The following is a 72,089-nucleotide window of genomic DNA, read 5'->3' as shown; positions in this document are numbered from 1 at the left end:
TAAAAACTACAAGTCTCATGGGCTTTAGTGGTGAAATAATAATTTAAAAAATCGTTCGGGAAATGAGTTTACACCCTGGGTACTTTCTTTGTATACTTTTGACTTTACAGGCCGAGTCCGAGATTTACGGGAAATCGCGGGATTCCGTTTGCCGGCGATCAAACCTCTTTCATTAAGCGTCTCATCAAAAATGAAAACATTTTTGAAAACTGCAAGTCTCATGCGTTTTAGAGGTGAAAAGATAATTTAAAAAATCGTTTTGGAAATGAGTTTACTCCCTGGATACTTTCTTTGTATACTTTTGACTATACGGGCCGAGTCTGGGATTTACGGGAAGTCGCGGGTTTTCATTTGCCGGCGATTAAACGTCTTTTATTCAGCGTCTCATCAAAAATGAAAACATTTTTAAAAACTACAAGTCTCATGGGCTTTAGTGGTGAAATAATAATTTAAAAATTCGTTCGGGAAATGAGTTTACACCCTGGGTACTTTCTTTGTATACTTTTGACTATACGGGCCGAGTCCGGGGTTTACGGGAAGTGGCGGGTTTTCGTTTGCTGGCGATTAAACTCCTTTTATTCAGCGTCTCATCAAAAATGAAAATATTTTTAAAAATTACAAGTCTCATGGGCTTTAGTGGTGAAATAATAATTTAAAAAATCGTTCGGGAAATGAGTTTACTCCCTGGGTACTTTCTTCGTATACTTTTGACTATACGGGCCGAGTCTGGGATTTACGGGAAATCGCAGGTTTTCGTTTGCCGGCGATTAAACTTCTTTTATTCAGCGTCTGATCAAAAATGAAAACATTTTTGAAAAGAACAAGTCTCATGCGATTTAGTGGTGAAAAGATAATTTAAAAAATCGTTCTGGAAATGAGTTTACTCACAGGGTACTTTCTTTGTATACATTCGACTATACAGGACAAGCCTGGGATTTACGGGAAATCGCGGGTTTTCGTTTGCCGGCGATTAAACCTCTTTCATTAAGCGTCTCATTAAAAATGAAAACATTTTTGAAAACTACAAGTCTCATTCGTTCTAGTGGTGCAGAAATAATTTGAAAAAACGTCCGGGAAATCAGTTTACTCCCTGGGTACTTTCTTTATATACATTCAACTATACGGGCCAAGCCCGGGATTTACGGGAAATCGCGGGTTTTCGTTTGCCGGCGATTAAACTTCTTTTATTCAGCGTCTCATCAAAAATGAAAACAAGTTTGAAAACTACAAGTCTCATGCGTTTTAGTGGTGAAAAAATAATTTGAAAAATCGTTCGGGAAATGAGTTTACTCCCTGGGTACTTTCTTTGTATACTTTTGACTATACGGGCCAAGCCTGGGATTTACGGGAAATCGCGGGTTTTCGTTTGCCGGCGATTAAACTTCTTTTATTAAGCGTCTCATCAAAAATGAAAACATTTTTGAAAACTACAAGTCTCATGCGTTTAAGTGGTGAAAAAAAAATTTAAAAAATCTTTCGGGAAATGAGTTTACTCCCTGGGTACTTTCTTTGTATACATTCGACTACACGGGCCAAGCCCGGATTTAGGGGAAATCGCTGGTTTTCGTTTGCCGGCGATTAAACCTCTTTCATTAAGCGTCTAATCAAAAATGACAACATTTTTGAAAACTACAAGTCTCATGCGTTTTAGTGGTGAAAATTAATTTAAAAAATCGTTCGGGAAATGAGTTTACTCCCTGGGTACTTTCTTTGTATACTTTTGACTATACCGGCCGAGTCCGGGATTTACGGGAAATCGCGGGTTTTCGTTTGCCGGCGATTAAACTTCTTTTATTCAGCGTCCCATCAAAAATGAAAACATTTTTGAAAACTACAAGTCTTATGCGTTTTAGTGGTTAAAAAATAATATAAAAATCGTTCGGGAAATGAGTTTACTCCCTGGGTACTTTTTTTGTATACTTTTGACTATACGGGCCAAGCCCGGGCTTTACGGGAAATGGCGGGTTTTCGTTTGCCGGCGATTAAACTTCTTTTAATCAGCGTCTCATCAAAAATAAAAACATTTTTGAAAACTAAAATCTCATGGGCTTTATAGTGGTTAAATAATAATTTAAAAAATCGTTCGGGAAATGAGTTTACACCCTGGGTACTTTCTTTGTATACTTTTGACTATACGGGCCGAGTCCGGGATTTACGGGAAATCGCGGGTTTTCGTTTGCCGGCGATTAAACTTCTTTTATTAAGCGTCTCATCAAAAATGAAAACATTTTTGAAAACTACAAGTCTCATGCGTTTAAGTGGTGAAAAAAAAATTTAAAAAATCTTTCGGGAAATGAGTTTACTCCCTGGGTACTTTCTTTGTATACATTCGACTACACGGGCCAAGCCCGGATTTAGGGGAAATCGCTGGTTTTCGTTTGCCGGCGATTAAACCTCTTTCATTAAGCGTCTAATCAAAAATGACAACATTTTTGGAAACTACAAGTCTCATGCGTTTTAGTGGTGAAAATTAATTTAAAAAATCGTTCGGGAAATGAGTTTACTCCCTGGGTACTTTCTTTGTATACTTTTGACTATACCGGCCGAGTCCGGGATTTACGGGAAATCGCGGGTTTTCGTTTGCCGGCGATTAAACTTCTTTTATTCAGCGTCCCATCAAAAATGAAAACATTTTTGAAAACTACAAGTCTTATGCGTTTTAGTGGTTAAAAAATAATATAAAAATCGTTCGGGAAATGAGTTTACTCCCTGGGTACTTTTTTTGTATACTTTTGACTATACGGGCCAAGCCCGGGCTTTACGGGAAATGGCGGGCTTTCGTTTGCCGGCGATTAAACTTCTTTTAATCAGCGTCTCATCAAAAATAAAAACATTTTTGAAAACTAAAATCTCATGGGCTTTATAGTGGTTAAATAATAATTTAAAAAATCGTTCGGGAAATGAGTTTACACCCTGGGTACTTTCTTTGTATACTTTTGACTATACGGGCCGAGTCCGGGATTAACGGGAAATCGCAGGTTTTCGTTTGCCGGCGATTAAACTTCTTTTATTCAGCGTCCCATCAAAAATGAAAACATTTTTGAAAACTACAAGTCTCATGCGTTTTAGTGGTGAAAATTAATTTAAAAAATCGTTCGGGAAATGAGTTTACTCCCTGGGTACTTTCTTTGTATACTTTTGACTATACCGGCCGAGTCCGGGATTTACGGGAAATCGCGGGTTTTCGTTTGCCGGCGATTAAACTTCTTTTATTCAGCGTCCCATCAAAAATGAAAACATTTTTGAAAACTACAAGTCTTATGCGTTTTAGTTTTTAAAAAATAATATAAAAATCGTTCGGGAAATGAGTTTACTCCCTGGGTACTTTTTTTGTATACTTTTGACTATACGGGCCAAGCCCGGGCTTTACGGGAAATGGCGGGTTTTCGTTTGCCGGCGATTAAACATCTTTTAATCAGCGTCTCATCAAAAATAAAAACATTTTTGAAAACTAAAATCTCATGGGCTTTATAGTGGTTAAATAATAATTTAAAAAATCGTTCGGGAAATGAGTTTACACCCTGGGTACTTTCTTTGTATACTTTTGACTATACGGGCCGAGTCCGGGATTAACGGGAAATCGCGGGTTTTCGTTTGCCGGCGATTAAACTTCTTTTATTAAGCGTCTCATCAAAAATGAAAACATTTTTGAAAACTACAAGTCTCATGCGTTTAAGTGGTGAAAAAAAAATTTAAAAAATCTTTCGGGAAATGAGTTTACTCCCTGGGTACTTTCTTTGTATACATTCGACTACACGGGCCAAGCCCGGATTTAGGGGAAATCGCTGGTTTTCGTTTGCCGGCGATTAAACCTCTTTCATTAAGCGTCTAATCAAAAATGACAACATTTTTGAAAACTACAAGTCTCATGCGTTTTAGTGGTGAAAATTAATTTAAAAAATCGTTCGGGAAATGAGTTTACTCCCTGGGTACTTTCTTTGTATACTTTTGACTATACCGGCCGAGTCCGGGATTTACGGGAAATCGCGGGTTTTCGTTTGCCGGCGATTAAACTTCTTTTATTCAGCGTCCCATCAAAAATGAAAACATTTTTGAAAACTACAAGTCTTATGCGTTTTAGTGGTTAAAAAATAATATAAAAATCGTTCGGGAAATGAGTTTACTCCCTGGGTACTTTTTTTGTATACTTTTGACTATACGGGCCAAGCCCGGGCTTTACGGGAAATGGCGGGTTTTCGTTTGCCGGCGATTAAACTTCTTTTAATCAGCGTCTCATCAAAAATAAAAACATTTTTGAAAACTAAAATCTCATGGGCTTTATAGTGGTTAAATAATAATTTAAAAAATCGTTCGGGAAATGAGTTTACACCCTGGGTACTTTCTTTGTATACTTTTGACTATACGGGCCGAGTCCGGGATTAACGGGAAATCGCAGGTTTTCGTTTGCCGGCGATTAAACTTCTTTTATTCAGCGTCCCATCAAAAATGAAAACATTTTTGAAAACTACAAGTCTCATGCGTTTTAGTGGTTAAACAATAATATAAAAATCGTTCGGGAAATGAGTTTACTCCCTGGGTACTTTTTTTGTATACTTTTGACTATACGGGCCAAGCCCGGGCTTTACGGGAAATGGCGGGTTTTCGTTTGCCGGCGATTAAACTTCTTTTAATCAGCGTCTCATCAAAAATAAAAACATTTTTGAAAACTACAAGTCTTATGCGTTTTAGTGGTTAAAAAATAATATAAAAATCGTTCGGGAAATGAGTTTACTCCCTGGGTACTTTTTTTGTATACTTTTGACTATACGGGCCAAGCCCGGGATTTACGGGAAATGGCGGGTTTTCGTTTGCCGGCGATTAAACTTCTTTTAATCAGCGTCTCATCAAAAATAAAAACATTTTTGAAAACTAAAAGTCTCATGGGCTTTATAGTGGTTAAATAATAATTTAAAAAATCGTTCGGGAAATGAGTTTACACCCTGGGTACTTTCTTTGTATACTTTTGACTATACGGGCCGAGTCCGGGATTAACGGGAAATCGCAGGTTTTCGTTTGCCGGCGATTAAACTTCTTTTATTCAGCGTCCCATCAAAAATGAAAACATTTTTGAAAACTACAAGTCTCATGCGTTTTAGTGGTTAAACAATAATATAAAAATCGTTCGGGAAATGAGTTTACTCCCTGGGTAATTTTTTTGTATACTTTTGACTATACGGGCCAAGCCCGGGCTTTACGGGAAATGGCGGGTTTTCGTTTGCCGGCGATTAAACTTCTTTTAATCAGCGTCTCATCAAAAATAAAAACATTTTTGAAAACTACAAGTCTCATGGGCTTTATAGTGGTTAAATAATAATTAAAAAATCGTTCGGGAAATGAGTTTACACCCTGGGTACTTTCTTTGTATACTTTTGACTATACGGGCCGAGTCCGGGATTAACGGGAAATCGCAGGTTTTCGTTTGCCGGCGATTAAACTTCTTTTATTCAGCGTCTCATCAAAAATGAAAACAAGTTTGAAAACTACAAGTCTCCAGCGTTTTAGTGGTGAAAAAATAATTTAAAAAATCGTTCGGGAAATGAGTTTACTTCCTGGGTACTTTCTTTGTATACTTTTGACTATACGGGCCAAGCCCGGGATTTACGGTAAATCGCAGGTTTTCGTTTGCCGGCGATTAAACTTCTTTTATTCAGCGTCTCATCAAAAATGAAAACATTTTTGAAAACTACAAGTCTTATGCGTTTTAGTGGTGAAAAAATAATTTAAAAAATCGTTCTGGAAATGAGTTTACTCACAGGGTACTTTCTTTGTATACATTCGACTATACGGGCCAAGGCCGGGATTTACGGGAAATCGCAGGTTTTGTTTGCCGGCGATTAAACTTCTTTTATTCAGCGTCTCATCAAAAATGAAAACATTTTTGAAAACTACAAGTCTCATGCGTTTTAGTGGTGAAAAAAAATTTAAAAAATCGTTCGGGAAATGAGTTTACTCCCTGGGTACTTTCTTTGTTTACATTCGACTACACTGGCCAAGCCCGGGATTTAGGGGAAATCGCTGGTTTTCGTTTGCCGGCGATTAAACCTCTTTCATTAAGCGACTCATCAAAAATCAAAACATTTTTGAAAACTACAAGACTCATGCGTTTTAGTGGTGAAAAAATAATTTAAAAAATCGTTCGGGAAATGAGTTTACTCCCTGGGTACTTTCTTTGTATACTTTTGTGTATACGGGCCGAGTCCGGGGTTTACGGGAAATGGCGGATTTTCGTTTGCCGGCGATTAAACTTCTTTCATTAAGCGTCTCATCAAAAATGAAAACATTTTTAAAAACTACAAGTCTCATGGGCTTTAGTGGTGAAAAAATAATTTAAAAAATCGTTCGGGAAATGAGTTTACTCCCTGGGTACTTTCTTTGTATACTTTTGACTATACGGGCCGAGTCCGGGATTTACAGGAAATCGCAGGTTTTCCTTTGCCGGCGATTAGACTTCTTTTATTCAGCGTCTCATCAAAAATGAAAACATTTTTAAAAACTACAAATCTCATGGGCTTTAGTGGTAAAATAATAATTTAAAAAATCGTTTGGGAAATGAGTTTACTCCCTGGGTACTTTCTTTGTATACTTTTGACTATACGGGCCGAGTCCGGGATTTACGGGAAATCGCAGGTTTTCGTTTGCCGGCGATTAAACTTCTCTTATTCAGCGTCTCATCAAAAATGAAAAAATTTTTGAAAACTACAAGTCTCATGCGTTTTAGTGGTGAAAAAATAATTTAAAAAATCGTTCGGGAAATGAGTTTACTCCCTGGGTACTTTCTTTGTATACTTTTGATCATACGGGCCGAGTCCTGCGTTTACGGGAAATGGCGGGTTTTCGTTTGCCGGCGGTTAAACTTCTTTTATTCAGCGTCTCATCAAAAATGAAAACATTTTTGAAAACTACAAGTCTCATGCGTCTTAGTGGTGAAAAGATAATTTAAAAAATCGTTTTGGGAATGAGTTTACTCACAGGGAACTTTCTTTGTATACATTCGACTATACGGGCCAAGCCCGGGATTTACGGGAAATCGCGGGTTTTCCTTTGCCGGCGATTAAACTTCTTTTATTCAGCGTCTCATCAAAAATGAAAACATTTCTGAAAACTACAAGTCTCATGCGTTTTAGTGGTGAAAAAATAATTTAAAAATCGTTCGGGAAATGAGTTTACTCCCTGGGTACTTTCTTTGTATACTTTTGACTATACGGGCCGAGTCCGGGATTCACGGGAAATCGCAGGTTTTCGTTTGCCGGCGATTAAACTTCTTTTATTCAGCGTCTCATCAAAAATGAAAACATTTTTGAAAACAACAAGTCTTATGCGTTTTAGTGGTGAAAAAATAATTTAAAAAAATCGTTCTGGAAGTGAGTTTACTCACAGGGTACTTTCATTGCATACATTCGACTATACGGGCCAAGCCCGGGATTTAGGGGAAATCGCTTGTTTTCGTTTGCTGGCGATTAAACCTCTTTCATTAAGCGTCTCATCAAAAATGAAAACATTTTTGAAAACTACAAGTCTCATGCGTTTTAGTGGTGAAAAAATAATTTAAAAAATCGTTCGGAGAATGAGTTTACTCCCTGGGTACTTTCTTTGTATACTTTTGACTATACGGGCCGAGTCCGGGATTCACGGGAAGTCGCAGGTTTTCGTTTGCCGGCGATTAAACTTCTTTTATTCAGCGTCTCATCAAAAATGAAAACATTTTTAAAAACTACAAGTCTCATGGGCTTTAGTGGTGAAAAAATAATTTAAAAAATTGTTCGGGAAATGAGTTTACTCCCTGGGTACTTTCTTTGTATACTTTTGATCATACGGGCCGAGTCCCGGGTTTACGAGAAATGGCGGGTTTTCCTTTGCCGGCGATTAAACTTCTTTTATTCAGCGTCTCATCAAAAATGAAAACATTTTTGAAAACTACAAGTCTCATGCGTTTTAGTGGTGAAAAGATAATTTAAAAAATCGTTTTGGAAATGAGTTTACTCACAGGGAACTTTCTTTGTATACATTCGACCATACGGGCCAAGCCCGGGATTTACGGGAAATCGCGGGTTTTCCTTTGCCGGCGATTAAACTTCTTTTATTCAGCGTCTCATCAAAAATGAAAACATTTCTGAAAACTACAAGTCTCATGCGTTTTAGTGGTGAAAAAATAATTTAAAAAATCGTTCGGGAAATGAGTTTACTCCCTGGGTACTTTCTTTGTATACTTTTGACTATACGGGCCGAGTCCGGGATTCACGGGAAATCGCAGGATTTCGTTTGCCGGCGATTAAACTTCTTTTATTCAGCGTCTCATCAAAAATGAAAACATTTTTGAAAACAACAAGTCTTATGCGTTTTAGTGGTGAAAAAATAATTTAAAAAATCGTTCTGGAAGTGAGTTTACTCACAGTTTACTTTCATTGTATACATTCGACTATACGGGCCAAGCCCGGGATTTAGGGGAAATCGCTTGTTTTCGTTTGCCGGCGATTAAACCTCTTTCATTAAGCGTCTCATCAAAAATGAAAACATTTTTGAAAACTGCAAGTCTCATGCGTTTTAGAGGTGAAAAGATAATTTAAAAAGTCGTTTTGGAAATGAGTTTACTCCCTGGATACTTTCTTTGTATACTTTTGACTATACGGGCCGAGTCCGGGATTTACGGGAAGTCGTGGGTTTTCGTTTGCCGGCGATTAAACTTCTTTTATTCAGCGTCTCATCAAAAATGAAAACATTTTTAAAAACTACAAGTCTCATGGGTTATAGTGGTGAAATAATAATTAAAAAATCGTTTGGGAAATGAGTTTACACCCTGGGTACTTTCTTTGTATACTTTTGACTTTACAGGCCGAGTCCGGGATTTATGGGAAATCGCGGGATTTCGTTTGCCGGCGATTAAACCTCTTTCATTAAGCGTCTCATCAAAAATGAAAACATTTTTGAAAACTGCAAGTCTCATGCGTTTTAGAGGTGAAAAGATAATTTAAAAAATCGTTTTGGAAATGAGTTTACTCCCTGGATACTTTCTTTGTATACTTTTGACTATACGGGCCGAGTCCGGGATTTACGGGAAGTCGCGGGTTTTCGTTTGGCGGCGATTAAACTTCTTTTATTCAGCGTCTTATCAAAAATGAAAACATTTTTAAAAACTACAAGTCTCATGGCCTTTAGTGGTGAAATAATAATTTAAAAAATCGTTCGGGAAATGAGTTTACACCCTAGGTACTTTCTTTGTATACTTTTGACTTTACAGGCCGAGTCCGAGATTTACGGGAAATCGCGGGATTCCGTTTGCCGGCGATCAAACCTCTTTCATTAAGCGTCTCATCAAAAATGAAAACATTTTTGAAAACTGCAAGTCTCATGCATTTTAGAGGTGAAAAGATAATTTAAAAGATCGTTTTGGAAATGAGTTTACTCCCTGGATACTTTCTTTGTATACTTTTGACTATACGGGCCGAGTCCGGGATTTACGGGAAGTCGCGGGTTTTCGTTTGCCGGCGATTAAACGTCTTTTATTCAGCGTCTCATCAAAAATGAAAACATTTTTAAAAACTACAAGTCTCATGGGCTTTAGTGGTGAAATAATAATTTAAAAAATCGTTCGGGAAATGAGTTTACACCCTGGGTACTTTCTTTGTATACTTTTGACTTTACAGGCCGAGTCCGGGATTTACGGGAAATTGCAGATATTCGTTTGCCGGCGAATAAACTTCTTTTATTCAGCGTCTCATCAAAAATGAAAACATTTTTGAAATCTACAAGTCTCATGCGTTTTAGTGGTGAAAAAATAATTTAAAAAATCGTTCGGGAAATGAGTTTACTCCCTGGGTACTTTCTTTGTATACTTTTGACTATACGGGCCGAGTCCGGGGTTTACGGGAAATGGCGGGTTTTCGTTTGCAGGCGATTAAACTCCTTTTATTCAGCGTCTCATCAAAAATGAAAATATTTTTAAAAATTACAAGTCTCATGGGCTTTAGTGGTGAAATAATAATTTAAAAAATCGTTCGGGAAATGAGTTTACTCCCTGGGTACTTTCTTCGTATTCTTTTGACTATACAGGCCGAGTCTGGGATTTACGGGAAATCGCAGGTTTTCGTTTGCCGGCGATTAAACTTCTTTTATTCAGCGTCTGATCAAAAATGAAAACATTTTTGAAAAGTACAAGTCTCATGCGATTTAGTGGTGAAAAGATAATTTAAAAAATCGTTCTGGAAATGAGTTTACTCACAGGGTACTTTCTTTGTATACATTCGACTATACAGGACAAGCCTGGGATTTACGGGAAATCGCGGGTTTTCGTTTGCCGGCGATTAAACCTCTTTCATTAAGCGTCTCATTAAAAATGAAAACATTTTTGAAAACTACAAGTCTCATTCGTTCTAGTGGTGCAGAAATAATTTGAAAAAACGTCCGGGAAATCAGTTTACTCCCTGGGTACTTTCTTTATATACATTCAACTATACGGGCCAAGCCCGGGATTTACGGGAAATCGCGGGTTTTCGTTTGCCGGCGATTAAACTTCTTTTATTCAGCGTCTCATCAAAAATGAAAACAAGTTTGAAAACTACAAGTCTCATGCGTTTTAGTGGTGAAAAAATAATTTGAAAAATCGTTCGGGAAATGAGTTTACTCCCTGGGTACTTTCTTTATATACTTTTGACTATACGGGCCAAGCCTGGGATTTACGGGAAATCGCGGGTTTTCGTTTGCCGGCGATTAAACTTCTTTTATTAAGCGTCTCATCAAAAATGAAAACATTTTTGAAAACTACAAGTCTCATGCGTTTTAGTGGTGAAAAAAAAATTTAAAAAATCTTTCGGGAAATGAGTTTACTCCCTGGGTACTTTCTTTGTATACATTCGACTACACGGGCCAAGCCCGGATTTAGGGGAAATCGCTGGTTTTCGTTTGCCGGCGATTAAACCTCTTTCATTAAGCGTCTAATCAAAAATGACAACATTTTTGAAAACTACAAGTCTCATGCGTTTTAGTGGTGAAAAAATAATTTAAAAAATCGTTCGGGAAATGAGTTTACTCCCTGGGTACTTTCTTTGTATACTTTTGACTATACCGGCCGAGTCCGGGATTTACGGGAAATCGCGGGTTTTCGTTTGCCGGCGATTAAACTTCTTTTATTCAGCGTCCCATCAAAAATGAAAACATTTTTGAAAACTACAAGTCTTATGCGTTTTAGTGGTTAAAAAATAATATAAAAATCGTTCGGGAAATGAGTTTACTCCCTGGGTACTTTTTTGTATACTTTTGACTATACGGGCCAAGCCCGGGCTTTACGGGAAATGGCGGGTTTTCGTTTGCTGGCGATTAAACTTCTTTTAATCAGCTTTTCATCAAAAATAAAAACATTTTTGAAAACTACAAGTCTCATGGGCTTTATAGTGGTTAAATAATAATTTAAAAAATCGTTCGGGAAATGAGTTTACACCCTGGGTACTTTCTTTGTATACTTTTGACTATACGGGCCGAGTCCGGGATTAACGGGAAATCGCAGGTTTTCGTTTGCCGGCGATTAAACTTCTTTTATTCAGCGTCCCATCAAAAATGAAAACATTTTTAAAAACTACAAGTCTCATGCGTTTTAGTGGTTAAACAATAATATAAAAATCGTTCGGGAAATAAGTTTACTCCCTGGGTACTTTTTTTGTATACTTTTGACTATACGGGCCGAGTCCGGGATTAACGGGAAATCGCAGGTTTTCGTTTGCCGGCGATTAAACTTCTTTTATTCAGCGTCTCATCAAAAATGAAAACAAGTTTGAAAACTACAAGTCTCCAGCGTTTTAGTGGTGAAAAAATAATTTAAAAAATCGTTCGGGAAATGAGTTTACTTCCTGGGTACTTTCTTTGTATACTTTTGACTATACGGGCCAAGCCCGGGATTTACGGTAAATCGCAGGTTTTCGTTTGCCGGCGATTAAACTTTTTTTATTCAGCGTCTCATCAAAAATAAAAACATTTTTGAAAACTACAAGTCTTATGCGTTTTAGTGGTGAAAAAATAATTTAAAAAATCGTTCTGGAAATGAGTTTACTCACAGGGTACTTTCTTTGTATACATTCGACTATACGGGCCAAGGCCGGGATTTACGGGAAATCGCAGGTTTTCGTTTGCCGGCGATTAAACTTCTTTTATTCAGCGTCTCATCAAAAATGAAAACATTTTTGAAAACTACAAGTCTCATGCGTTTTAGTGGTGAAAAAAAATTTAAAAAATCGTTCGGGAAATGAGTTTACTCCCTGGGTACTTTCTTTGTATACATTCGACTACACTGGCCAAGCCCGGGATTTAGGGGAAATCGCTGGTTGTCGTTTGCCGGCGATTAAACCTCTTTCATTAAGCGACTCATCAAAAATCAAAACATTTTTGAAAACTACAAGTCTCATGCGTTTTAGTGGTGAAAAAATAATTTAAAAAATCGTTCGGGAAATGAGTTTACTCCCTGGGTACTTTCTTTGTATACTTTTGTGTATACGGGCCGAGTCCGGGGTTTACGGGAAATGGCGGGTTTTCGTTTGCCGGCGATTAAACTTCTTTCATTAAGCGTCTCATCAAAAATGAAAACATTTTTAAAAACTACAAGTCTCATGGGCTTTAGTGGTGAAAAAATAATTTAAAAAATCGTTCGGGAAATGAGTTTACTCCCTGGGTACTTTCTTTGTATACTTTTGACTATACGGGCCGAGTCCGGGATTTACAGGAAATCGCAGGTTTTCCTTTGCCGGCGATTAAACTTCTTTTATTCAGCGTCTCGTCAAAAATGAAAACATTTTTAAAAACTACAAATCTCATGGGCTTTAGTGGTAAAATAATAATTTAAAAAATCGTTTGGGAAATGAGTTTACTCCCTGGGTACTTTCTTTGTATACTTTTGACTATACGGGCCGAGTCCGGGATTTACGGGAAATCGCAGGTTTTCGTTTGCCGGCAATTAAACTTCTTTTATTCAGCGTCTCATCAAAAATGAAAAAATTTTGGAAAACTACAAGTCTCATGCGTTTTAGTGGTGAAAAAATAATTTAAAAAATCGTTCGGGAAATGAGTTTACTCCCTGGGTACTTTCTTTGTATACTTTTGATCATACGGGCCGAGTCCTGCGTTTACGGGAAATGGCGGGTTTTCGTTTGCCGGCGATTAAACTTCTTTTATTCAGCGTCTCATCAAAAATGAAAACATTTTTGAAAACTACAAGTCTCATGCGTTTTAGTGGTGAAAAAAAAATTTAAAAAATCTTTCGGGAAATGAGTTTACTCACAGGGTACTTTCATTGCATACATTCGACTACACGGGCCAAGCCCGGATTTAGGGGAAATCGCTGATTTTCGTTTGCCGGCGATTAAACCTCTTTCATTAAGCGTCTAATCAAAAATGACAACATTTTTGAAAACTACAAGTCTCATGCGTTTTAGTGGTGAAAAAATAATTTAAAAAATCGTTCGGGAAATGAGTTTACTCCCTGGGTACTTTCTTTGTATACTTTTGACTATACCGGCCGAGTCCGGGATTTACGGGAAATCGCGGGTTTTCGTTTGCCGGCGATTAAACTTCTTTTATTCAGCGTCCCATCAAAAATGAAAACATTTTTGAAAACTACAAGTCTTATGCGTTTTAGTGGTTAAAAAATAATATAAAAATCGTTCGGGAAATGAGTTTACTCCCTGGGTACTTTTTTTGTATACTTTTGACTATACGGGCCAAGCCCGGGCTTTACGGGAAATGGCGGGTTTTCGTTTGCCGGCGATTAAACTTCTTTTAATCAGCGTCTCATCAAAAATAAAAACATTTTTGAAAATTACAAGTCTCATGGGCTTTATAGTGGTTAAATAATAATTTAAAAAATCGTTCGGGAAATGAGTTTACACCCTGGGTACTTTCTTTGTATACTTTTGACTATACGGGCCAAGCCTGGGATTTACGGGAAAACGCGGGTTTTCGTTTGCCGGCGATTAAACCTCTTTCATTAAGCGTCTCATTAAAAATGAAAACATTTTTGAAAACTACAAGTCTCATTCGTTCTAGTGGTGCAGAAATAATTTGAAAAAACGTCCGGGAAATCAGTTTACTCCCTGGGTACTTTCTTTATATACATTCAACTATACGGGCCAAGCCCGGGATTTACGGGAAATCGCGGGTTTTCGTTTGCCGGCGATTAAACTTCTTTTATTCAGCGTCTCATCAAAAATAAAAACATTTTTGAAAACTACAAGTCTTATGCGTTTTAGTGGTGAAAAAATAATTTAAAAAATCGTTCTGGAAATGAGTTTACTCACAGGGTACTTTCTTTGTATACATTCGACTATACGGGCCAAGGCCGGGATTTACGGGAAATCGCAGGTTTTCGTTTGCCGGCGATTAAACTTCTTTTATTCAGCGTCTCATCAAAAATGAAAACATTTTTGAAAACTACAAGTCTCATGCGTTTTAGTGGTGAAAAAAAATTTAAAAAATCGTTCGGGAAATGAGTTTACTCCCTGGGTACTTTCTTTGTATACATTCGACTACACTGGCCAAGCCCGGGATTTAGGGGAAATCGCTGGTTGTCGTTTGCCGGCGATTAAACCTCTTTCATTAAGCGACTCATCAAAAATCAAAACATTTTTGAAAACTACAAGTCTCATGCGTTTTAGTGGTGAAAAAATAATTTAAAAAATCGTTCGGTAAATGAGTTTACTCCCTGGGTACTTTCTTTGTATACTTTTGTGTATACGGGCCGAGTCCGGGGTTTACGGGAAATGGCGGGTTTTCGTTTGCCGGCGATTAAACTTCTTTCATTAAGCGTCTCATCAAAAATGAAAACATTTTTAAAAACTACAAGTCTCATGGGCTTTAGTGGTGAAAAAATAATTTAAAAAATCGTTCGGGAAATGAGTTTACTCCCTGGGTACTTTCTTTGTATACTTTTGACTATACGGGCCGAGTCCGGGATTTACAGGAAATCGCAGGTTTTCCTTTGCCGGCGATTAAACTTCTTTTATTCAGCGTCTCGTCAAAAATGAAAACATTTTTAAAAACTACAAATCTCATGGGCTTTAGTGGTAAAATAATAATTTAAAAAATCGTTTGGGAAATGAGTTTACTCCCTGGGTACTTTCTTTGTATACTTTTGACTATACGGGCCGAGTCCGGGATTTACGGGAAATCGCAGGTTTTCGTTTGCCGGCAATTAAACTTCTTTTATTCAGCGTCTCATCAAAAATGAAAAAATTTTGGAAAACTACAAGTCTCATGCGTTTTAGTGGTGAAAAAATAATTTAAAAAATCGTTCGGGAAATGAGTTTACTCCCTGGGTACTTTCTTTGTATACTTTTGATCATACGGGCCGAGTCCTGCGTTTACGGGAAATGGCGGGTTTTCGTTTGCCGGCGATTAAACTTCTTTTATTCAGCGTCTCATCAAAAATGAAAACATTTTTGAAAACTACAAGTCTCATGCGTTTTAGTGGTGAAAAAAAAATTTAAAAAATCTTTCGGGAAATGAGTTTACTCACAGGGTACTTTCATTGCATACATTCGACTACACGGGCCAAGCCCGGATTTAGGGGAAATCGCTGATTTTCGTTTGCCGGCGATTAAACCTCTTTCATTAAGCGTCTAATCAAAAATGACAACATTTTTGAAAACTACAAGTCTCATGCGTTTTAGTGGTGAAAAAATAATTTAAAAAATCGTTCGGGAAATGAGTTTACTCCCTGGGTACTTTCTTTGTATACTTTTGACTATACCGGCCGAGTCCGGGATTTACGGGAAATCGCGGGTTTTCGTTTGCCGGCGATTAAACTTCTTTTATTCAGCGTCCCATCAAAAATGAAAACATTTTTGAAAACTACAAGTCTTATGCGTTTTAGTGGTTAAAAAATAATATAAAAATCGTTCGGGAAATGAGTTTACTCCCTGGGTACTTTTTTTGTATACTTTTGACTATACGGGCCAAGCCCGGGCTTTACGGGAAATGGCGGGTTTTCGTTTGCCGGCGATTAAACTTCTTTTAATCAGCGTCTCATCAAAAATAAAAACATTTTTGAAAATTACAAGTCTCATGGGCTTTATAGTGGTTAAATAATAATTTAAAAAATCGTTCGGGAAATGAGTTTACACCCTGGGTACTTTCTTTGTATACTTTTGACTATACGGGCCAAGCCTGGGATTTACGGGAAAACGCGGGTTTTCGTTTGCCGGCGATTAAACCTCTTTCATTAAGCGTCTCATTAAAAATGAAAACATTTTTGAAAACTACAAGTCTCATTCGTTCTAGTGGTGCAGAAATAATTTGAAAAAACGTCCGGGAAATCAGTTTACTCCCTGGGTACTTTCTTTATATACATTCAACTATACGGGCCAAGCCCGGGATTTACGGGAAATCGCGGGTTTTCGTTTGCCGGCGATTAAACTTCTTTTATTCAGCGTCTCATCAAAAATGAAAACAAGTTTGAAAACTACAAGTCTCATGCGTTTTAGTGGTGAAAAAATAATTTGAAAAATCGTTCGGGAAATGAGTTTACTCCCTGGGTACTTTCTTTGTATACTTTTGACTATACGGGCCAAGCCTGGGATTTACGGGAAATCGCGGGTTTTCGTTTGCCGGCGATTAAACTTCTTTTATTAAGCGTCTCATCAAAAATGAAAACATTTTTGAAAACTACAAGTCTCATGCGTTTTAGTGGTGAAAAAAAAATTTAAAAAATCTTTCGGGAAATGAGTTTACTCCCTGGTTACTTTCTTTGTATACATTCGACTACACGGGCCAAGCCCGGATTTAGGGGAAATCGCTGGTTTTCGTTTGCCGGCGATTAAACCTCTTTCATTAAGCGACTCATCAAAAATCAAAACATTTTTGAAAACTACAAGTCTCATGCGTTTTAGTGGTGAAAAAATAATTTAAAAAATCGTTCGGGAAATGAGTTTACTCCCTGGGTACTTTCTTTGTATACTTTTGTGTATACGGGCCGAGTCCGGGGTTTACGGGAAATGGCGGGTTTTCGTTTGCCGGCGATTAAACTTCTTTCATTAAGCGTCTCATCAAAAATGAAAACATTTTTAAAAACTACAAGTCTCATGGGCTTTAGTGGTGAAAAAATAATTTAAAAAATCGTTCGGGAAATGAGTTTACTCCCTGGGTACTTTCTTTGTATACTTTTGACTATACGGGCCGAGTCCGGGATTTACAGGAAATCGCAGGTTTTCCTTTGCTGGCGATTAAACTTCTTTTATTCAGCGTCTCATCAAAAATGAAAACATTTTTAAAAACTACAAATCTCATGGGCTTTAGTGGTAAAATAATAATTTAAAAAATCGTTTGGGAAATGAGTTTACTCCCTGGGTACTTTCTTTGTATACTTTTGACTATACGGGCCGAGTCCGGGATTTACGGGAAATTGCAGGTTTTCGTTTGCCGGCAATTAAACTTCTTTTATTCAGCGTCTCATCAAAAATGAAAAAATTTTGGAAAACTACAAGTCTCATGCGTTTTAGTGGTGAAAAAATAATTTAAAAAATCGTTCGGGAAATGAGTTTACTCCCTGGGTACTTTCTTTGTATACTTTTGATCATACGGGCCGAGTCCTGCGTTTACGGGAAATGGCGGGTTTTCGTTTGCCGGCGATTAAACTTCTTTTATTCAGCGTCTCATCAAAAATGAAAACATTTTTGAAAACTACAAGTCTCATGCGTTTTAGTGGTGAAAAAAAAATTTAAAAAATCTTTCGGGAAATGAGTTTACTCACAGGGTACTTTCATTGCATACATTCGACTACACGGGCCAAGCCCGGATTTAGGGGAAATCGCTGGTTTTCGTTTGCCGGCGATTAAACCTCTTTCATTAAGCGTCTAATCAAAAATGACAACATTTTTGAAAACTACAAGTCTCATGCGTTTTAGTGGTGAAAAAATAATTTAAAAAATCGTTCGGGAAATGAGTTTACTCCCTGGGTACTTTCTTTGTATACTTTTGACTATACCGGCCGAGTCCGGGATTTACGGGAAATCGCGGGTTTTCGTTTGCCGGCGATTAAACTTCTTTTATTCAGCGTCCCATCAAAAATGAAAACATTTTTGAAAACTACAAGTCTTATGCGTTTTAGTGGTTAAAAAATAATATAAAAATCGTTCGGGAAATGAGTTTACTCCCTGGGTACTTTTTTTGTATACTTTTGACTATACGGGCCAAGCCCGGGCTTTACGGGAAATGGCGGGTTTTCGTTTGCCGGCGATTAAACTTCTTTTAATCAGCGTCTCATCAAAAATAAAAACATTTTTGAAAATTACAAGTCTCATGGGCTTTATAGTGGTTAAATAATAATTTAAAAAATCGTTCGGGAAATGAGTTTACACCCTGGGTACTTTCTTTGTATACTTTTGACTATACGGGCCAAGCCTGGGATTTACGGGAAAACGCGGGTTTTCGTTTGCCGGCGATTAAACCTCTTTCATTAAGCGTCTCATTAAAAATGAAAACATTTTTGAAAACTACAAGTCTCATTCGTTCTAGTGGTGCAGAAATAATTTGAAAAAACGTCCGGGAAATCAGTTTACTCCCTGGGTACTTTCTTTATATACATTCAACTATACGGGCCAAGCCCGGGATTTACGGGAAATCGCGGGTTTTCGTTTGCCGGCGATTAAACTTCTTTTATTCAGCGTCTCATCAAAAATGAAAACAAGTTTGAAAACTACAAGTCTCATGCGTTTTAGTGGTGAAAAAATAATTTGAAAAATCGTTCGGGAAATGAGTTTACTCCCTGGGTACTTTCTTTGTATACTTTTGACTATACGGGCCAAGCCTGGGATTTACGGGAAATCGCGGGTTTTCGTTTGCCGGCGATTAAACTTCTTTTATTAAGCGTCTCATCAAAAATGAAAACATTTTTGAAAACTACAAGTCTCATGCGTTTTAGTGGTGAAAAAAAAATTTAAAAAATCTTTCGGGAAATGAGTTTACTCCCTGGGTACTTTCTTTGTATACATTCGACTACACGGGCCAAGCCCGGATTTAGGGGAAATCGCTGGTTTTCGTTTGCCGGCGATTAAACCTCTTTCATTAAGCGTCTAATCAAAAATGACAACATTTTTGAAAACTACAAGTCTCATGCGTTTTAGTGGTGAAAAAATAATTTAAAAAATCGTTCGGGAAATGAGTTTACTCCCTGGGTACTTTCTTTGTATACTTTTGACTATACCGGCCGAGTCCGGGATTTACGGGAAATCGCGGGTTTTCGTTTGCCGGCGATTAAACTTCTTTTATTCAGCGTCCCATCAAAAATGAAAACATTTTTGAAAACTACAAGTCTTATGCGTTTTAGTGGTTAAAAAATAATATAAAAATCGTTCGGGAAATGAGTTTACTCCCTGGGTACTTTTTTGTATACTTTTGACTATACGGGCCAAGCCCGGGCTTTACGGGAAATGGCGGGTTTTCGTTTGCTGGCGATTAAACTTCTTTTAATCAGCTTTTCATCAAAAATAAAAACATTTTTGAAAACTACAAGTCTCATGGGCTTTATAGTGGTTAAATAATAATTTAAAAAATCGTTCGGGAAATGAGTTTACACCCTGGGTACTTTCTTTGTATACTTTTGACTATACGGGCCGAGTCCGGGATTAACGGGAAATCGCAGGTTTTCGTTTGCCGGCGATTAAACTTCTTTTATTCAGCGTCCCATCAAAAATGAAAACATTTTTAAAAACTACAAGTCTCATGCGTTTTAGTGGTTAAACAATAATATAAAAATCGTTCGGGAAATGAGTTTACTCCCTGGGTACTTTTTTTGTATACTTTTGACTATACGGGCCGAGTCCGGGATTAACGGGAAATCGCAGGTTTTCGTTTGCCGGCGATTAAACTTCTTTTATTCAGCGTCTCATCAAAAATGAAAACAAGTTTGAAAACTACAAGTCTCCAGCGTTTTAGTGGTGAAAAAATAATTTAAAAAATCGTTCGGGAAATGAGTTTACTTCCTGGGTACTTTCTTTGTATACTTTTGACTATACGGGCCAAGCCCGGGATTTACGGTAAATCGCAGGTTTTCGTTTGCCGGCGATTAAACTTCTTTTATTCAGCGTCTCATCAAAAATAAAAACATTTTTGAAAACTACAAGTCTTATGCGTTTTAGTGGTGAAAAAATAATTTAAAAAATCGTTCTGGAAATGAGTTTACTCACAGGGTACTTTCTTTGTATACATTCGACTATACGGGCCAAGGCCGGGATTTACGGGAAATCGCAGGTTTTCGTTTGCGGGCGATTAAACTTCTTTTATTCAGCGTCTCATCAAAAATGAAAACATTTTTGAAAACTACAAGTCTCATGCGTTTTAGTGGTGAAAAAAAATTTAAAAAATCGTTCGGGAAATGAGTTTACTCCCTGGGTACTTTCTTTGTATACATTCGAGTACACTGGCCAAGCCCGGGATTTAGGGGAAATCGCTGGTTGTCGTTTGCCGGCGATTAAACCTCTTTCATTAAGCGACTCATCAAAAATCAAAACATTTTTGAAAACTACAAGTCTCATGCGTTTTAGTGGTGAAAAAATAATTTAAAAAATCGTTCGGGAAATGAGTTTACTCCCTGGGTACTTTCTTTGTATACTTTTGTGTATACGGGCCGAGTCCGGGATTAACGGGAAATCGCAGGTTTTCGTTTGCCGGCGATTAAACTTCTTTTATTCAGCGTCCCATCAAAAATGAAAACATTTTTGAAAACTACAAGTCTCATGCGTTTTAGTGGTTAAACAATAATATAAAAATCGTTCGGGAAATGAGTTTACTCCCTGGGTACTTTTTTTGTATACTTTTGACTATACGGGCCAAGCCCGGGCTTTACGGGAAATGGCGGGTTTTCGTTTGCCGGCGATTAAACTTCTTTTAATCAGCGTCTCATCAAAAATAAAAACATTTTTGAAAACTAAAAGTCTCATGGGCTTTATAGTGGTTAAATAATAATTTAAAAAATCGTTCGGGAAATGAGTTTACACCCTGGGTACTTTCTTTGTATACTTTTGACTATACGGGCCGAGTCCGGGATTAACGGGAAATCGCAGGTTTTCGTTTGCCGGCGATTAAACTTCTTTTATTCAGCGTCCCATCAAAAATGAAAACATTTTTGAAAACTACAAGTCTCATGCGTTTTAGTGGTTAAACAATAATATAAAAATCGTTCGGGAAATGAGTTTACTCCCTGGGTACTTTTTTTGTATACTTTTGACTATACGGGCCAAGCCCGGGCTTTACGGGAAATGGCGGGTTTTCGTTTGCCGGCGATTAAACTTCTTTTAATCAGCGTCTCATCAAAAATAAAAACATTTTTGAAAACTACAAGTCTCATGGGCTTTATAGTGGTTAAATAATAATTAAAAAATCGTTCGGGAAATGAGTTTACACCCTGGGTACTTTCTTTGTATACTTTTGATTATACGGGCCGAGTCCGGGATTAACGGGAAATCGCAGGTTTTCGTTTGCCGGCGATTAAACTTCTTTTATTCAGCGTCTCATCAAAAATGAAAACATTTTTGAAAACTACAAGTCTCATGCGTTTTAGTGGTGAAAAAAAATTTAAAAAATCGTTCGGGAAATGAGTTTACTCCCTGGGTACTTTCTTTGTATACATTCGACTACACTGGCCAAGCCCGGGATTTAGGGGAAATCGCTGGTTTTCGTTTGCCGGCGATTAAACCTCTTTCATTAAACGACTCATCAAAAATCAAAACATTTTTGAAAACTACAAGTCTCATGCGTTTTAGTGGTGAAAAAATAATTTAAAAAATCGTTCGGGAAATGAGTTTACTCCCTGGGTACTTTCTTAGTATACTTTTGTGTATACGGGCCGAGTCCGGGGTTTACGGGAAATGGCGGGTTTTCGTTTGCCGGCGATTAAACTTCTTTCATTAAGCGTCTCATCAAAAATGAAAACATTTTTAAAAACTACAAGTCTCATGGGCTTTAGTGGTGAAAAAATAATTTAAAAAATCGTTCGGGAAATGAGTTTACTCCCTGGGTACTTTCTTTGCATACTTTTGACTATACGGGCCGAGTCCGGGATTTACAGGAAATCGCAGGTTTTCCTTTGCCGGCGATTAAACTTCTTTTATTCAGCGTCTCATCAAAAATGAAAACATTTTTAAAAACTACAAATCTCATGGGCTTTAGTGGTAAAATAATAATTTAAAAAATCGTTTGGGAAATGAGTTTACTCCCTGGGTACTTTCTTTGTATACTTTTGACTATACGGGCCGAGTCCGGGATTTACGGGAAATCGCAGGTTTTCGTTTGCCGGCAATTAAACTTCTTTTATTCAGCGTCTCATCAAAAATGAAAAAATTTTGGAAAACTACAAGTCTCATGCGTTTTAGTGGTGAAAAAATAATTTAAAAAATCGTTCGGGAAATGAGTTTACTCCCTGGGTACTTTCTTTGTATACTTTTGATCATACGGGCCGAGTCCTGCGTTTACGGGAAATGGCGGGTTTTCGTTTGCCGGCGATTAAACTTCTTTTATTCAGCGTCTCATCAAAAATGAAAACATTTTTGAAAACTACAAGTCTCATGCGTTTTAGTGGTGAAAAAAAAATTTAAAAAATCTTTCGGGAAATGAGTTTACTCACAGGGTACTTTCATTGCATACATTCGACTACACGGGCCAAGCCCGGATTTAGGGGAAATCGCTGGTTTTCGTTTGCCGGCGATTAAACCTCTTTCATTAAGCGTCTAATCAAAAATGACAACATTTTTGAAAACTACAAGTCTCATGCGTTTTAGTGGTGAAAAAATAATTTAAAAAATCGTTCGGGAAATGAGTTTACTCCCTGGGTACTTTCTTTGTATACTTTTGACTATACCGGCCGAGTCCGGGATTTACGGGAAATCGCGGGTTTTCGTTTGCCGGCGATTAAACTTCTTTTATTCAGCGTCCCATCAAAAATGAAAACATTTTTGAAAACTACAAGTCTTATGCGTTTTAGTGGTTAAAAAATAATATAAAAATCGTTCGGGAAATGAGTTTACTCCCTGGGTACTTTTTTTGTATACTTTTGACTATACGGGCCAAGCCCGGGCTTTACGGGAAATGGCGGGTTTTCGTTTGCCGGCGATTAAACTTCTTTTAATCAGCGTCTCATCAAAAATAAAAACATTTTTGAAAATTACAAGTCTCATGGGCTTTATAGTGGTTAAATAATAATTTAAAAAATCGTTCGGGAAATGAGTTTACACCCTGGGTACTTTCTTTGTATACTTTTGACTATACGGGCCAAGCCTGGGATTTACGGGAAAACGCGGGTTTTCGTTTGCCGGCGATTAAACCTCTTTCATTAAGCGTCTCATTAAAAATGAAAACATTTTTGAAAACTACAAGTCTCATTCGTTCTAGTGGTGCAGAAATAATTTGAAAAAACGTCCGGGAAATCAGTTTACTCCCTGGGTACTTTCTTTATATACATTCAACTATACGGGCCAAGCCCGGGATTTACGGGAAATCGCGGGTTTTCGTTTGCCGGCGATTAAACTTCTTTTATTCAGCGTCTCATCAAAAATGAAAACAAGTTTGAAAACTACAAGTCTCATGCGTTTTAGTGGTGAAAAAATAATTTGAAAAATCGTTCGGGAAATGAGTTTACTCCCTGGGTACTTTCTTTGTATACTTTTGACTATACGGGCCAAGCCTGGGATTTACGGGAAATCGCGGGTTTTCGTTTGCCGGCGATTAAACTTCTTTTATTAAGCGTCTCATCAAAAATGAAAACATTTTTGAAAACTACAAGTCTCATGCGTTTTAGTGGTGAAAAAAAAATTTAAAAAATCTTTCGGGAAATGAGTTTACTCCCTGGGTACTTTCTTTGTATACATTCGACTACACGGGCCAAGCCCGGATTTAGGGGAAATCGCTGGTTTTCGTTTGCTGGCGATTAAACCTCTTTCATTAAGCGTCTAATCAAAAATGACAACATTTTTGAAAACTACAAGTCTCATGCGTTTTAGTGGTGAAAAAATAATTTAAAAAATCGTTCGGGAAATGAGTTTACTCCCTGGGTACTTTCTTTGTATACTTTTGACTATACCGGCCGAGTCCGGGATTTACGGGAAATCGCGGGTTTTCGTTTGCCGGCGATTAAACTTCTTTTATTCAGCGTCCCATCAAAAATGAAAACATTTTTGAAAACTACAAGTCTTATGCGTTTTAGTGGTTAAAAAATAATATAAAAATCGTTCGGGAAATGAGTTTACTCCCTGGGTACTTTTTTGTATACTTTTAACTATACGGGCCAAGCCCGGGCTTTACGGGAAATGGCGGGTTTTCGTTTGCTGGCGATTAAACTTCTTTTAATCAGCTTTTCATCAAAAATAAAAACATTTTTGAAAACTACAAGTCTCATGGGCTTTATAGTGGTTAAATAATAATTTAAAAAATCGTTCGGGAAATGAGTTTACACCCTGGGTACTTTCTTTGTATACTTTTGACTATACGGGCCGAGTCCGGGATTAACGGGAAATCGCAGGTTTTCGTTTGCCGGCGATTAAACTTCTTTTATTCAGCGTCCCATCAAAAATGAAAACATTTTTAAAAACTACAAGTCTCATGCGTTTTAGTGGTTAAACAATAATATAAAAATCGTTCGGGAAATGAGTTTACTCCCTGGGTACTTTTTTTGTATACTTTTGACTATACGGGCCGAGTCCGGGATTAACGGGAAATCGCAGGTTTTCGTTTGCCGGCGATTAAACTTCTTTTATTCAGCGTCTCATCAAAAATGAAAACAAGTTTGAAAACTACAAGTCTCCAGCGTTTTAGTGGTGAAAAAATAATTTAAAAAATCGTTCGGGAAATGAGTTTACTTCCTGGGTACTTTCTTTGTATACTTTTGACTATACGGGCCAAGCCCGGGATTTACGGTAAATCGCAGGTTTTCGTTTGCCGGCGATTAAACTTCTTTTATTCAGCGTCTCATCAAAAATAAAAACATTTTTGAAAACTACAAGTCTTATGCGTTTTAGTGGTGAAAAAATAATTTAAAAAATCGTTCTGGAAATGAGTTTACTCACAGGGTACTTTCTTTGTATACATTCGACTATACGGGCCAAGGCCGGGATTTACGGGAAATCGCAGGTTTTCGTTTGCGGGCGATTAAACTTCTTTTATTCAGCGTCTCATCAAAAATGAAAACATTTTTGAAAACTACAAGTCTCATGCGTTTTAGTGGTGAAAAAAAATTTAAAAAATCGTTCGGGAAATGAGTTTACTCCCTGGGTACTTTCTTTGTATACATTCGAGTACACTGGCCAAGCCCGGGATTTAGGGGAAATCGCTGGTTGTCGTTTGCCGGCGATTAAACCTCTTTCATTAAGCGACTCATCAAAAATCAAAACATTTTTGAAAACTACAAGTCTCATGCGTTTTAGTGGTGAAAAAATAATTTAAAAAATCGTTCGGGAAATGAGTTTACTCCCTGGGTACTTTCTTTGTATACTTTTGTGTATACGGGCCGAGTCCGGGGTTTACGGGAAATGGCGGGTTTTCGTTTGCCGGCGATTAAACTTCTTTCATTAAGCGTCTCATCAAAAATGAAAACATTTTTAAAAACTACAAGTCTCATGGGCTTTAGTGGTGAAAAAATAATTTAAAAAATCGTTCGGGAAATGAGTTTACTCCCTGGGTACTTTCTTTGTATACTTTTGACTATACGGGCCGAGTCCGGGATTTACAGGAAATCGCAGGTTTTCCTTTGCCGGCGATTAAACTTCTTTTATTCAGCGTCTCATCAAAAATGAAAACATTTTTAAAAACTACAAATCTCATGGGCTTTAGTGGTAAAATAATAATTTAAAAAATCGTTTGGGAAATGAGTTTACTCCCTGGGTACTTTCTTTGTATACTTTTGACTATACGGGCCGAGTCCGGGATTTACGGGAAATCGCAGGTTTTCGTTTGCCGGCAATTAAACTTCTTTTATTCAGCGTCTCATCAAAAATGAAAAAATTTTGGAAAACTACAAGTCTCATGCGTTTTAGTGGTGAAAAAATAATTTAAAAAATCGTTCGGGAAATGAGTTTACTCCCTGGGTACTTTCTTTGTATACTTTTGATCATACGGGCCGAGTCCTGCGTTTACGGGAAATGGCGGGTTTTCGTTTGCCGGCGATTAAACTTCTTTTATTCAGCGTCTCATCAAAAATGAAAACATTTTTGAAAACTACAAGTCTCATGCGTTTTAGTGGTGAAAAAAAAATTTAAAAAATCTTTCGGGAAATGAGTTTACTCACAGGGTACTTTCATTGCATACATTCGACTACACGGGCCAAGCCCGGATTTAGGGGAAATCGCTGGTTTTCGTTTGCCGGCGATTAAACCTCTTTCATTAAGCGTCTAATCAAAAATGACAACATTTTTGAAAACTACAAGTCTCATGCGTTTTAGTGGTGAAAAAATAATTTAAAAAATCGTTCGGGAAATGAGTTTACTCCCTGGGTACTTTCTTTGTATACTTTTGACTATACCGGCCGAGTCCGGGATTTACGGGAAATCGCGGGTTTTCGTTTGCCGGCGATTAAACTTCTTTTATTCAGCGTCCCATCAAAAATGAAAACATTTTTGAAAACTACAAGTCTTATGCGTTTTAGTGGTTAAAAAATAATATAAAAATCGTTCGGGAAATGAGTTTACTCCCTGGGTACTTTTTTTGTATACTTTTGACTATACGGGCCGAGTCCGGGATTAACGGGAAATCGCAGGTTTTCGTTTGCCGGCGATTAAACTTCTTTTATTCAGCGTCCCATCAAAAATGAAAACATTTTTGAAAACTACAAGTCTCATGCGTTTTAGTGGTTAAACAATAATATAAAAATCGTTCGGGAAATGAGTTTACTCCCTGGGTACTTTTTTTGTATACTTTTGACTATACGGGCCAAGCCCGGGCTTTACGGGAAATGGCGGGTTTTCGTTTGCCGGCGATTAAACTTCTTTTAATCAGCGTCTCATCAAAAATAAAAACATTTTTGAAAACTAAAAGTCTCATGGGCTTTATAGTGGTTAAATAATAATTTAAAAAATCGTTCGGGAAATGAGTTTACACCCTGGGTACTTTCTTTGTATACTTTTGACTATACGGGCCGAGTCCGGGATTAACGGGAAATCGCAGGTTTTCGTTTGCCGGCGATTAAACTTCTTTTATTCAGCGTCCCATCAAAAATGAAAACATTTTTGAAAACTACAAGTCTCATGCGTTTTAGTGGTTAAACAATAATATAAAAATCGTTCGGGAAATGAGTTTACTCCCTGGGTACTTTTTTTGTATACTTTTGACTATACGGGCCAAGCCCGGGCTTTACGGGAAATGGCGGGTTTTCGTTTGCCGGCGATTAAACTTCTTTTAATCAGCGTCTCATCAAAAATAAAAACATTTTTGAAAACTACAAGTCTCATGGGCTTTATAGTGGTTAAATAATAATTAAAAAATCGTTCGGGAAATGAGTTTACACCCTGGGTACTTTCTTTGTATACTTTTGACTATACGGGCCGAGTCCGGGATTAACGGGAAATCGCAGGTTTTCGTTTGCCGGCGATTAAACTTCTTTTATTCAGCGTCTCATCAAAAATGAAAACATTTTTGAAAACTACAAGTCTCATGCGTTTTAGTGGTGAAAAAAAATTTAAAAAATCGTTCGGGAAATGAGTTTACTCCCTGGGTACTTTCTTTGTATACATTCGACTACACTGGCCAAGCCCGGGATTTAGGGGAAATCGCTGGTTTTCGTTTGCCGGCGATTAAACCTCTTTCATTAAACGACTCATCAAAAATCAAAACATTTTTGAAAACTACAAGTCTCATGCGTTTTACTGGTGAAAAAATAATTTAAAAAATCGTTCGGGAAATGAGTTTACTCCCTGGGTACTTTCTTAGTATACTTTTGTGTATACGGGCCGAGTCCGGGGTTTACGGGAAATGGCGGGTTTTCGTTTGCCGGCGATTAAACTTCTTTCATTAAGCGTCTCATCAAAAATGAAAACATTTTTAAAAACTACAAGTCTCATGGGCTTTAGTGGTGAAAAAATAATTTAAAAAATCGTTCGGGAAATGAGTTTACTCCCTGGGTACTTTCTTTGCATACTTTTGACTATACGGGCCGAGTCCGGGATTTACAGGAAATGGCAGGTTTTCCTTTGCCGGCGATTAAACTTCTTTTATTCAGCGTCTCATCAAAAATGAAAACATTTTTAAAAACTACAAATCTCATGGGCTTTAGTGGTAAAATAATAATTTAAAAAATCGTTTGGGAAATGAGTTTACTCCCTGGGTACTTTCTTTGTATACTTTTGACTATACGGGCCGAGTCCGGGATTTACGGGAAATCGCAGGTTTTCGTTTGCCGGCAATTAAACTTCTTTTATTTAGCGTCTCATCAAAAATGAAAAAATTTTGGAAAACTACAAGTCTCATGCGTTTTAGTGGTGAAAAAATAATTTAAAAAATCGTTCGGGAAATGAGTTTACTCCCTGGGTACTTTCTTTGTATACTTTTGATCATACGAGCCGAGTCCTGCGTTTACGGGAAATGGCGGGTTTTCGTTTGCCGGCGATTAAACTTCTTTTATTCAGCGTCTCATCAAAAATGAAAACATTTTTGAAAACTACAAGTCTCATGCGTTTTAGTGGTGAAAAAAAAATTTAAAAAATCTTTCGGGAAATGAGTTTACTCACAGGGTACTTTCATTGCATACATTCGACTACACGGGCCAAGCCCGGATTTAGGGGAAATCGCTGGTTTTCGTTTGCCGGCGATTAAACCTCTTTCATTAAGCGTCTAATCAAAAATGACAACATTTTTGAAAACTACAAGTCTCATGCGTTTTAGTGGTGAAAAAATAATTTAAAAAATCGTTCGGGAAATGAGTTTACTCCCTGGGTACTTTCTTTGTATACTTTTGACTATACCGGCCGAGTCCGGGATTTACGGGAAATCGCGGGTTTTCGTTTGCCGGCGATTAAACTTCTTTTATTCAGCGTCCCATCAAAAATGAAAACATTTTTGAAAACTTCAAGTCTTATGCGTTTTAGTGGTTAAAAAATAATATAAAAATCGTTCGGGAAATGAGTTTACTCCCTGGGTACTTTTTTTGTATACTTTTGACTATACGGGCCAAGCCCGGGCTTTACGGGAAATGGCGGGTTTTCGTTTGCCGGCGATTAAACTTCTTTTAATCAGCGTCTCATCAAAAATAAAAACATTTTTGAAAACTACAAGTCTCATGGGCTTTATAGTGGTTAAATAATAATTTAAAAAATCGTTCGGGAAATGAGTTTACACCCTGGGTACTTTCTTTGTATACTTTTGACTATACGGGCCGAGTCCGGGATTAACGGGAAATCGCAGGTTTTCGTTTGCCGGCGATTAAACTTCTTTTATTCAGCGTCCCATCAAAAATGAAAACATTTTTGAAAACTACAAGTCTCATGCGTTTTAGTGGTTAAACAATAATATAAAAATCGTTCGGGAAATGAGTTTACTCCCTGGGTACTTTTTTTGTATACTTTTGACTATACGGGCCAAGCCCGGGCTTTACGGGAAATGGCGGGTTTTCGTTTGCCGGCGATTAAACTTCTTTTAATCAGCGTCTCATCAAAAATAAAAACATTTTTGAAAACTACAAGTCTCATGGGCTTTATAGTGGTTAAATAATAATTTAAAGAATCGTTCGGGAAATGAGTTTACACCCTGGGTACTTTCTTTGTATACTTTTGACTATACGGGCCGAGTCCGGGATTAACGGGAAATCGCAGGTTTTCGTTTGCCGGCGATTAAACTTCTTTTATTCAGCGTCTCATCAAAAATGAAAACAAGTTTGAAAACTACAAGTCTCCAGCGTTTTAGTGGTGAAAAAATAATTTAAAAAATCGTTCGGGAAATGAGTTTACTTCCTGGGTACTTTCTTTGTATACTTTTGACTATACGGGCCAAGCCCGGGATTTACGGTAAATCGCAGGTTTTCGTTTGCCGGCGATTAAACTTCTTTTATTCAGCGTCTCATCAAAAATGAAAACATTTTTGAAAACTACAAGTCTTATGCGTTTTATTGGTGAAAAAATAATTTAAAAAATCGTTCTGGAAATGAGTTTACTCACAGGGTACTTTCTTTGTATACATTCGACTATACGGGCCAAGGCCGGGATTTACGGGAAATCGCAGGTTTTCGTTTACCGGCGATTAAACTTCTTTTATTCAGCGTCTCATCAAAAATGAAAACATTTTTGAAAACTACAAGTCTCATGCGTTTTAGTGGTGAAAAAAAATTTAAAAAATCGTTCGGGAAATGAGTTTACTCCCCGGGTACTTTCTTTGTACACATTCGACTACACTGGCCAAGCCCGGGATTTAGGGGAAATCGCTGGTTTTCGTTTGCCGGCGATTAAACCTCTTTCATTAAGCGACTCATCAAAAATCAAAACATTTTTGAAAACTACAAGTCTCATGCGTTTTAGTGGTGAAAAAATAATTTAAAAAATCGTTCGGGAAATGAGTTTACTCCCTGGGTACTTTCTTTGTATACTTTTGTGTATACGGGCCGAGTCCGGGGTTTACGGGAAATGGCGGGTTTTCGTTTGCCGGCGATTAAACTTCTTTCATTAAGCGTCTCATCAAAAATGAAAACATTTTTAAAAACTACAAGTCTCATGGGCTTTAGTGGTGAAAAAATAATTTAAAAAATCGTTCGGGAAATGAGTTTACTCCCTGGGTACTTTCTTTGTATACTTTTGACTATACGGGCCGAGTCCGGGATTTACAGGAAATCGCAGGTTTTCCTTTGCCGGCGATTAAACTTCTTTTATTCAGCGTCTCATCAAAAAGGAAAACATTTTTAAAAACTACAAATCTCATGGGCTTTAGTGGTAAAATAATAATTTAAAAAATCGTTTGGGAAATGAGTTTACTCCCTGGGTACTTTCTTTGTATACTTTTGACTAACGGGCCGAGTCCGGGATTTACGGGAAATCGCAGGTTTTCGTTTGCCGGCAATTAAACTTCTTTTATTCAGCGTCTCATCAAAAATGAAAAATTTTTTGAAAACTACAAGTCTCATGCGTTTTAGTGGTGAAAAAATAATTTAAAAAATCGTTCGGGAAATGAGTTTACTCCCTGGGTACTTTCTTTGTATACTTTTGATCATACGGGCCGAGTCCTGCGTTTACGGGAAATGGCGGGTTTTCGTTTGCCGGCGATTAAACTTCTTTTATTCAGCGTCTCATCAAAAATGAAAACATTTTTGAAAACTACAAGTCTCATGCGTTTTAGTGGTGAAAAAATAATTTAAAAAATCGTTTTTTGGAAATGAGTTTACTCACAGGGAACTTTCTTTGTATACATTCGACTATACGGGCCAAGCCCGGGATTTACGGGAAATCGCGGGTTTTCCTTTGCCGGCGATTAAACTTCTTTTATTCAGCGTCTCATCAAAAATGAAAACATTTCTGAAAACTACAAGTCTCATGCGTTTTAGTGGTGAAAAAATAATTTTAAAAATCGTTCGGGAAATGAGTTTACTCCCTGGGTACTTTCTTTGTATACTTTTGACTATACGGGCCGAGTCCGGGATTCACGGGAAATCGCAGGTTTTCGTTTGCCGGCGATTAAACTTCTTTTATTCAGCGTCTCATCAAAAATGAAAACATTTTTGAAAACAACAAGTCTTATGCGTTTTAGTGGTGAAAAAATAATTTAAAAAAATCGTTCTGGAAGTGAGTTTACTCACAGGGTACTTTCATTGCATACATTCGACTATACGGGCTAAGCCCGGGATTTAGGGGAAATCGCTTGTTTTCGTTTGCCGGCGATTAAACCTCTTTCATTAAGCGTCTCATCAAAAATGAAAACATTTTTGAAAACTACAAGTCTCATGCGTTTTAGTGGTGAAAAAATAATTTAAAAAATCGTTCGGAGAATGAGTTTACTCCCTGGGTACTTTCTTTGTATACTTTTGACTATACGGGCCGAGTCCGGGATTCACGGGAAGTCGCAGGTTTTCGTTTGCCGGCGATTAAACTTCTTTTATTCAGCGTCTCATCAAAAATGAAAACATTTTTAAAAACTACAAGTCTCATGGGCTTTAGTGGTGAAAAAATAATTTAAAAAATCGTTCGGGAAATGAGTTTACTCCCTGGGTACTTTCTTTGTATACTTTTGATCATACGGGCCGAGTCCCGGGTTTACGAGAAATGGCGGGTTTTCCTTTGCCGGCGATTAAACTTCTTTTATTCAGCGTCTCATCAAAAATGAAAACATTTTTGAAAACTACAAGTCTCATGCGTTTTAGTGGTGAAAAGATAATTTAAAAAATCGTTTTGGAAATGAGTTTACTCACAGGGAACTTTCTTTGTATACATTCGACCATACGAGCCAAGCCCGGGATTTACGGGAAATCGCGGGTTTTCCTTTGCCGGCGATTAAACTTCTTTTATTCAGCGTCTAATCAAAAATGAAAACATTTCTGAAAACTACAAGTCTCATGCGTTTTAGTGGTGAAAAAATAATTTAAAAAATCGTTCGGGAAATGAGTTTACTCCCTGGGTACTTTCTTTGTATACTTTTGACTATACGGGCCGAGTCCGGGATTCACGGTAAATCGCAGGATTTCGTTTGCCGGCGATTAAACTTCTTTTATTCAGCGTCTCATCAAAAATGAAAACATTTTTGAAAACTACAAGTCTTATGCGTTTTAGTGGTGAAAAAATAATTTAAAAAATCGTTCTGGAAATGAGTTTACTCACAGGGTACTTTCTTTGTATACATTCGACTATACGGGCCAAGGCCGGGATTTACGGGAAATCGCAGGTTTTCGTTTACCGGCGATTAAACTTCTTTTATTCAGCGTCTCATCAAAAATGAAAACATTTTTGAAAACTACAAGTCTCATGCGTTTTAGTGGTGAAAAAAAATTTAAAAAATCGTTCGGGAAATGAGTTTACTCCCCGGGTACTTTCTTTGTATACATTCGACTACACTGGCCAAGCCCGGGATTTAGGGGAAATCGCTGGTTTTCGTTTGCCGGCGATTAAACCTCTTTCATTAAGCGACTCATCAAAAATCAAAACATTTTTGAAAACTACAAGTCTCATGCGTTTTAGTGGTGAAAAAATAATTTAAAAAATCGTTCGGGAAATGAGTTTACTCCCTGCGTACTTTCTTTGTATACTTTTGTGTATACGGGCCGAGTCCGGGGTTTACGGGAAATGGCGGGTTTTCGTTTGCCGGCGATTAAACTTCTTTCATTAAGCGTCTCATCAAAAATGAAAACATTTTTAAAAACTACAAGTCTCATGGGCTTTAGTGGTGAAAAAATAATTTAAAAAATCGTTCGGGAAATGAGTTTACTCCCTGGGTACTTTCTTTGTATACTTTTGACTATACGGGCCGAGTCCGGGATTTACAGGAAATCGCAGGTTTTCCTTTGCCGGCGATTAAACTTCTTTTATTCAGCGTCTCATCAAAAAGGAAAACATTTTTAAAAACTACAAATCTCATGGGCTTTAGTGGTAAAATAATAATTTAAAAAATCGTTTGGGAAATGAGTTTACTCCCTGGGTACTTTCTTTGTATACTTTTGACTAACGGGCCGAGTCCGGGATTTACGGGAAATCGCAGGTTTTCGTTTGCCGGCAATTAAACTTCTTTTATTCAGCGTCTCATCAAAAATGAAAAATTTTTTGAAAACTACAAGTCTCATGCGTTTTAGTGGTGAAAAAATAATTTAAAAAATCGTTCGGGAAATGAGTTTACTCCCTGGGTACTTTCTTTGTATACTTTTGATCATACGGGCCGAGTCCTGCGTTTACGGGAAATGGCGGGTTTTCGTTTGCCGGCGATTAAACTTCTTTTATTCAGCGTCTCATCAAAAATGAAAACATTTTTGAAAACTACAAGTCTCATGCGTTTTAGTGGTGAAAAAATAATTTAAAAAATCGTTTTTTGGAAATGAGTTTACTCACAGGGAACTTTCTTTGTATACATTCGACTATACGGGCCAAGCCCGGGATTTACGGGAAATCGCGGGTTTTCCTTTGCCGGCGATTAAACTTCTTTTATTCAGCGTCTCATCAAAAATGAAAACATTTCTGAAAACTACAAGTCTCATGCGTTTTAGTGGTGAAAAAATAATTTTAAAAATCGTTCGGGAAATGAGTTTACTCCCTGGGTACTTTCTTTGTATACTTTTGACTATACGGGCCGAGTCCGGGATTCACGGGAAATCGCAGGTTTTCGTTTGCCGGCGATTAAACTTCTTTTATTCAGCGTCTCATCAAAAATGAAAACATTTTTGAAAACAACAAGTCTTATGCGTTTTAGTGGTGAAAAAATAATTTAAAAAAATCGTTCTGGAAGTGAGTTTACTCACAGGGTACTTTCATTGCATACATTCGACTATACGGGCTAAGCCCGGGATTTAGGGGAAATCGCTTGTTTTCGTTTGCCGGCGATTAAACCTCTTTCATTAAGCGTCTCATCAAAAATGAAAACATTTTTGAAAACTACAAGTCTCATGCGTTTTAGTGGTGAAAAAATAATTTAAAAAATCGTTCGGAGAATGAGTTTACTCCCTGGGTACTTTCTTTGTATACTTTTGACTATACGGGCCGAGTCCGGGATTCACGGGAAGTCGCAGGTTTTCGTTTGCCGGCGATTAAACTTCTTTTATTCAGCGTCTCATCAAAAATGAAAACATTTTTAAAAACTACAAGTCTCATGGGCTTTAGTGGTGAAAAAATAATTTAAAAAATCGTTCGGGAAATGAGTTTACTCCCTGGGTACTTTCTTTGTATACTTTTGATCATACGGGCCGAGTCCTGCGTTTACGGGAAATGGCGGGTTTTCGTTTGCCGGCGATTAAACTTCTTTTATTCAGCGTCTCATCAAAAATGAAAACATTTTTGAAAACTACAAGTCTCATGCGTTTTAGTGGTGAAAAAATAATTTAAAAAATCGTTTTTTGGAAATGAGTTTACTCACAGGGAACTTTCTTTGTATACATTCGACTATACGGGCCAAGCCCGGGATTTACGGGAAATCGCGGGTTTTCCTTTGCCGGCGATTAAACTTCTTTTATTCAGCGTCTCATCAAAAATGAAAACATTTCTGAAAACTACAAGTCTCATGCGTTTTAGTGGTGAAAAAATAATTTTAAAAATCGTTCGGGAAATGAGTTTACTCCCTGGGTACTTTCTTTGTATACTTTTGACTATACGGGCCGAGTCCGGGATTCACGGGAAATCGCAGGTTTTCGTTTGCCGGCGATTAAACTTCTTTTATTCAGCGTCTCATCAAAAATGAAAACATTTTTGAAAACAACAAGTCTTATGCGTTTTAGTGGTGAAAAAATAATTTAAAAAAATCGTTCTGGAAGTGAGTTTACTCACAGGGTACTTTCATTGCATACATTCGACTATACGGGCTAAGCCCGGGATTTAGGGGAAATCGCTTGTTTTCGTTTGCCGGCGATTAAACCTCTTTCATTAAGCGTCTCATCAAAAATGAAAACATTTTTGAAAACTACAAGTCTCATGCGTTTTAGTGGTGAAAAAATAATTTAAAAAATCGTTCGGAGAATGAGTTTACTCCCTGGGTACTTTCTTTGTATACTTTTGACTATACGGGCCGAGTCCGGGATTCACGGGAAGTCGCAGGTTTTCGTTTGCCGGCGATTAAACTTCTTTTATTCAGCGTCTCATCAAAAATGAAAACATTTTTAAAAACTACAAGTCTCATGGGCTTTAGTGGTGAAAAAATAATTTAAAAAATCGTTCGGGAAATGAGTTTACTCCCTGGGTACTTTCTTTGTATACTTTTGATCATACGGGCCGAGTCCCGGGTTTACGAGAAATGGCGGGTTTTCCTTTGCCGGCGATTAAACTTCTTTTATTCAGCGTCTCATCAAAAATGAAAACATTTTTGAAAACTACAAGTCTCATGCGTTTTAGTGGTGAAAAGATAATTTAAAAAATCGTTTTGGAAATGAGTTTACTCACAGGGAACTTTCTTTGTATACATTCGACCATACGAGCCAAGCCCGGGATTTACGGGAAATCGCGGGTTTTCCTTTGCCGGCGATTAAACTTCTTTTATTCAGCGTCTAATCAAAAATGAAAACATTTCTGAAAACTACAAGTCTCATGCGTTTTAGTGGTGAAAAAATAATTTAAAAAATCGTTCGGGAAATGAGTTTACTCCCTGGGTACTTTCTTTGTATACTTTTGACTATACGGGCCGAGTCCGGGATTCACGGTAAATCGCAGGATTTCGTTTGCCGGCGATTAAACTTCTTTTATTCAGCGTCTCATCAAAAATGAAAACATTTTTGAAAACTACAAGTCTTATGCGTTTTAGTGGTGAAAAAATAATTTAAAAAATCGTTCTGGAAATGAGTTTACTCACAGGGTACTTTCTTTGTATACATTCGACTATACGGGCCAAGGCCGGGATTTACGGGAAATCGCAGGTTTTCGTTTACCGGCGATTAAACTTCTTTTATTCAGCGTCTCATCAAAAATGAAAACATTTTTGAAAACTACAAGTCTCATGCGTTTTAGTGGTGAAAAAAAATTTAAAAAATCGTTCGGGAAATGAGTTTACTCCCCGGGTACTTTCTTTGTATACATTCGACTACACTGGCCAAGCCCGGGATTTAGGGGAAATCGCTGGTTTTCGTTTGCCGGCGATTAAACCTCTTTCATTAAGCGACTCATCAAAAATCAAAACATTTTTGAAAACTACAAGTCTCATGCGTTTTAGTGGTGAAAAAATAATTTAAAAAATCGTTCGGGAAATGAGTTTACTCCCTGCGTACTTTCTTTGTATACTTTTGTGTATACGGGCCGAGTCCGGGGTTTACGGGAAATGGCGGGTTTTCGTTTGCCGGCGATTAAACTTCTTTCATTAAGCGTCTCATCAAAAATGAAAACATTTTTAAAAACTACAAGTCTCATGGGCTTTAGTGGTGAAAAAATAATTTAAAAAATCGTTCGGGAAATGAGTTTACTCCCTGGGTACTTTCTTTGTATACTTTTGACTATACGGGCCGAGTCCGGGATTTACAGGAAATCGCAGGTTTTCCTTTGCCGGCGATTAAACTTCTTTTATTCAGCGTCTCATCAAAAAGGAAAACATTTTTAAAAACTACAAATCTCATGGGCTTTAGTGGTAAAATAATAATTTAAAAAATCGTTTGGGAAATGAGTTTACTCCCTGGGTACTTTCTTTGTATACTTTTGACTAACGGGCCGAGTCCGGGATTTACGGGAAATCGCAGGTTTTCGTTTGCCGGCAATTAAACTTCTTTTATTCAGCGTCTCATCAAAAATGAAAAATTTTTTGAAAACTACAAGTCTCATGCGTTTTAGTGGTGAAAAAATAATTTAAAAAATCGTTCGGGAAATGAGTTTACTCCCTGGGTACTTTCTTTGTATACTTTTGATCATACGGGCCGAGTCCTGCGTTTACGGGAAATGGCGGGTTTTCGTTTGCCGGCGATTAAACTTCTTTTATTCAGCGTCTCATCAAAAATGAAAACATTTTTGAAAACTACAAGTCTCATGCGTTTTAGTGGTGAAAAAATAATTTAAAAAATCGTTTTTTGGAAATGAGTTTACTCACAGGGAACTTTCTTTGTATACATTCGACTATACGGGCCAAGCCCGGGATTTACGGGAAATCGCGGGTTTTCCTTTGCCGGCGATTAAACTTCTTTTATTCAGCGTCTCATCAAAAATGAAAACATTTCTGAAAACTACAAGTCTCATGCGTTTTAGTGGTGAAAAAATAATTTTAAAAATCGTTCGGGAAATGAGTTTACTCCCTGGGTACTTTCTTTGTATACTTTTGACTATACGGGCCGAGTCCGGGATTCACGGGAAATCGCAGGTTTTCGTTTGCCGGCGATTAAACTTCTTTTATTCAGCGTCTCATCAAAAATGAAAACATTTTTGAAAACAACAAGTCTTATGCGTTTTAGTGGTGAAAAAATAATTTAAAAAAATCGTTCTGGAAGTGAGTTTACTCACAGGGTACTTTCATTGCATACATTCGACTATACGGGCTAAGCCCGGGATTTAGGGGAAATCGCTTGTTTTCGTTTGCCGGCGATTAAACCTCTTTCATTAAGCGTCTCATCAAAAATGAAAACATTTTTGAAAACTACAAGTCTCATGCGTTTTAGTGGTGAAAAAATAATTTAAAAAATCGTTCGGAGAATGAGTTTACTCCCTGGGTACTTTCTTTGTATACTTTTGACTATACGGGCCGAGTCCGGGATTCACGGGAAGTCGCAGGTTTTCGTTTGCCGGCGATTAAACTTCTTTTATTCAGCGTCTCATCAAAAATGAAAACATTTTTAAAAACTACAAGTCTCATGGGCTTTAGTGGTGAAAAAATAATTTAAAAAATCGTTCGGGAAATGAGTTTACTCCCTGGGTACTTTCTTTGTATACTTTTGATCATACGGGCCGAGTCCCGGGTTTACGAGAAATGGCGGGTTTTCCTTTGCCGGCGATTAAACTTCTTTTATTCAGCGTCTCATCAAAAATGAAAACATTTTTGAAAACTACAAGTCTCATGCGTTTTAGTGGTGAAAAGATAATTTAAAAAATCGTTTTGGAAATGAGTTTACTCACAGGGAACTTTCTTTGTATACATTCGACCATACGAGCCAAGCCCGGGATTTACGGGAAATCGCGGGTTTTCCTTTGCCGGCGATTAAACTTCTTTTATTCAGCGTCTCATCAAAAATGAAAACATTTCTGAAAACTACAAGTCTCATGCGTTTTAGTGGTGAAAAAATAATTTAAAAAATCGTTCGGGAAATGAGTTTACTCCCTGGGTACTTTCTTTGTATACTTTTGACTATACGGGCCGAGTCCGGGATTCACGGGAAATCGCAGGATTTCGTTTGCCGGCGATTAAACTTCTTTTATTCAGCGTCTCATCAAAAATGAAAACATTTTTAAAAACTACAAGTCTCATAGGCTTTAGTGGTGAAAAAATAATTTAAAAAATCGTTCGGGAAATGAGTTTACTCTCTGGGTACCTTCTTTGTATACTTTTGACTATACGGGCCGAGTCCGGGGTTTACGGGAAATGGCGGGTTTTCGTTTGACGGCGATTAAACCTCTTTCATTAAGCGTCTCATCAAAAATGAAAACATTTTTAAAAACTACAAGTCTCATAGGCTTTAGTGGTGAAAAAATAATTTAAAAAATCGTTCGGGAAATGAGTTTACTCCCTGGGTACTTTCTTTGTATACTTTTGACTATACGGGCCGAGTCCGGGATTTACGGGAAATCGCGTGTTTTCGTTTGCCGGCGATTAAACTTCTTTTATTCAGCGTCTCATCAAAAATGAAAACATTTTTAAAAACTACAAGTCTCATGGGCTTTAGTGGTGAAAAAATAATTTAAAAAATCGTTCGGGAAATGAGTTTACTCCCTGGGTACTTTCTTTGTATACTTTTGATCATACGGGCCGAGTCCCGGGTTTACGAGAAATGGCGGGTTTTCCTTTGCCGGCGATTAAACTTCTTTTATTCAGCGTCTCATCAAAAATGAAAACATTTTTGAAAACTACAAGTCTCATGCGTTTTAGTGGTGAAAAGATAATTTAAAAAATCGTTTTGGAAATGAGTTTACTCACAGGGAACTTTCTTTGTATACATTCGACCATACGAGCCAAGCCCGGGATTTACGGGAAATCGCGGGTTTTCCTTTGCCGGCGATTAAACTTCTTTTATTCAGCGTCTCATCAAAAATGAAAACATTTCTAAAAACTACAAGTCTCATGCGTTTTAGTGGTGAAAAAATAATTTAAAAAATCGTTCGGGAAATGAGTTTACTCCCTGGGTACTTTCTTTGTATACTTTTGACTATACGGGCCGAGTCCGGGATTCACGGGAAATCGCAGGATTTCGTTTGCCGGCGATTAAACTTCTTTTATTCAGCGTCTCATCAAAAATGAAAACATTTTTAAAAACTACAAGTCTCATAGGCTTTAGTGGTGAAAAAATAATTTAAAAAATCGTTCGGGAAATGAGTTTACTCTCTGGGTACCTTCTTTGTATACTTTTGACTATACGGGCCGAGTCCGGGGTTTACGGGAAATGGCGGGTTTTCGTTTGACGGCGATTAAACCTCTTTCATTAAGCGTCTCATCAAAAATGAAAACATTTTTAAAAACTACAAGTCTCATAGGCTTTAGTGGTGAAAAAATAATTTAAAAAATCGTTCGGGAAATGAGTTTACTCCCTGGGTACTTTCTTTGTATACTTTTGACTATACGGGCCGAGTCCGGGATTTACGGGAAATCGCGGGTTTTCGTTTGCCGGCGATTAAACTTCTTTTATTCAGCGTCTCATCAAAAATGAAAACATTTTTAAGAACTACAAGTCTCATGGGCTTTAGTGGTAAAATAATAATTTAAAAAATCGTTTGGGAAATGAGTTTACTCCCTGGGTACTTTCTTTGTATACTTTTGACTATACGGGCCGAGTCCGGGATTTACGGGAAACCGCAGGTTTTCGTTTGCCGGCAATTAAACTTCTTTTATTCAGCGTCTCATCAAAAATGAAAAAATTTTTGAAAACTACAAGTCTCATGCGTTTTAGTGGTGAAAAAATAATTTAAAAAATCGTTCGGGAAATGAGTATACTCCCTGGGTACTTTCTTTGTATGCTTTTTATCATACGTGCCGAGTCCGGGGTTTACGGGAAATGGCGGGTTTTCGTTTGCCGGCGATTAAACTTCTTTCATTCAGCGTTCCATCAAATATGTAAACATTTTTGAAAACTACAAGTCTCATGCGTTTAGTGGTAAAAAAATAATATAAAAAATCGTTCGGGAAATGAGTTTACTCACAGGGTACTTTCTTTGTATACATTCGACTATACGGGTCAAGCCCGGGATTTACGGGAAATCGCGGGTTTTCGTTTGCCGGCGATTAAACTTCTTTCATTAAGCGTCTCATTCTTTGTATACTTTTGTCTATACGGGCCGAGTCCGGGGTTTACGGGAAATGGCGGGTTTTCGTTTGACGGCGATTAAACCTCTTTCATTAAGCGTCTCATCAAAAATGAAAACATTTTTAAAAACTACAAGTCTCATAGGCTTTAGTGGTGAAAAAATAATTTAAAAAATCGTTCGGGAAATGAGTTTACTCCCTGGGTACTTTCTTTGTATACTTTTGACTATACGGGCCGAGTCCGGGATTTACGGGAAATCGCGGGTTTTCGTTTGCCGGCGATTAAACTTCTTTTATTCAGCGTCTCATCAAAAATGAAAACATTTTTAAGAACTACAAGTCTCATGGGCTTTAGTGGTAAAATAATAATTTAAAAAATCGTTTGGGAAATGAGTTTACTCCCTGGGTACTTTCTTTGTATACTTTTGACTATACGGGCCGAGTCCGGGATTTACGGGAAACCGCAGGTTTTCGTTTGCCGGCAATTAAACTTCTTTTATTCAGCGTCTCATCAAAAATGAAAAAATTTTTGAAAACTACAAGTCTCATGCGTTTTAGTGGTGAAAAAATAATTTAAAAAATCGTTCGGGAAATGAATATACTCCCTGGGTACTTTCTTTGTATGCTTTTTATCATACGTGCCGAGTCCGGGGTTTACGGGAAATGGCGGGTTTTCGTTTGCCGACGATTAAACTTCTTTCATTCAGCGTTCCATCAAATATGAAAACATTTTTGAAAACTACAAGTCTCATGCGTTTAGTGGTAAAAAAATAATATAAAAAATCGTTCGGGAAATGAGTTTACTCACAGGGTACTTTCTTTGTATACATTCGACTATACGGGCCAAGCCCGGGATTTACGGGAAATCGCGGGTTTTCGTTTGCCGGCGATTAAACTTCTTTCATTAAGCGTCTCATCAAAAATGAAAACATTTTTGAAAACTACAAGTCTCACGCGTTTTAGTGGTGAAAAAATAATTTAAAAAATCGTTCGGGAAATGAGTTTACTCCCTGGGTACTTTCTTTGTATACTTTTGTCTATACGGGCCGAGTCCGGGGTTTACGGGAAATGGCGGGTTTTCGTTTGCCGGCGATTAAACCTCTTTCATAAAGCGTCTCATCAAAAATGAAAACATTTTTAAAAACTACAAGTCTCATGGGCTTTAGTGGTGAAAAAATAATTTAAAAAATCGTTCGGGAAATGAGTTTACTCCCTGGGTACTTTCTTTGTATACTTTTGACTATACGGGCCGAGTCCGGGATTTACAGGAAATGGCGGGTTTTCCTTTGCCGGCGATTAAACTTCTTTTATTCAGTGTCTCATCAAAAATGAAAACATTTTTAAAAACTACAAATCTCATGGGCTTTAGTGGTGAAATAATAATTTAAAAAATCGTTCGGGAAATGAGTTTACACCCTGGGTACTTTCTTTGTATACTTTTGACTATACGGGCCGAGTCCGGGATTAACGGGAAATCGCAGGTTTTCGTTTGCCGGCGATTAAACTTCTTTTATTCAGCGTCTCATCAAAAATGAAAACATTTTTGAAAACTACAAGTCTCATGCGTTTTAGTGGTGAAAAAATAATTTAAAAAATCGTTCGAGAAATGAGTTTACTCCCTGGGTACTTTCTTTGTATACTTTTGACTATACGCGCCGAGTCCGGGGTTTACGGCAAATGGCGGGTTTTCGTTTGCCGGCAATTAAACTTCATTTATTCAGCGTCTCATCAAAAATGAAAACATTTTTGAAAACTACAAGTCTCATGCGTTTTAGTGGTGAAAAAATAATTTAAAAAATCGTTCGGGAAATGAGTTTACTGCCTGGGTACTTTCTTTGTATACTTTTGACTATACGCGCCGAGTCCGGGGTTTACGGCAAATGGCGGGTTTTCGTTTGCCGGCAATTAAACTTCATTTATTCAGCGTCTCATCAAAAATGAAAACATTTTTGAAAACTACAAGTCTCATGCGTTTTAGTGGTGAAAAAATAATTTTAAAAATCGTTCGGGAAATGAGTTTACACCCTGGGTACTTTCTTTGTATGCTTTTGACTATACGGGCCGAGTCCGGGGTTTACGGGAAATCGCGGGTTTTCGTTTGCCGGCGATTAAATCACTTTCATTAAGCGTCTCATCAAAAATGAAAACATTTTTAAAAACTACAAGTCTCATGGGATTTAGTGGTGAAATAATAATTTAAAAAATCGTTCGGGAAATGAGTTTACACCCTGGGTACTTTCTTTGTATGCTTTTGACTATACGGGCCGAGTCCGGGATTTTCGGGAAATCGCAGGTTTTCGTTTTCCGGCGATTAAACTTCTTTTATACAGCGTTTCATCAAAAATGAAAAATTTTTTGAAATGTACAAGTCTCATGCGTTTTAGTGGTGAAAAAATAATTTAAAAAATCGTTCGGGAAATGAGTTTACTCACAGGGTACTTTCTTTGTATACTTTTTGACTATACGGGCCGAGTCCGGGATTTACGGGAAGTCGCGGTTTTTCGTTTGCCGGCGATTAAACTTCTTTTATACAGCGTCTCATCAAAAATGAAAACATTTTTAAAAACTACAAGTCTCATGGGCTTTAGTGGTGAAATAATAATTTAAAAAAACGTTCGGGAAATGAGTTTACACCCTGCGTACTTTCTTTGTATACTTTTGACAATACGGGCCGAGTCCGGGATTAACGGGAAATCGCAGGTTTTCGTTTGCCGGCGATTAAACTTCTTTTATTCAGCGTCTCATCAAAAATGAAAACATTTTTGAAAACTACAAGTCTCATGCGTTTTAGTGGTGAAAAAATAATTTAAAAAATCGTTCGGGAAATGAGTTTACACCCTGGGTACTTTCTTTGTATACTTTTGACTATACGGGCCGAGTCCGGGATTAACGGGAAATCGCAGGTTTTCGTTTGCCGGCGATTAAACTTCTTTTATTCAGCGTCTCATCAAAAATGAAAACATTTTTGAAAACTACAAGTCTCATGCGTTTTAGTGGTGAAAAAATAATTTAAAAAATCGTTCAAGAAATGAGTTTACTCCCTGGGTACTTTCTTTGTATACTTTTGACTATACGCGCCGAGTCCGGGGTTTACGGCAAATGGCGGGTTTTCGTTTGCCGGCAATTAAACTTCATTTATTCAGCGTCTCATCAAAAATGAAAACATTTTTGAAAACTACAAGTCTCATGCGTTTTAGTGGTGAAAAAATAATTTTAAAAATCGTTCGGGAAATGAGTTTACACCCTGGGTACTTTCTTTGTATGCTTTTGACTATACGGGCCGAGTCCGGGGTTTACGGGAAATCGCGGGTTTTCGTTTGCCGGCGATTAAATCACTTTCATTAAGCGTCTCATCAAAAATGAAAACATTTTTAAAAACTACAAGTCTCATGGGCTTTAGTGGTGAAATAATAATTTAAAAAATCGTTCGGGAAATGAGTTTACACCCTGGGTACTTTCTTTGTATGCTTTTGACTATACGGGCCGAGTCCGGGATTTTTGGGAAATCGCAGGTTTTCGTTTTCCGGCGATTAAACTTCTTTTATTCAGCGTCTCATCAAAAATGAAAAATTTTTTGAAATCTACAAGTCTCATGCGTTTTAGTGGTGAAAAAATAATTTAAAAAATCGTTCGGGAAATGAGTTTACTCACAGGGTACTTTCTTTGTATACTTTTTAACTATACGGGCCGAGTCCGGGATTTACGGGAAGTCGCGGTTTTTCGTTTGCCGGCGATTAAACTTCTTTTATACAGCGTCTCATCAAAAATGAAAACATTTTTAAAAACTACAAGTCTCATGGGCTTTAGTGGTGAAATAATAATTTAAAAAAACGTTCGGGAAATGAGTTTACACCCTGCGTACTTTCTTTGTATACTTTTGACTATACGGGCCGAGTCCGGGATTAACGGGAAATCGCAGGTTTTCGTTTGCCGGCGATTAAACTTCTTTTATTCAGCGTCTCATCAAAAATGAAAAATTTTTTGAAATCTACAAGTCTCATGCGTTTTAGTGGTGAAAAAATAATTTAAAAAATCGTTCGAGAAATGAGTTTACTCACAGGGTACTTTCTTTGTATACTTTTTGACTATACGGGCCGAGTCTGGGATTTACGGGAAGTCGCGGTTTTTCATTTCCCGGCGATTAAACTTCTTTTATACAGCGTCTCATCAAAAATGAAAACATTTTTAAAAACTACAAGTCTCATGGGCTTTAGTGGTGAAATAATAATTTAAAAAAACGTTAGGGAAATGAGTTTACACCCTGCGTACTTTCTTTGTATACTTTTGACTATACGGGCCGAGTCCGGGATTAACGGGAAATCGCAGGTTTTCGTTTGCCGGCGATTAAACTTCTTTTATTCAGCGTCTCATCAAAAATGAAAAGATTTTTGAAAACTAAAAGTCTCATGCGTTTTAGTGGTGAAAAAATATATTAAAAAATCGTTCGGGAAATGAGTTTAGTCCCTGGGTACTTTCTTTGTATACATTGGACTATACGGGCCAAGTCCGGGATTAACGGGAAATCGCGGGTTTTCGTTTGCCGGCAATTAAACCACTTTCATTAAGCGTCTCATCAAAAATGAAAACATTTTTAAAAACTACAAGTCTGATGCATTTTAGTGGTGAAAAAATAATTTAAAAAATCGTTCGGGAAATGAGTTTACTCCCTGGGTACTTTCTTTGTATACTTTTGACTATACGGGCCGAGTCCGGGATTTACGGGAAACCGCAGGTTTTCGTTTGCCGGCGATTAAACTTCTTTTATTCAGCGTCTCATCAAAAATGAAAACATTTTTGAAAACTACAAGTCTCATGCGTTTTAGTGGTGAAAGAATAATTTAAAAAATCGTTCGGGAAATGAGTATACTCCCTGGGTACTTTCTTTGTATACTTTTTATCATACGTGCCGAGTCCGGGGTTTACGGGAAATGGCGGGTTTTCGTTTGCCGGCGATTAAACTTCTTTCATTCTGCGTTCCATCAAATATGAAAACATTTTTGAAAACTACAAGTCTCATGCGTTTAGTGGTAAAAAAATAATATAAAAAATCGTTCGGGAAATGAGTTTACTCACAGGGTACTTTCTTTGTATACATTCGACTATACGGGCCAAGCCCGGGATTTATGGGAAATCGCGGGTTTTCGTTTGCCGGCGATTAAACTTCTTTCATTAAGCGTCTCATCAAAAATGAAAACATTTTTTAAAACTACAAGTCTCACGCGTTTTAGTGGTGAAAAAATAATTTAAAAAATCGTTCGGGAAATGAGTTTACTCCCTGGGTACTTTCTTTGTATACTTTTGTCTATACGGGCCGAGTCCGGGGTTTACGGGAAATGGCGGGTTTTCGTTTGCCGGCGATTAAACCTCTTTCATTAAGCGTCTTATCAAAAATGAAAACATTTTTAGAAACTACAAGTCTCATGGGCTTTAGTGGTGAAAAAATAATTAAAAAAATCGTTCGGGAAATGAGTTTACTCCCTGGGTACTTTCTTTGTATACTTTTGACTATACGGGCCGAGTCCGGGATTTACAGGAAATGGCGGGTTTTCCTTTGCCGGCGATTAAACTTCTTTTATTCAGCGTCTCATCAAAAATGAAAACATTTTTAAAAACTACAAATCTCATGGGCTTTAGTGGTAAAGTAATAATTTAAAAAATCGTTTTGGAAATGAGTTTACTCACACGGTACTTTCTTTGTATACTTTTTGATAATACGGGCCGAGTCCGGGATTTACGGGAAGTCGCGGTTTTTCGTTTGCCGGCGATTAAACTTCTTTTATACAGCGTCTCATCAAAAATAAAAACATTTTTAAAAACTACAAGTCTCATGGGCTTTAGTGGTGAAATAATAATTTAAAAAATCGTTCGGGAAATGAGTTTACACCCTGGGTACTTTCTTTGTATACTTTTGACTATACGGGCCGAGTCCGGGATTAACGGGAAATCGCAGGTTTTCGTTTGCCGGCGATTAAACTTCTTTTATTCAGCGTCTCATCAAAAATGAAAACATTTTTAAAAACTACAAGTCTCATGCGTTTTAGTGGTGAAAAAATAATTTAAAAAATCGTTCGAGAAATGAGTTTACTCCCTGGGTACTTTCTTTGTATACTTTTGACTATACGCGCCGAGTCCGGGGTTTACGGCAAATGGCGGGTTTTCGTTTGCCGGCAATTAAACTTCATTTATTCAGCGTCTCATCAAAAATGAAAACATTTTTGAAAACTACAAGTCTCATGCGTTTTAGTGGTGAAAAAATAATTTAAAAAATCGTTCGGGAAATGAGTTTACTCCCTGGGTACTTTCTTTGTATACTTTTGACTATACGCGCCGTGTCCGGGGTTTACGGCAAATGGCGGGTTTTCGTTTGCCGGCAATTAAACTTCATTTATTCAGCGTCTCATCAAAAATGAAAACATTTTTGAAATCTACAAGTCTCATGCGTTTTAGTGGTGAAAAAATAATTTAAAAAATCGTTCGGGAAATGAGTTTACTCACAGGGTACTTTCTTTGTATACTTTTTGACTATACGGGCCGAGTCCGGGATTTACGGGAAGTCGCGGTTTTTCGTTTGCCGGTGATTAAACTTCTTTTATACAGCGTCTCATCAAAAATGAAAACATTTTTAAAAACTACAAGTCTCATGGGCTTTAGTGGTGAAATAATAATTTAAAAAAACGTTCGGGAAATGAGTTTACACCCTGCGTACTTTCTTTGTATACTTTTGACTATACGGGCCAAGTCCGGGATTAACGGGAAATTGCAGGTTTTCGTTTGCCAGCGATTAAACTTCTTTTATTCAGCGTCTCATCAAAAATGAAAACATTTTTGAAAACTACAAGTCTCATGCGTTTTAGTGGTGAAAAAATAATTTAAAAAATCGTTCGGGAAATGAGTTTACTCTCTGGGTACTTTCTTTGTATACATTCGACTATACGGGCCAAGCCCGGGATTAACGGGAAATCGCGGGTTTTCGTTTGCCGGCGATTAAACCACTTTCATTAAGCGTCTCATCAAAAATGAAAACATTTTTAAAAACTACAAGTCTGATGCGTTTTAGTGGTGAAAAAATAATTTAAAAAATCGTTCGGGAAATGAGTTTACTCCCTGGGTACTTTCTTTGTATACTTTTGACTATACGGGCCGAGTCCGGGATTTACGGGAAACCGCAGGTTTTTGTTTGCCGGCGATTAAACTTCTTTTATTCAGCGTCTCATCAAAAATGAAAACATTTTTGAAAACTACAAGTCTCATGCGTTTTAGTGGTGAAAAAATAATTTAAAAAATCGTTCGAGAAATGAGTTTACTCCCTGGGTACTTTCTTTGTATACCTTTGACTATACGCGCCGAGTCCGGGGTTTACGGCAAATGGCGGGTTTTCGTTTGCCGGCAATTAAACTTCATTTATTCAGCGTCTCATCAAAAATGAAAACATTTTTGAAAACTACAAGTCTCATGCGTTTTAGTGGTGAAAAAATAATTTAAAAAATCGTTCGGGAAATGAGTTTACTCCCTGGGTACTTTCTTTGTATACTTTTGACTATACGCGCCGAGTCCGGGGTTTACGGCAAATGGCGGGTTTTCGTTTGCCGGCAATTAAACTTCATTTATTCAGCGTCTCATCAAAAATGAAAACATTTTTGAAATCTACAAGTCTCATGCGTTTTAGTGGTGAAAAAATAATTTAAAAAATCGTTCGGGAAATGAGTTTACACCCTGCGTACTTTCTTTGTATACTTTTGACTATACGGGCCGAGTCCGGGATTAACGGGAAATTGCAGGTTTTCGTTTGCCAGCGATTAAACTTCTTTTATTCAGCGTCTCATCAAAAATGAAAACATTTTTGAAAACTACAAGTCTCGTGCGTTTTAGTGGTGAAAAAATAATTTAAAAAATCGTTCGGGAAATGAGTTTACTCCCTGGGTACTTTCTTTGTATATTTTCGACTATACGGGCCAAGCCCGGGATTAACGGGAAATCGCGGGTTTTCGTTTGCCGGCGATTAAACCACTTTCATTAAGCGTCTCATCAAAAATGAAAACATTTTTAAAAACTACAAGTCTGATGCGTTTTAGTGGTGAAAAAATAATTTAAAAAATCGTTCGGGAAATGAGTTTACTCCCTGGGTACTTTCTTTGTATACTTTTGACTATACGGGCCGAGTCCGGGATTTACGGGAAACCGCAGGTTTTTGTTTGCCGGCGATTAAACTTCTTTTATTCAGCGTCTCATCAAAAATGAAAACATTTTTGAAAACTACAAGTCTGATGCGTTTTAGTGGTGAAAAAATAATTTAAAAAATCGTTCGGGAAATGAGTTTACTCCCTGGGTACTTTCTTTGTATACATTCGACTATACGGGCCAAGCCCGGGATTAACGGGAAATCGCGGGTTTTCGTTTGCCGGCGATTAAACCACTTTCATTAAGCGTCTCATCAAAAATGAAAACATTTTTAAAAACTACAAGTCTGATGCGTTTTAGTGGTGAAAAAATAATTTAAAAAATCGTTCGGGAAATGAGTTTACTCCCTGGGTACTTTCTTTGTATACTTTTGACTATACGGGCCGAGTCCGGGATTTACGGGAAACCGCAGGTTTTCGTTTGCCGGCGATTAAACTTCTTTTATTCAGCGTCTCATCAAAAATGAAAACATTTTTGAAAACTACAAGTCTCATGCGTTTTAGTGGTGAAAAAATGATTTAAAAAATCGTTTTGGAAATGAGTTTACTCACAGGGTACTTTCTTTGTATACTTTTTGACTATACGGGCCGAGTCCGGGATTAACGGGAAATCGCAGGTTTTCGTTTGCCGGCGATTAAATTTCTTTTATTCAGCGTCTCATCAAAAATGAAAACATTTTTAAAAACTAAATGTCTCATGCGTTTTAGTGGTGAAAAGATAATTTAAAAAATCGTTTTGGAAATGAGTTTACCCACAGGGTACTTTCTTTGTATACATTCGACTATACGGGCCAAGCCCGGGATTAACGGGAAATCGCAGGTTTTCGTTTGCCGGCGATTAAACCACTTTCATTTAGCGTCTCATCACAAATTAAAACATTTTTAAAAACTACAAGTCTCATGGGCTTTAGTGGTGAAATAATAATTTAAAAAATCGTTCGGGAAATGAGTTACCCCCTGTGTACTTTCTTTGTATACTTTTGACTTTACAGGCTGAGTCCGGGATTTACGGGAAATCGCGGGATTTCGTTTGCCGGCGATTAAACCTCTTTCATTAAGCGTCTCATCAAAAATGAAAACATTTTTGAAAACTGCAAGTCTCATGCGTTTTAGAGGTGAAAACATAATTTAAAAAATCCTTTTTGGAAATGAGTTTACTCCCTGGATACTTTCTTTGTATACTTTTGACTATACGGGCCGAGTCCGGGATTAACGGGAAATCGCAGGTTTTCGTTTGCCGGCGATTAAACTTCTTTTATTCAGCGTCTCATCAAAAATGAAAACATTTTTGAAAACTACAAGTCTCATGCGTTTTAGTGGTGAAAAAATAATTTAAAAAATCGTTCGGGAAATGAGTTTACTCCCTGGGTACTTTCTTTGTATAATTTTGACTATACGGGCCGAGTCCGGGATTTACGGGAAACCGCAGGTATTCGTTTGCCGGCGATTAAACTTCTTTTATTCAGCGTCTCATCAAAAATGAAAACATTTTTGAAAACTACAAGATGCGTTTTAGTGGTGAAAAGATGATTTAAAAAATCGTTTTGAAAATGAGTTTACTCACAGGGTACTTTCTTTGTATACTTTTTGACTATACGGGCCGAGTCCGGGATTTACGGGAAGTCGCGGTTTTTCCTTTGCCGGCGATTAAACTTCTTTTATACAGCGTCTCATCAAAAATAAAAACATTTTTAAAAACTACAAGTCTCATGGGCTTTAGTGGTGAAATAATAATTTAAAAAATCGTTCGGGAAATGAGTTTACACCCTGGGTACTTTTTTGTATACTTTTGACTATACGGGCCGAGTCCGGGATTAACGGGAAATCGCAGGTTTTCGTTTGCCGGCGATTAAACTTCTTTTATTCAGCGTCTCATCAAAAATGAAAACATTTTTGAAAACTACAAGTCTCATGCGTTTTAGTGGTGAAAAAATAATTTAAAAAATTGTTCGAGAAATGAGTTTACTCCCTGGGTACTTTCTTTGTATACTTTTGACTATACGCGCCGAGTCCGGGGTTTACGGCAAATGGCGGGTTTTCGTTTGCCGGCAATTAAACTTTATTTATTCAGCGTCTCATCAAAAATGAAAACATTTTTGAAAACTACAAGTCTCATGCGTTTTAGTGGTGAAAAGATAATTTAAAAAATCGTTTTGGAAATGAGTTTACTCACAGGGTACTTTCTTTGTATACATTCGCCTATACGGGCCAAGCCCGGGATTAACGGGAAATCGCGGGTTTTCGTTTGCCGGTGATTAAACCACTTTCATTAAGCGTCTCATCAAAAATGAAAACATTTTTAAAAACTACAAGTCTCATGGGCTTTAGTGGTGAAATAATTATTTAAAAAATCGTTCGGGAAATGAGTTTACACCCTGGGTACTTTCTTTGTATACTTTTGACTATACGGGCCGAGTCCGGGATTAACGGGAAATCGCAGGTTTTCGTTTGCCGGCGATTAAACTTCTTTTATTCAGCGTCTCATCAAAAATGAAAACATTTTTGAAAACTACAAGTCTCATGCGTTTTAGTGGTGAAAAAATAATTTAAAAAATCGTTCAAGAAATGAGTTTACTCCCTGGGTACTTTCTTTGTATACTTTTGACTATACGCGCCGAGTCCGGGGTTTACGGCAAATGGCGGGTTTTCGTTTGCCGGCAATTAAACTTCATTTATTCAGCGTCTCATCAAAAATGAAAACATTTTTGAAAACTACAAGTCTCATGCGTTTTAGTGGTGAAAAAATAATTTAAAAAATTGTTCGGGAAATAAGTTTACTCCCTGGGTACTTTCTTTGTATACTTTTGACTATACGCGCCGAGTCCGGGGTTTACGGCAAATGGCGGGTTTTCGTTTGCCGGCAATTAAACTTTATTTATTCAGCGTCTCATCAAAAATGAAAACATTTTTGAAAACTACAAGTCTCATGCGTTTTAGTGGTGAAAAGATAATTTAAAAAATCGTTTTGGAAATGAGTTTACTCACAGGGTACTTTCTTTGTATACATTCGCCTATACGGGCCAAGCCCGGGATTAACGGGAAATCGCGGGTTTTCGTTTGCCGGTGATTAAACCACTTTCATTAAGCGTCTCATCAAAAATGAAAACATTTTTAAAAACTACAAGTCTCATGGGCTTTAGTGGTGAAATAATTATTTAAAAAATCGTTCGGGAAATGAGTTTACACCCTGGGTACTTTCTTTGTATACTTTTGACTATACGGGCGAGTCCGGGATTAACGGGAAATCGCAGGTTTTCGTTTGCCGGCGATTAAACTTCTTTTATTCAGCGTCTCATCAAAAATGAAAACATTTTTGAAAACTACAAGTCTCATGCGTTTTAGTGGTGAAAAAATAATTTAAAAAATCGTTCAAGAAATGAGTTTACTCCCTGGGTACTTTCTTCGTATACTTTTGACTATACGCGCCGAGTCCGGGGTTTACGGCAAATGGCGGGTTTTCGTTTGCCGGCAATTAAACTTCTTTTATTCAGCGTCTCATCAAAAATGAAAACATTTTTGAAAACTACAAGTCTCATGCGTTTTAGTGGTGAAAAAATAATTTAAAAAATTGTTCGAGAAATGAGTTTACTCCCTGGGTACTTTCTTTGTATACTTTTGACTATACGCGCCGAGTCCGGGGTTTACGGCAAATGGCGGGTTTTCGTTTGCCGGCAATTAAACTTTATTTATTCAGCGTCTCATCAAAAATGAAAACATTTTTGAAAACTACAAGTCTCATGCGTTTTAGTGGTGAAAAGATAATTTAAAAAATCGTTTTGGAAATGAGTTTACTCACAGGGTACTTTCTTTGTATACATTCGCCTATACGGGCCAAGCCCGGGATTAACGGGAAATCGCGGGTTTTCGTTTGCCGGTGATTAAACCACTTTCATTAAGCGTCTCATCAAAAATGAAAACATTTTTAAAAACTACAAGTCTCATGGGCTTTAGTGGTGAAATAATTATTTAAAAAATCGTTCGGGAAATGAGTTTACACCCTGGGTACTTTCTTTGTATACTTTTGACTATACGCACCGAGTCCGGGGTTTACGGCAAATGGCGGGTTTTCGTTTACCGGCAATTAAACTTTATTTATTCAGCGTCTCATCAAAAATGAAAACATTTTTGAAAACTACAAGTCTCATGCGTTTTAGTGTTGAAAAGATAATTTAAAAAATCGTTTTGGAAATGAGTTTACTCACAGGGTACTTTCTTTGTATACATTCGCCTATACGGGCCAAGCCCGGGATTAACGGGAAATCGCGGGTTTTCGTTTGCCGGTGATTAAACCACTTTCATTAAGCGTCTCATCAAAAATGAAAACATTTTTAAAAACTACAAGTCTCATGGGCTTTAGTGGTGAAATAATTATTTAAAAAATCGTTCGGGAAATGAGTTTACACCCTGGGTACTTTCTTTGTATACTTTTGACTATACGGGCCGAGTCCGGGATTAACGGGAAATCGCAGGTTTTCGTTTGCCGGCGATTAAACTTCTTTTATTCAGCGTCTCATCAAAAATGAAAACATTTTTGAAAACTACAAGTCTCATGCGTTTTAGTGGTGAAAAAATAATTTAAAAAATCGTTCAAGAAATGAGTTTACTCCCTGGGTACTTTCTTTGTATACTTTTGACTATACGCGCCGAGTCCGGGGTTTACGGCAAATGGCGGGTTTTCGTTTGCCGGCAATTAAACTTCATTTATTCAGCGTCTCATCAAAAATGAAAACATTTTTGAAAACTACAAGTCTCATGCGTTTTAGTGGTGAAAAAATAATTTAAAAAATCGTTCGGGAAATAAGTTTACTCCCTGGGTACTTTCTTTGTATACTTTTGACTATACGCGCCGAGTCCGGGGTTTACGGCAAATGGCGGGTTTTCGTTTGCCGGCAATTAAACTTCATTTATTCAGCGTCTTATCAAAAATGAAAACATTTTTGAAAACTACAAGTCTCATGCGTTTTAGTGGTGAAAAAATAATTTTAAAAATCGTTCGGGAAATGAGTTTACACCCTGGGTACTTTCTTTGTATGCTTTTGACTATACGGGCCGAGTCCGGGGTTTACGGGAAATCGCGGGTTTTCGTTTGCCGGCGATTAAATCACTTTCATTAAGCGTCTCATCAAAAATGAAAACATTTTTAAAAACTACAAGTCTCATGGGCTTTAGTGGTGAAATAATAATTTAAAAAATCGTTCGGGAAATGAGTTTACACCCTGGGTACTTTCTTTGTATGCTTTTGACTATACGGGCCGAGTCCGGGATTTTCGGGAAATCGCAGGTTTTCGTTTTCCGGCGATTAAACTTCTTTTGTTCAGCGTCTCATCAAAAATGAACAATTTTTTGAAATCTACAAGTCTCATGCGTTTTAGTGGTGAAAAAATAATTTAAAAAATCGTTCGGGAAATGAGTTTACTCACAGGGTACTTTCTTTGTATACTTTTTGACTATACGGGCCGAGTCCGGGATTTACGGGAAGTCGCGGTTTTTCGTTTGCCGGCGATTAAACTTCTTTTATACAGCGTCTCATCAAAAATGAAAACATTTTTAAAAACTACAAGTCTCATGGGCTTTAGTGGTGAAATAATAATTTAAAAAAACGTTCGGGAAATGAGTTTACACCCTGCGTACTTTCTTTGTATACTTTTGACTATACGGGCCGAGTCCGGGATTAACGGGAAATCGCAGGTTTTCGTTTGCCGGCGATTAAACTTCTTTTATTCAGCGTCTCATCAAAAATGAAAAATTTTTTGAAATCTACAAGTCTCATGCGTTTTAGTGGTGAAAAAATAATTTAAAAAATCGTTCGGGAAATGAGTTTACTCACAGGGTACTTTCTTTGTATACTTTTTGACTATACGGGCCGAGTCCGGGATTTACGGGAAGTCGCGGTTTTTCGTTTGCCGGCGATTAAACTTCTTTTATACAGCGTCTCATCAAAAATGAAAACATTTTTAAAAACTACAAGTCTCATGGGCTTTAGTGGTGAAATAATAATTTAAAAAAACGTTAGGGAAATGAGTTTACACCCTGCGTACTTTCTTTGTATACTTTTGACTATACGGGCCGAGTCCGGGATTAACGGGAAATCGCAGGTTTTCGTTTGCCGGCGATTAAACTTCTTTTATTCAGCGTCTCATCAAAAATGAAAACATTTTTGAAAACTACAAGTCTCATGCGTTTTAGTGGTGAAAAAATAATTTAAAAAATCGTTCGGGAAATGAGTTTACTCCCTGGGTACTTTCTTTGTATACATTGGACTATACGGGCCAAGGCCGGGATTAACGGGAAATCGCGGGTTTTCGTTTGCCGGCGATTAAACCACTTTCATTAAGCGTCTCATCAAAAATGAAAACATTTTTAAAAACTACAAGTCTGATGCATTTTAGTGGTGAAAAAATAATTTAAAAAATCGTTCGGGAAATGAGTTTACTCCCTGGGTACTTTCTTTGTATACTTTTGACTATACGGGCCGAGTCCGGGATTTACGGGAAACCGCAGGTTTTCGTTTGCCGGCGATTAAACTTCTTTTATTCAGCGTCTCATCAAAAATGAAAACATTTTTGAAAACTACAAGTCTCATGCGTTTTAGTGGTGAAAGAATAATTTAAAAAATCGTTCGGGAAATGAGTATACTCCCTGGGTACTTTCTTTGTATACTTTTTATCATACGTGCCGAGTCCGGGGTTTACGGGAAATGGCGGGTTTTCGTTTGCCGGCGATTAAACTTCTTTCATTCTGCGTTCCATCAAATATGAAAACATTTTTGAAAACTACAAGTCTCATGCGTTTAGTGGTAAAAAAATAATATAAAAAATCGTTCGGGAAATGAGTTTACTCACAGGGTACTTTCTTTGTATACATTCGACTATACGGGCCAAGCCCGGGATTTATGGGAAATCGCGGGTTTTCGTTTGCCGGCGATTAAACTTCTTTCATTAAGCGTCTCATCAAAAATGAAAACATTTTTTAAAACTACAAGTCTCACGCGTTTTAGTGGTGAAAAAATAATTTAAAAAATCGTTCGGGAAATGAGTTTACTCCCTGGGTACTTTCTTTGTATACTTTTGTCTATACGGGCCGAGTCCGGGGTTTACGGGAAATGGCGGGTTTTCGTTTGCCGGCGATTAAACCTCTTTCATTAAGCGTCTTATCAAAAATGAAAACATTTTTAGAAACTACAAGTCCCATGGGCTTTAGTGGTGAAAAAATAATTTAAAAAATCGTTCGGGAAATGAGTTTACTCCCTGGGTACTTTCTTTGTATACTTTTGACTATACGGGCCGAGTCCGGGATTTACAGGAAATGGCGGGTTTTCCTTTGCCGGCGATTAAACTTCTTTTATTCAGCGTCTCATCAAAAATGAAAACATTTTTAAAAACTACAAATCTCATGGGCTTTAGTGGTAAAGTAATAATTTAAAAAATCGTTTTGGAAATGAGTTTACTCACACGGTACTTTCTTTGTATACTTTTTGACAATACGGGCCGAGTCCGGGATTTACGGGAAGTCGCGGTTTTTCGTTTGCCGGCGATTAAACTTCTTTTATACAGCGTCTCATCAAAAATAAAAACATTTTTAAAAACTACAAGTCTCATGGGCTTTAGTGGTGAAATAATAATTTAAAAAATCGTTCGGGAAATGAGTTTACACCCTGGGTACTTTCTTTGTATACTTTTGACTATACGGGCCGAGTCCGGGATTAACGGGAAATCGCAGGTTTTCGTTTGCCGGCGATTAAACTTCTTTTATTCAGCGTCTCATCAAAAATGAAAACATTTTTGAAAACTACAAGTCTCATGCGTTTTAGTGGTGAAAAAATAATTTAAAAAATAGTTCGAGAAATGAGTTTACTCCCTGGGTACTTTCTTTGTATACTTTTGACTATACGCGCCGAGTCCGGGATTTACGGCAAATGGCGGGTTTTCGTTTGCCGCCAATTAAACTTCATTTATTCAGCGTCTCATCAAAAATGAAAACATTTTTGAAAACTACAAGTCTCATGCGCTTTAGTGGTGAAAAAATAATTTAAAAAATCGTTCGGGAAATGAGTTTACTCCCTGGGTACTTTCTTTGTATACTTTTGACTATACGCGCCGAGTCCGGGGTTTACGGCAAATTGCAGGTTTTCGTTTTCCAGCGATTAAACTTCTTTTATTCAGCGTCTCATCAAAAATGAAAACATTTTTGAAAACTACAAGTCTCATGCGTTTTAGTGGTGAAAAAATAATTTAAAAAATCGTTCGGAAAATGAGTTTACTCCCTGGGTACTTTCTTTGTATACATTCGACTATACGGGCCAAGCCTGGGATTAACGGGAAATCGCGGGTTTTCGTTTGCCGGCGATTAAACCACTTTCATTAAGCGTCTCATCAAAAATGAAAACATTTTTGAAAACTACAAGTCTCATGCGTTTTAGTGGTGAAAAGATGATTTAAAAAATCGTTTTGGAAATGAGTTTATTCACAGGGTACTTTCTTTGTATACTTTTTGACTATACGGGCCGAGTCCGGGATTTACGGGAAGTCGCGGTTTTTCGTTTGCCGGCGATTAAACTTCTTTTATACAGCGTCTCATCAAAAATAAAAACATTTTTAAAAACTACAAGTCTCATGGGCTTTAGTGGTGAAATAATAATTTAAAAAATCGTTCGGGAAATGAGTTTACACCCTGGGTACTTTCTTTGTATACTTTTGACTATACGGGCCGAGTCCGGGATTAACGGGAAATCGCAGGTTTTCGTTTGCCGGCGATTAAATTTCTTTTATTCAGCGTCTCATCAAAAATGAAAACATTTTTAAAAACTACAAGTCTCATCGGCTTTAGTGGTGAAATAATAATTTAAAAAAACGTTCGGGAAATGAGTTTACACCCTGCGTACTTTCTTTGTATACTTTTGACTATACGGGCCGAGTCCTGAATTAACGGGAAATCACAGGTTTTCGTTTGCCGGCGATTAAACTTCTTTTATTCAGCGTCTCATCAAAAATGAAAACATTTTTGAAAACTACAAGTCTCATGCGTTTTAGTGGTGAAAAAATAATTTAAAAAATCGTTCGGGAAATGAGTTTACTCCCTGGGTACTTTCTTTGTATACTTTTGACTATACGGGCCGAGTCCGGGGTTTACGGCAAATGGCGGGTTTTCGTTTGCCGGCAATTAAACTTCATTTATTCAGCGTCTCATCAAAAATGAAAACATTTTTGAAAACTACAAGTCTCATGCGTTTTAGTGGTGAAAAGATAATTTAAAAAATCGTTTTGGAAATGAGTTTACCCACAGGGTACTTTCTTTGTATACATTCGACTATACGGGCCAAGCCCGGGATTAACGGGAAATCGCAGGTTTTCGTTTGCCGGCGATTAAACCACTTTCATTTAGCGTCTCATCAAAAATTAAAACATTTTTAAAAACTACAAGTCTGATGCGTTTTAGTGGTGAAAAAATAATTTAATAAATCGTTCGGGAAATGAGTTTACTCCCTGGGTACTTTCTTTGTATAATTTTGACTATACGGGCCGAGTCCGGGATTTACGGGAAACCGCAGGTATTCGTTTGCCGGCGATTAAACTTCTTTTATTCAGCGTCTCATCAAAAATGAAAACAATTTTGAAAACTACAAGATGCGTTTTAGTGGTGAAAAGATGATTTAAAAAATCGTTTTGGAAATGAGTTTACTCACAGGGTACTTTCTTTGTATACTTTTTGACTATACGGGCCGAGTCCGGGATTTACGGGAAGTCGCGGTTTTTCGTTTGCCGGCGATTAAACTTCTTTTATACAGCGTCTCATCAAAAATAAAAACATTTTTAAAAACTACAAGTCTCATGGGCTTTAGTGGTGAAATAATAATTTAAAAAATCGTTCGGGAAATGAGTTTACACCCTGGGTACTTTCTTTGTATACTTTTGACTATACGCGCCGAGTCCGGGGTTTACGGCAAATGGCGGGTTTTCGTTTGCCGGCAATTAAACTTCATTTATTCAGCGTCTCATCAAAAATGAAAACATTTTTGAAAACTACAAGTCTCATGCGTTTTAGTGGTGAAAAGATAATTTAAAAAATCGTTTTGGAAATGAGTTTACTCACAGGGTACTTTCTTTGTATACATTCGCCTATACGGGCCAAGCCCGGGATTAACGGGAAATCGCGGGTTTTCGTTTGCCGGTGATTAAACCACTTTCATTAAGCGTCTCATCAAAAATGAAAACATTTTTAAAAACTACAAGTCTCATCGGCTTTAGTGGTGAAATAATAATTTAAAAAAACGTTCGGGAAATGAGTTTACACCCTGCGTATTTTCTTTGTATACTTTTGACTATACGGGCCGAGTCCTGGATTAACGGGAAATCACAGGTTTTCGTTTGCCGGCGATTAAACTTCTTTTATTCAGCGTCTCATCAAAAATGAAAACATTTTTGAAAACTACAAGTCTCATGCGTTTTAGTGGTGAAAAAATAATTTAAAAAATCGTTTTGGAAATGAGTTTACCCACAGGGTACTTTCTTTGTATACATTCGACTATACGGGCCAAGCCCGGGATTAACGGGAAATCGCAGGTTTTCGTTTGCCGGCGATTAAACCACTTTCATTTAGCGTCTCATCAAAAATTAAAACATTTTTAAAAACTACAAGTCTGATGCGTTTTAGTGGTGAAAAAATAATTTAATAAATCGTTCGGGAAATGAGTTTACTCCCTGGGTACTTTCTTTGTATAATTTTGACTATACGGGCCGAGTCCGGGATTTACGGGAAACCGCAGGTATTCGTTTGCCGGCGATTAAACTTCTTTTATTCAGCGTCTCATCAAAAATGAAAACAATTTTGAAAACTACAAGATGCGTTTTAGTGGTGAAAAGATGATTTAAAAAATCGTTTTGGAAATGAGTTTACTCACAGGGTACTTTCTTTGTATACTTTTTGACTATACGGGCCGAGTCCGGGATTTACGGGAAGTCGCGGTTTTTCGTTTGCCGGCGATTAAACTTCTTTTATACAGCGTCTCATCAAAAATAAAAACATTTTTAAAAACTACAAGTCTCATGGGCTTTAGTGGTGAAATAATAATTTAAAAAATCGTTCGGGAAATGAGTTTACACCCTGGGTACTTTCTTTGTATACTTTTGACTATACGCGCCGAGTCCGGGGTTTACGGCAAATGGCGGGTTTTCGTTTGCCGGCAATTAAACTTCATTTATTCAGCGTCTCATCAAAAATGAAAACATTTTTGAAAACTACAAGTCTCATGCGTTTTAGTGGTGAAAAGATAATTTAAAAAATCGTTTTGGAAATGAGTTTACTCACAGGGTACTTTCTTTGTATACATTCGCCTATACGGGCCAAGCCCGGGATTAACGGGAAATCGCGGGTTTTCGTTTGCCGGTGATTAAACCACTTTCATTAAGCGTCTCATCAAAAATGAAAACATTTTTAAAAACTACAAGTCTCATCGGCTTTAGTGGTGAAATAATAATTTAAAAAAACGTTCGGGAAATGAGTTTACACCCTGCGTATTTTCTTTGTATACTTTTGACTATACGGGCCGAGTCCTGGATTAACGGGAAATCACAGGTTTTCGTTTGCCGGCGATTAAACTTCTTTTATTCAGCGTCTCATCAAAAATGAAAACATTTTTGAAAACTACAAGTCTCATGCGTTTTAGTGGTGAAAAAATAATTTAAAAAATCGTTCGGGAAATGAGTTTACTCCCTGGGTACTTTCTTTGTATACTTTTGACTATACGGGCCGAGTCCGGGGTTTACGGCAAATGGCGGGTTTTCGTTTGCCGGCAATTAAACTTCATTTATTCAGCGTCTCATCAAAAATGAAAACATTTTTGAAAACTACAAGTCTCATGCGTTTTAGTGGTGAAAAGATAATTTAAAAAATCGTTTTGGAAATGAGTTTACCCACAGGGTACTTTCTTTGTATACATTCGACTATACGGGCCAAGCCCGGGATTAACGGGAAATCGCAGGTTTTCGTTTGCCGGCGATTAAACCACTTTCATTTAGCGTCTCATCAAAAATTAAAACATTTTTAAAAACTACAAGTCTGATGCGTTTTAGTGGTGAAAAAATAATTTAAAAAATCGTTCGGGAAATGAGTTTACTCCCTGGGTACTTTCTTTGTATAATTTTGACTATACGGGACGAGTCCGGGATTTACGGGAAACCGCAGGTATTCGTTTGCCGGCGATTAAACTTCTTTTATTCAGCGTCTCATCAAAAATGAAAACATTTTTGAAAACTACAAGATGCGTTTTAGTGGTGAAAAAATGATTTAAAAAATCGTTTTGGAAATGAGTTTACTCACAGGGTACTTTCTTTGTATACTTTTTGACTATGCGGGCCGAGTCCGGGATTTACGGGAAGTCGCGGTTTTTCGTTTGCCGGCGATTAAACTTCTTTTATACAGCGTCTCATCAAAAATAAAAACATTTTTAAAAACTACAAGTCTCATGGGCTTTAGTGGTGAAATAATAATTTAAAAAATCGTTCGGGAAATGAGTTTACACCCTGGGTACTTTCTTTGTATACTTTTGACTATACGCGCCGAGTCCGGGGTTTACGGCAAATGGCGGGTTTTCGTTTGCCGGCAATTAAACTTCATTTATTCAGCGTCTCATCAAAAATGAAAACATTTTTGAAAACTACAAGTCTCATGCGTTTTAGTGGTGAAAAGATAATTTAAAAAATCGTTTTGGAAATGAGTTTACTCACAGGGTACTTTCTTTGTATACATTCGCCTATACGGGCCAAGCCCGGGATTAACGGGAAATCGCGGGTTTTCGTTTGCCGGTGATTAAACCACTTTCATTAAGCGTCTCATCAAAAATGAAAACATTTTTAAAAACTACAAGTCTCATGGGCTTTAGTGGTGAAATAATAATTTAAAAAATCGTTCGGGAAATGAGTTTACACCCTGGGTACTTTCTTTGTATACTTTTGACTATACGGGCCGAGTCCAGGATTAACGGGAAATCGCAGGTTTTCGTTTGCCGGTGATTAAACTTCTTTTATTCAGCGTCTCATCAAAAATGAAAACATTTTTGAAAAATACAAGTCTCATGCGTTTTAGTGGTGAAAAAATAATTTAAAAAATCGTTCGGGAAATGAGTTTACTCCCTGGGTACTTTCTTTGTATACTTTTGACTATACGGGCCGAGTCCGGGATTAACGGGAAATTGCAGGTTTTCGTTTGCCAGCGATTAAACTTCTTTTATTCAGCATCTCATCAAAAATGAAAACATTTTTGAAAACTACAAGTCTCATGCGTTTTAGTGGTGAAAAAATAATTTAAAAAATCGTTCGGGAAATGAGTTTACTCCCTGGGTACTTTCTTTGTATACATTCGACTACACGGGCCAAGCCCGGGATTAACGGGAAATCGCGGGTTTTCGTTTGCCGGCGATTAAACCACTTTCATTAAGCGTCTCATCAAAAATGAAAACATTTTTAAAAACTACAAGTCTGATGCGTTTTAGTGGTGAAAAAATAATTTAAAAAATCGTTCGGGAAATGAGTTTACTCCCTGGGTACTTTCTTTGTATACTTTTGACTATACGGGCCGAGTCCGGGATTTACGGGAAACCGCAGGTTTTCGTTTGCCGGCGATTAAACTTCTTTTATTCAGCGTCTCATCAAAAATGAAAACATTTTTGAAAACTACAAGTCTCATGCGTTTTAGTGGTGAAAAGATGATTTAAAAAATCGTTTTGGAAATGAGTTTACTCACAGGGTACTTTCTTTGTATACTTTTTGACTATACGGGCCGAGTCCGGGATTTACGGGAAGTCGCGGTTTTTCGTTTGCCGGCGATTAAACTTATTTTATACAGCGTCTCATCAAAAATAAAAACATTTTTAAAAACTACAAGTCTCATGGGCTTTAGTGCTGAAATAATAATTTAAAAAATCGTTCGGGAAATGAGTTTACACCCTGGGTACTTTCTTTGTATACTTTTGACTATACGGGCCGAGTCCGGGATTAACGGGAAATCGCAGGTTTTTGTTTGCCGGCGATTAAATTTCTTTTATTCAGCGTCTCATCAAAAATGAAAACATTTTTAAAAACTACAAGTCTCATCGGCTTTAGTGGTGAAATAATAATTTAAAAAAACGTTCGGGAAATGAGTTTACACCCTGCGTACTTTCTTTGTATACTTTTGACTATACGGGCCGAGTCCGGGATTAACGGGAAATCACAGGTTTTCGTTTGCCGGCGATTAAACTTCTTTTATTCAGCGTCTCATCAAAAATGAAAACATTTTTGAAAACTACAAGTCTCATGCGTTTTAGTGGTGAAAAAATAATTTAAAAAATCGTTCGGGAAATGAGTTTACTCCCTGGGTACTTTCTTTGTATACTTTTGACTATACGGGCCGAGTCCGGGGTTTACGGCAAATGGCGGGTTTACGTTTGCCGGCAATTAAACTTCATTTATTCAGCGTCTCATCAAAAATGAAAACATTTTTGAAAACTACAAAACTCATGCGTTTTAGTGGTGAAAAGTTAATTTAAAAAATCGTTTTGGAAATGAGTTTACCCACAGGGTACTTTCTTTGTATACATTCGACTATACGGGCCAAGCCCGGGATTAACGGGAAATCGCAGGTTTTCGTTTGCCGGCGATTAAACCACTTTCATTTAGCGTCTCATCAAAAATTAAAACATTTTTAAAAACTACAAGTCTGATGCGTTTTAGTGGTGAAAAAATAATTTAAAAAATCGTTCGGGAAATGAGTTTACTCCCTGGGTACTTTCTTTGTATAATTTTGACTATACGGGCCGAGTCCGGGATTTACGGGAAACCGCAGGTATTCGTTTGCCGGCGATTAAACTTCTTTTATTCAGCGTCTCATCAAAAATGAAAACATTTTTGAAAACTACAAGATGCGTTTTAGTGGTGAAAAGATGATTTAAAAAATCGTTTTGGAAATGAGTTTACTCACAGGGTACTTTCTTTGTATACTTTTTGACTATACGGGCCGAGTCCGGGATTTACGGGAAGTCGCGGTTTTTCGTTTGCCGGCGATTAAACTTCTTTAATACAGCGTCTCATCAAAAATAAAAACATTTTTAAAAACTACAAGTCTCATGGGCTTTAGTGGTGAAATAATAATTTAAAAAATCGTTCGGGAAATGAGTTTACACCCTGGGTACTTTCTTTGTATACTTTTGACTATACGGGCCGAGTCCAGGATTAACGGGAAATCGCAGGTTTTCGTTTGCCGGTGATTAAACTTCTTTTATTCAGCGTCTCATCAAAAATGAAAACATTTTTGAAAAATACAAGTCTCATGCGTTTTAGTGGTGAAAAAATAATTTAAAAAATCGTTCGGGAAATGAGTTTACTCCCTGGGTACTTTCTTTGTATACTTTTGACTATACGGGCCGAGTCCGGGATTAACGGGAAATTGCAGGTTTTCGTTTGCCAGCGATTAAACTTCTTTTATTCAGCGTCTCATCAAAAATGAAAACATTTTTGAAAACTGCAAGTCTCATGCGTTTTAGTGGTGAAAAAATAATTTAAAAAATCGTTCGGGAAATGAGTTTACTCCCTGGGTACTTTCTTTGTATACATTCGACTACACGGGCCAAGCCCGGGATTAACGGGAAATCGCGGGTTTTCGTTTGCCGGCGATTAAACCACTTTCATTAAGCGTCTCATCAAAAATGAAAACATTTTTAAAAACTACAAGTCTGATGCGTTTTAGTGGTGAAAAAATAATTTAAAAAATCGTTCGGGAAATGAGTTTACTCCCTGGGTACTTTCTTTGTATACTTTTGACTATACGGGCCGAGTCCGGGATTTACGGGAAACCGCAGGTTTTCGTTTGCCGGCGATTAAACTTCTTTTATTCAGCGTCACATCAAAAATGAAAACATTTTTGAAAACTACAAGTCTCATGCGTTTTAGTGGTGAAAAGATGATTTAAAAAATCGTTTTGGAAATGAGTTTACTCACAGGGTACTTTCTTTGTATACTTTTTGACTATACGGGCCGAGTCCGGGATTTACGGGAAGTCGCGGTTTTTCGTTTGCCGGCGATTAAACTTATTTTATACAGCGTCTCATCAAAAATAAAAACATTTTTAAAAACTACAAGTCTCATGGGCTTTAGTGCTGAAATAATAATTTAAAAAATCGTTCGGGAAATGAGTTTACACCCTGGGTACTTTCTTTGTATACTTTTGACTATACGGGCCGAGTCCGGGATTAACGGGAAATCGCAGGTTTTTGTTTGCCGGCGATTAAATTTCTTTTATTCAGCGTCTCATCAAAAATGAAAACATTTTTAAAAACTACAAGTCTCATCGGCTTTAGTGGTGAAATAATAATTTAAAAAAACGTTCGGGAAATGAGTTTACACCCTGCGTACTTTCTTTGTATACTTTTGACTATACGGGCCGAGTCCGCGATTAACGGGAAATCACAGGTTTTCGTTTGCCGGCGATTAAACTTCTTTTATTCAGCGTCTCATCAAAAATGAAAACATTTTTGAAAACTACAAGTCTCATGCGTTTTAGTGGTGAAAAAATAATTTAAAAAATCGTTCGGGAAATGAGTTTACTCCCTGGGTACTTTCTTTGTATACTTTTGACTATACGGGCCGAGTCCGGGGTTTACGGCAAATGGCGGGTTTACGTTTGCCGGCAATTAAACTTCATTTATTCAGCGTCTCATCAAAAATGAAAACATTTTTGAAAACTACAAGTCTCATGCGTTTTAGTGGTGAAAAGATAATTTAAAAAATCGTTTTGGAAATGAGTTTACCCACAGGGTACTTTCTTTGTATACATTCGACTATACGGGCCAAGCCCGGGATTAACGGGAAATCGCAGGTTTTCGTTTGCCGGCGATTAAACCACTTTCATTTAGCGTCTCATCAAAAATTAAAACATTTTTAAAAACTACAAGTCTGATGCGTTTTAGTGGTGAAAAAATAATTTAAAAAATCGTTCGGGAAATGAGTTTACTCCCTGGGTACTTTCTTTGTATAATTTTGACTATACGGGCCGAGTCCGGGATTTACGGGAAACCGCAGGTATTCGTTTGCCGGCGATTAAACTTCTTTTATTCAGCGTCTCATCAAAAATGAAAACATTTTTGAAAACTACAAGATGCGTTTTAGTGGTGAAAAGATGATTTAAAAAATCGTTTTGGAAATGAGTTTACTCACAGGCTACTTTCTTTGTATACTTTTTGACTATACGGGCCGAGTCCGGGATTTACGGGAAGTCGCGGTTTTTCGTTTGCCGGCGATTAAACTTCTTTTATACAGCGTCTCATCAAAAATAAAAACATTTTTAAAAACTACAAGTCTCATGGGCTTCAGTGGTGAAATAATAATTTAAAAAATGGTTCGGGAAATGAGTTTACACCCTGGGTACTTTCTTTGTATACTTTTGACTATACGGGCCGAGTCCGGGATTAACGGGAAATCGCAGGTTTTCGTTTGCGGGCGATTAAACTTCTTTTATTCAGCGTCTCATCAAAAATGAAAACATTTTTGAAAACTACAAGTCTCATGCGTTTTAGTGGTGAAAAAATAATTTAAAAAATCGTTCGAGAAATGAGTTTACTTCCTGGGTACTTTCTTTGTATACTTTTGACTATACGCGCCGAGTCCGGGGTTTACGGCAAATGGCGGTTTTTCGTTTGCCGGCAATTAAACATCATTTATTTAGCGTCTCATCAAAAATGAAAACATTTTTGAAAACTACAAGTCTCATGCGTTTTAGTGGTGAAAAGATAATTTAAAAAATCGTTTTGGAAATGAGTTTACTCACAGGGTACTTTCTTTGTATACATTCGCCTATACGGGCCAAGCCCGGGATTAACGGGAAATCGCGGGATTTCGTTTGCCGGTGATTAAACCACTTTCATTAAGCGTCTCATCAAAAATGAAAACATTTTTAAAAACTACAAGTCTTATGGGCTTTAGTGGTGAAAAAATAATTTAAAAAATCGTTCGGGAAATGAGTTTACTCCCTGGGTACTTTCTTTGTATACTTTTGACTATACGGGCCGAGTCCGGGATTAACGGGAAATTGCAGGTTTTCGTTTGCCAGCGATTAAACTTCTTTTATTCAGCGTCTCATCAAAAATGAAAACATTTTTGAAAACTACAAGTCTCATGCGTTTTAGTGGTGAAAAAATAATTTAAAAAATCGTTCGGGAAATGAGTTTACTCCCTGGGTACTTTCTTTGTATACATTCGACTACACGGGCCAAGCCCGGGATTAACGGGAAATCGCGGGTTTTCGTTTGCCGGCGATTAAACCACTTTCATTAAGCGTCTCATCAAAAATGAAAACATTTTTAAAAACTACAAGTCTGATGCGTTTTAGTGGTGAAAAAATAATTTAAAAAATCGTTCGGGAAATGAGTTTACTCCCTGGGTACTTTCTTTGTATACTTTTGACTATACGGGCCGAGTCCGGGATTTACGGGAAACCGCAGGTGTTCGTTTGCCGGCGATTAAACTTCTTTTATTCAGCGTCTCATCAAAAATGAAAACATTTTTGAAAACTACAAGTCTCATGCGTTTTAGTGGTGAAAAGATGATTTAAAAAATCGTTTTGGAAATGAGTTTACTCACAGGGTACTTTCTTTGTATACTTTTTGACTATACGGGCCGAGTCCGGGATTTACGGGAAGTCGCGGTTTTTCGTTTGCCGGCGATTAAACTTATTTTATACAGCGTCTCATCAAAAATAAAAACATTTTTAAAAACTACAAGTCTCATGGGCTTTAGTGCTGAAATAATAATTTAAAAAATCGTTCGGGAAATGAGTTTACACCCTGGGTACTTTCTTTGTATACTTTTGACTATACGGGCCGAGTCCGGGATTAACGGGAAATCGCAGGTTTTTGTTTGCCGGCGATTAAATTTCTTTTATTCAGCGTCTCATCAAAAATGAAAACATTTTTAAAAACTACAAGTCTCATCGGCTTTAGTGGTGAAATAATAATTTAAAAAAACGTTCGGGAAATGAGTTTACACCCTGCGTACTTTCTTTGTATACTTTTGACTATACGGGCCGAGTCCGGGATTAACGGGAAATCACAGGTTTTCGTTTGCCGGCGATTAAACTTCTTTTATTCAGCGTCTCATCAAAAATGAAAACATTTTTGAAAACTACAAGTCTCATGCGTTTTAGTGGTGAAAAAATAATTTAAAAAATCGTTCGGGAAATGAGTTTACTCCCTGGGTACTTTCTTTGTATACTTTTGACTATACGGGCCGAGTCCGGGGTTTACGGCAAATGGCGTGTTTACGTTTGCCGGCAATTAAACTTCATTTATTCAGCGTCTCATCAAAAATGAAAACATTTTTGAAAACTACAAGTCTCATGCGTTTTAGTGGTGAAAAGATAATTTAAAAAATCGTTTTGGAAATGAGTTTACCCACAGGGTACTTTCTTTGTATACATTCGACTATACGGGCCAAGCCCGGGATTAACGGGAAATCGCAGGTTTTCGTTTGCCGGCGATTAAACCACTTTCATTTAGCGTCTCATCAAAAATTAAAACATTTTTAAAAACTACAAGTCTGATGCGTTTTAGTGGTGAAAAAATAATTTAAAAAATCGTTCGGGAAATGAGTTTACTCCCTGGGTACTTTCTTTGTATAATTTTGACTATACGGGCCGAGTCCGGGATTTACGGGAAACCGCAGGTATTCGTTTGCCGGCGATTAAACTTCTTTTATTCAGCGTCTCATCAAAAATGAAAACATTTTTGAAAACTACAAGATGCGTTTTAGTGGTGAAAAGATGATTTAAAAAATCGTTTTGGAAATGAGTTTACTCACAGGGTACTTTCTTTGTATACTTTTTGACTATACGGGCCGAGTCCGGGATTTACGGGAAGTCGCGGTTTTTCGTTTGCCGGCGATTAAACTTCTTTTATACAGCGTCTCATCAAAAATAAAAACATTTTTAAAAACTACAAGTCTCATGGGCTTTAGTGGTGAAATAATAATTTAAAAAATCGTTCGGGAAATGAGTTTACACCCTGGGTACTTTCTTTGTATACTTTTGACTATACGGGCCGGGTCCGGGATTAACGGGAAATCGCAGGTTTTCGTTTGCGGGCGATTAAACTTCTTTTATTCAGCGTCTCATCAAAAATGAAAACATTTTTGAAAACTACAAGTCTCATGCGTTTTAGTGGTGAAAAAATAATTTAAAAAATCGTTCGAGAAATGAGTTTACTTCCTGGGTACTTTCTTTGTATACTTTTGACTATACGCGCCGAGTCCGGGGTTTACGGTAAATGGCGGTTTTTCGTTTGCCGGCAATTAAACATCATTTATTTAGCGTCTCATCAAAAATGAAAACATTTTTGAAAACTACAAGTCTCATGCGTTTTAGTGGTAAAAAGATAATTTAAAAAATCGTTTTGGAAATGAGTTTACTCACAGGGTACTTTCTTTGTATACATTCGCCTATACGGGCCAAGCCCGGGATTAACGGGAAATCGCGGGATTTCGTTTGCCGGTGATTAAACCACTTTCATTAAGCGTCTCATCAAAAATGAAAACATTTTTAAAAACTACAAGTCTCATGGGCTTTAGTGGTGAAATAATAATTTAAAAAATCGTTCGGGAAATGAGTTTACACCCTGGGTACTTTCTTTGTATACTTTTGACTATACGGGCCGAGTCCAGGATTAACGGGAAATCGCAGGTTTTCGTTTGCCGGTGATTAAACTTCTTTTATTCAGCGTCTCATCAAAAATGAAAACATTTTTGAAAACTACAAGTCTCATGCGTTTTAGTGGTGAAAAAATAATTTAAAAAATCGTTCGGGAAATGAGTTTACTCCCTGGGTACTTTCTTTGTATGCTTTTGACTATACGCGCCGAGTCCGGGGTTTACGGCAAATGGCGGGTTTTCGTTTGCCGGCAATTAAACTTCATTTATTCAGCGTCTCATCAAAAAGGAAAACATTTTTGAAAACTACAAGTCTCATGCGTTTTAGTGGTGAAAAGATAATTTAAAAAATCGTTATGGAAATGAGTTTACTCCCAGGGTACTTTCTTTGTATACATTCGCCTATACGGGCCAAGCGCGGGATTAACGGGAAATCGCGGGTTTTCGTTTGCCGGCGATTAAACCACTTTCATGAAGCGTCTCATCAAAAATGAAAACATTTTTAAAAACTGCAAGTCTCATGCGTTTTAGTGGTGAAAAAATAATTTAAAAAATCGTTCGGGAAATGAGTTTACTCCCTGGGTACTTTCTTTGTATACTTTTGACTATACGGGCCGAGTCCGGGATTTACGGGAAACCGCAGGTTTTCGTTTGCCGGCGATTAAACTTCTTTTATTCAGCGTCTCATCAAAAATGAAAACATTTTTGAAAACTACAAGTCTTATGCGTTTTAGTGGTGAAAAAATAATTTAAAAAAACGTTCTGGAAAATAGTTTACTCACAGGGTAATTTCTTTGTACACATTCGACTATACGGGCCAAGCCCGGGATTTACGGGAAATCGCGGGAGTTCGTTTGCCGGCGATTAAACCTCTTTCATTGAGCGTCTCATCAAAAATGAAAACATTTTTGAAAACTGCAAGTCTCATGCGTTTTAGAGGTGAAAAGATAATTTAAAAAATCGTTTTGGAAATGAGTTTACTCCCTGGATACTTTCTTTGTATACTTTTGACTATACGGGCCGCGTCCGGGATTTACGGGAAGTCGTGGGTTTTCGTTTGCCGGCGATTAAACTTCTTTTATTCAGCGTCTCATCAAAAATGAAAACATTTTTAAAAACTACAAGTCTCATGGGCTTTAGTGGTGAAATAATAATTTAAAAAATCGTTCAGGAAATGAGGTACCCCCTGTGTACTTTCTTTGTATACTTTTGACTTTACAGGCTGAGTCCGGGATTTACGGGAAATCGCGGGATTTTGTTTGCCGGCGATTAAACCTCTTTCATTAAGCGTCTCATCAAAAATGAAAACATTTTTGAAAACTGCAAGTCTCATGCGTTTTAGAGGTGAAAAGATAATTTAAAAAATCCTTTTTGGAAATGAGTTTACTCCCTGGATACTTTCTTTGTATACTTTTGACTATACGGGCCGAGTCCGGGATTTACGGGAAGTCGCGGGTTTTCGTTTGCCGGTAATTAAACTTCTTTTATTCAGCGTCTCATCAAAAATGAAAACATTTTTAAAAACTACTAGTCTCATGGGCTTTAGTGGTGAAATAATAATTTAAAAAATCGTTCGGGAAATGAGTTTACACCCTGGGTACCTTCTTTGTATACTTTTGACTTTACAGGCCGAGTCCGAGATTTACGGGAAATCGCGGGATTTCGTTTGCCGGCGATCAAACCTCTTTCATTAAGCGTCTCATCAAAAATGAAAACATTTTTGAAAACTGCAAGTCTCATGCGTTTTAGAGGTGAAAAGATAATTTAAAAAATCGTTTTGGAAATGAGTTTACTCCCTGGATACTTTCTTTGTATACTTTTGACTATACGGGCCGAGTCCGGGATTTACGGGAAGTCGTGGGTTTTCGTTTGCCGGCGATTAAACTTCTTTTATTCAGCGTCTCATCAAAAATGAAAACATTTTTAAAAACTACAAGTCTCATGGGCTTTAGTGGTGAAATAATAATTTAAAAAATCGTTCGGGAAATGAGTTTACACCCTGGGTACTTTCTTTGTATACTTTTGACTTTACAGGCCGAGTCCGGGATTTACGGGAAATCGCGGGATTTCGTTTGCCGGCGATTAAACCTCTTTCATTAGGCGTCTCATCAAAAATGAAAACATTTTTGAAAACTGCAAGTCTCATGCGTTTTAGAGGTGAAAAAATAATTTAAAAAATCGTTTTGGAAATGAGTTTACTCCCTGGATACTTTCTTTGTATACTTTTGACTATACGGGCCGAGTCCGGGATTTACGGGAAGTCGCGGGTTTTCGTTTGCCGGCG

Source organism: Hydractinia symbiolongicarpus, chromosome 1, assembly GCF_029227915.1.
Source record: "Hydractinia symbiolongicarpus strain clone_291-10 chromosome 1, HSymV2.1, whole genome shotgun sequence".
NCBI lineage: Eukaryota > Metazoa > Cnidaria > Hydrozoa > Anthoathecata > Hydractiniidae > Hydractinia > Hydractinia symbiolongicarpus.
The sequence above is the reverse complement of the archived record's forward strand: the minus strand, read 5'-3'. Positions refer to the sequence as shown.